Here is a 63,255-nt window from a genome sequence, read left to right on the forward strand (position 1 = left end):
TTCCTGCCCGCCTGCCTTCCTGCCCGCCTTCCTGCCCGCCTGCCTTCCTGCCCGCCTTCCCTTCACCGCCCCGCAGGCCCCGCCCCGCCGAAGGCCAACCGCCTCTTCTTCCCCCCGTAGCCACGCCCCTCCCCTCCTTCCGGGCTTTGCCGGCGCTCGGAGATGACCTCACGCGCCCCTGTCTCCGCCTCTTCCGTTTTTCCCCACCGTTGCAGGCGGTGCCTGCATCAGCTACGTCACTCGGGGCGCGCCGGCGCCGGTCGCACGTGCCGGACCGCACCGGGCCGCGCCGCCGCCGCCGCCATGAGCTGCCCCGTGACGTGCGCCGCCTGGGTGCGCTGCGGCGTTGCCAAGGAAACGCCGGACAAGGTGGGTGCGGGGAGCCGGGCTGAGGGACCCCCGCGGCCCCCCGCCGCCCGCCCTGACCCCTCTCTGTGTCCGCCCCGCAGGTGCAGCTCAGCGAGGAGGAGCTGAACCGCCTCATCGAGGAGGCCCAGGACAGGCTGGGGTGAGCCGGGGGAGCGGGGCCGGGCCGGGCCGGGTGGGTCGCGTCGCGTCTCCCGGGCTGTGCTGGAGCCGGGGTTGGAGCCTCGCCGCTGACAGGGCTGTGGAGGGGAGGGGGCGGCCCGGGGAGAGCTCGGGGCGGCTCGCTGGAGGCCCGGTCTGGGAAACAGCAGCAGCAGCAGCGAGCAATGGAGATGGGCACCAGCGAGTTCCTCCTGAGGCGGCTCTGTCCAGTGAGCCTGGCGTCCCGGAGGGTCGTTTGTCCCGAAAGCGGAAGGAGGAACCTCGGACGGGGTGTGTGCTGCCTTCGTCGTGGGTGCGACAACGTGGGTCGTGTGCCCATGGGGTTCTTCAGTGGTCAGCCGTGTGCCGTCAGGCTAGCTGAGCCTTCGGGTGGGGTCTGCAGAGACCCGCTCGGGGCCCGATCCTCGCTGGAATCGCAGTTCCCGCCCCGCCTACAGAGAGGAACTAAGAAGTTTGGTTTGTAACCACGGGTGCTTTGGAGCTTGTGGCAAACCGAGGTGGAAGTCCCAAACTTTACTGTGAAAAAGCGAATGTTGAGGGTGAGACGTTGCACCTGAGCAAGTCTGGAGGCCACGGCAGAGCTCAGAATGACTCGGTATTTGTGCTTGGGCAAAACATCGCTCAGGGTGTGGTTATGGTTCACGTATGAAACTGGAAACAGCGCAGCTCTCTGCTCGGCACCGAGAGCCCTTGTAGTTGTGTTAAGTTTTGTCACTCTGCTTTTAAGAAAACAGTAAATCTACTTAGGAAAAGAAAGTGACAGATTTAGGAAACAATCTATGGAAGACAGTAAAGGAATGGCTCCCTTTTGTCTAAAAAAAGATTAGGGAATGAGGTCTTAGTTTTCTGGCCTTTTTTCAGTTAGATCTGTTCACAGGTTTAGACTTCTGATTCTGTTGCAGCTACGCAGGGCGTGTGGTTGTAGCACAGGGCGTGTGGTTGGCCAGGTACTGTAGGGAGCTTTTGTAGTGAAGTGGGTATTGTCCACCAAATTCCTGTTAGCTGGATCTGTGACTCTATTGCTGAACAGACTGTTTTGTCCCAGAATGGGTTTTGTTCTGATTTTGGCTTTTAGTGGTTCCAAAATAATCTTAAACTTTTGGAAGAGTCTTACTTTATGTTAGTTTCTTACCCAGTTAGGTTTAATGTTTGTGTTGTCTGTGGTGTTACTTGTTTCTCCTTTATGCATGTGAACTTCTGGGGTTTTTGAGTGGATTCCTTTCTTTTGCAGTTTCAAAAACATGGAAAGATTTGAGTTTGTTATTCCATTCTGAAGTTTAAGAGAATGTATTTTAAATACCATCTGTAACAACCAAAGGTGTTTTGATCTCTTTATAACAGCTGGTACTTTGTAGAATTTGTTACAACATCAGTCACTTTTTTTCCTGTGCAAAGATCACAAATCAGACTTAGATTTAGAGTCTCTAATTACCTCGTTATCAGTTTTTACCCAAGGAAAAACTGATCAGTGAAACATTTATTTTAGTGAACCAATTATAAAAATAAGTTTCTGATATTTGATTTTGAAATCGTGTCTGTGAGAACTGTCTCGGCTCATTGCCTGGGAATTTTGCTTGCAGAAGGACAGAAGTACAGTGTTTTCAGTAGGGATGAGTTCTTGTGGAACGTGCTCCATTGAGACATCTCTGTTAGGTCCTCGTCCAGTGTTGAATGTACACTTCCTTCTCCTGAATTCCTTCCATACAGAATTGTTGCCATGGAAGTTCCAAGTTTTCTAGATGTTGCATAGTTTACCCGGTAAGAAGTAACCTGCAGTGTGTTCCTACCTAGTGAATTTTATGTTGTTTTTTCTTCTAATGGAAGTATGGGAAGTATGAGGGAATAAGGTCTTAAAAATCTTGAAGAAATGCAAGAGTCATCACACATGACAGGGCCTGGGCCGGGGGGAGGGGGGAAGGAATGTACAGATGTGAATGCACAGAAGTGAGGTTGAGAGCATTGTATCCACAAAAAAAGGGTAAGAGAAAGGGAATTAGACACACGGTTTAGCGCTGTCGAGGAAAATTTGTGCCACATTTTGTCACGAAAACTTTCAAGGAGAAACTTTCTATGGAAGCCTGAGAATAATCGTGGCTTCTGTTTTGGGAAGAGATAGGAAAGGGGTGAATGGATTTCCAAATTATTGGCATAAAGACTTGAAATCTGTGTGAACAGCCAGGATTGTGTGCTGAAATCGTGTTAGCAGTCCCCTCGGCAATTACCTGGCAGCGGAATGCCTGTCACAGTTTCTCAGGGGTGTGTATCTTTAACAGGGATGGCGCTGATGGTACCGATGAAGGCCAGCTGGCACGTGGCACAAATGTCGCCGTTCCTGGCGGAGCCAAGTCTTCTCATAAAAATGAAGACCTGTCTGATAATGAACTGGATGAATATGATTTGGAAAATTACGATGAAGAGGAATACACAGGTAAGAAAAATTTAAGTGTCAGTGTAAGTGAAGAACCTTTTCACCACTTGTTGTGCTTAAAAAAACCTACATGGTGCTGTGTTTCAAATGCTGGAAATTCACATTTTTAATTATTTGCTTGACACTGTCGTTTAGTGAATGAAACAATTCAGCATCCCCCTGCCCTGACACTAGAACCGAGAAGCAGGGTTGGAAAGATTGTCACTCCCCCCTGCTGCCGTGCTGGAGCAGAGCAGCAGAAGTCCCTGAAAGCACTAAGCAATTGAGCTTACTGAGGTTCTGATGTTTGGAACTTGAAAGTCTGTTTAGCCCGCTCCTGATACAGCAATACAGCTGTTGGTACAGGAGTTTCTCACTTCAGCTGTCATTGACATGTATAAAATGTTCTGAAATTCCCATCTAGGTGATCTAAAACTTGGAGACTCTTTGGCTACTTTGGCAGTATATGGGAGTAACGATCATGATCCTTACATCACTCTAAAAAGCACTGTAAGTACTATAAAAACATTGAATGTCTTAAACAGCGTAGACTTAAAAATCAGTTACGTTTTCCACGCTGCCTTAGGGAGTGTAAGTGCCTGCGGTCCTTTTCCAAAGGTGTGCCAGATTTTTGATCAGACAGAACTCTTTTCCTCTAAGTTTGCTTGGTGCAATCCCCTCTACCTGTGCTTTTTACCGTTAAAGTCAGATGTTAAGGCAAACTGGCTCATTATTTAAATTTAAAAAAAAAAACATATTAAACTCTGTACGTCGAGTGGTTTGTCACATATCTAATCAGACACAGAAAATGCTTGAAGAAATAATAATCTCAGGCCACTAATGACCCGAATTAGAAAACTTCCCAGACTCACACCTCCCACCAGTTTGTGGAAGAAACCAAACTGAGGTGGACTTGGGCTAGGTGTCAAATTGGGGGTGAGGCATGAGGAAATAAGTCCCCGTTCAGCATATATGCACAGCATACTGTGAAGTTGACTGCTTCTGCCTGTATTAATTTCCACCAAGTATCAGATGAGTAACATCTCTGCCAGGAGCTGGCTTTGTAGGAGCTTTGTAGGGGGTGAAGATGTCTCTGACTGTAGTCTGACACAAGCCAACTGTGTCAACAGTGCTGTCCTGTTTGTCTTTTTCTGGTGAACAGGGACGCAGCCTGCAAGGCACGAGGCAATCCTTCTGCTCCATTTAACATTGGTGTTGCCTTAGCTAGGATGTTGGGTGCCTCTTCAGAAAAGCTAAGGAGAGATTCCAGAGGATGTCCCACAGTTTCATCGAGAAGGATAGATTGCAATTTGTGATTGACTTAATTTACATGGAGAGATTACGGAAATCAGTTAGAAGGTGAAGTTGTGTGAGAAGTGACAACATGATCTAGAGAGCAGCCAGGAGAGACTGTGATCATCTAGGGCAGGGTGATGGAGTAGATGAGTTTTGGTGACCTCTTCTAAGCATAAAGATGCTGAGATTTTTCTGGGTGCTGTCTTTCCCATACTATTTTGGATTCTTTACAAAGCCGGTAAGATTGGAAGAAAAGAGCAGCTGTAGGTTTCTACCACAGCGTCTAGTTTGTGTGTCAGGGGACTTTGTCAACATGTGTCATCTCAGACAGGGAGTTGTTATGGTGACTTCACGTAACAAAGCTCCAAGAAGAAGGCATAAGTGTTATCTTTAAAATGTATTCGCTTGCTATGTGCACTTTGGGGCACTGTATGTTTTGTCTGTCTTCCACTGACTGGTTCATGATTTTTCTTGCTCTTGTGTACCAGTAGAGGAGAGAAATACTTTGAAAATTATTTTTATAGTCAAAGGTATTTGCACAGGGGTTCAGAGAGAATGTGAGCTGCACTTATTCCGTGTCAGAAAAGCTACCTTTCTTCCAGACATAGATAAAATGAGCAGGTTTTTCTCAAGCCTTTCTTCCTAGGCTCAAGTCCTTTCCTTAAATTCTGAAAGAGGGTACTTTTTAGTTCTTCAACATGCATTTTATGTTGTCTTTTGGTATTTAGGACTGGTACTGTTGAAGACTAAGTATTATGTAACATTAAGTTGATTAATTCAAAGAATTGCAGTCCTCGATAGAATTCAGATATTTAAAAGATTCTTGAAGTGAACAAAAAAAGAAATTAAAAGCTTGCAACAAGAAGTCCAAAAAGTCTTGTATGTGTTTTATATTTGAAGGATGGTACTCTCTGTGTGTAAGGCTATTGACTTTTATGTACGGTTCTTGGTTTTCCACTAACAAAAATTCTCCAAATGCCTTCCATTCCTCAGTAACAATGAAAATGAGATGAGAGGTTACAGCTGTTCTGGTACAGCTGAATGCCCAGTATAGCTGTAGGCGGTATTTTTCTGGAAATATTTTCCAGAAAGCAGACAATGCTTTAATGCTCTTGGAATTGCTTCCTGGATGTGAGGGACAGTTACAATATGCTTATTGTGTAAAATCTTGTTGCACCGTGTAAATGCTGAAGGCATGAGTGCACAAGGGAAATCAGCTCTGTATGCGGGCTCCTGGTGGTGATTCTGTTTTCAGCTAGGGGCTGCATCATGGTAGCCTCAAAATACAGTTTCATATTTGGTAATGAAACGTACCTTTAAATCCACCTAGGTCCACGTAAACAGTCCTTCAGCCTATATAATAGCTATTCAGTCTCCCCGTGATTGAATCTGGTTCCTGCCTTTCTCTGTTCACCACCATAAGGTGGTTTTAGGCGGGTGGGCAGCAGCGTGTTTTGAGTGTTTTCAGTTATAGTTAAAAATTATTACTGGTTCAACCTTTTGAATGTGTAGTTTTGTGTGTTTATGTGCTTTGCTTAACTTCCGTTGTCCTCTCCTCTTTGCCATTCAGGATCAATATGAACAGGAGGACTTCATGATTAAGCCCAGTGACAATCTTGTCCTTTGTGGCAGAGTCGATAAGGACTACTGTAGTTTGGAGGTCCATGGTAAGTAAGATAGGATGTGTTCCTTACAGTGAACCTAGGGGATATGTCCTGCCGAGCCTGTTCCATATGGCTGTGTAGAAGGGGGAGGGGGTTGGCCTTTGGAAGGTTTGGGTTTTTTCCTCCCCTTCTGCCCTGTGTTTTGCCCTCTTTCCTATGTCATAGTACTTTAGGCACTTTGCAGAACTAGAGTATTTCATGTGGAGTTATTGTTATTTAGAGGATAGTGTGCTTTTTCCAGGCTGTATAGCATTTCCTTTCCTTATTTCATTTCTAATGACACTTAGAAAATACTATGGCATTTTTGTTCTCTGAACATACCGTCTTTCTTCCAAACAGTCTTACTGCCCATATCATGCAAGCTTCCTCTAGTGGTTTGGTTTTTTATTGGGGTTTTTTCTTTCAGCCTTCTCCTTGCTTCTTTAAATGGGCTTTCCACTGTTGGGAGTAGAAAAATCAGCACCTTTATCATCTTAGTTTTTAGAAGAGGTGATCCTTAATAAGGTCTGAATAACACTTGCTCTAGGGATGGCTTTAGTTTTACTGTGTAAAAGATTTGTGTGTTGCAGCAAGGAGTATTACTGAGTGTGCTGAAGTTACCGTATTTTCTTACAGTGGTTCTTTGGGGGAATGTTTCTGGCTACTTCTGCTATGGTACATGTTTCTGCAAGCAGAGTATTCTGTTTTCTTAAAACAGCAAGACCAAAGTGTTTGAAAGCATCTCTTCAGATACCAGCATCTGGCATTTTCTCTGTCTGGAGGTGTTTACAAATTTTATTAACTGTGTTATTTTCCCGATGTAAATTTCTAAAACAATAGCAGAGGCTTCTGCAGTTTATAACGTTGGGTAGCCCTGTCTTAGTTAACTACTAAGGCTTAGTTAACTGAAGACTTCAGTTAGTGTCTGAACATCTGTCACACGCACTTAAAAATGGCACAGTGATTTTGTGTGTGTGATGATACTGTGTTATTAAAATAATTGATATTTGCTCTGCTATTGAGTTAGTAAATTCTTCTGTTATAAGGAGAAAAACAGCTGGCCGAAGGGACTGCTGTGTTTAGTGTATGGTTGTTTTACCAAAACTCTGCCTGTATCTCAGTTACAGCCTGCTGAAGGTGACTTCATCTGACTTCTTCAGCTTCCTCTAGTTTGAAAACTGTTTGTCTCTTGCCTTCATCTTCCCTTCGATTTAATCTGGAATTATTTCTTTTTTTCTTTTTTTTTTTAAATTTTTTAAATTGCTGATTCTGTAAAATTAACATCTAAATCTTCATTAATGTATCCTGATGTAGAATGTGGTGGATACGGAGTATCTATGTTGAAGTGGTCTTACAAACAAGGTAGCATAGTGTGCTAGGAATAAAGCTTTGCTGAACTTGTCACTTCTTTATCTGAGGTACACAGGAGAATGTTTGTTTGGGTTGTGTAATTCTGTGAGGCGTGACGTTGGTACTTGGAGGCTCTGGCCTCTGCGCTAAGACCCTGAACACGCTGCGAATTTGCATTCCAGATCTCCTTGACAATTTAGTGTTTGCCACATCTGCCTTTCGCAGAAGTGAACTGTTTAAGGTTGCTTCCTTTTCCTCTTCACTGATGTCTTATATGTCTTAACAATTCTTTTTCAGTTTATAATCATGAAGAGAACTCATTTTACATACATCATGATATTATCTTGCCTGCTTACCCTCTAAGTGTGGAATGGTTGAATTTTGATCCTAGTCCTGATGAATCAGTAGGTAAAGTACAAAGGATACTGTAAATGTCCAGTTAAATAATTTTTACTTGAAAAATATATAAATGTGATGTTGTCACTAAATAATTTCCTCCAGTGGTACGAACAGGAATAAAACCAAGATACTAAGATGGAAAACTGCATATCAGTATATCAGGTTTTTTGGTTTGGTGATACAGTCACCTTAGTGATGCTGCCATAACAAGTTATTTGACTAAAACACTGGTTTTATTACAAATAATTAAGTTACTGTCAGCTAGGACACCAGAGCGAGCTCTTCTCTAATATGCTTTATTTTCCATTTGGAAATGAGAAGTTGCTTTTGTTCAAACTCATTACGGCCAATGCAATTGATTAACTGTAAAACGCTGCAAAAATCATATATATTTGTGTATTTAGTAACCTTTTTCCTGCATTTTACAGATACTTCTTTTTTTTCACCTTAGTACAGGGAATGTGGTTTTGGTTTTGTTTTCCTTTAAAAAAACCAAACAAAACATGTGGAGCTTCATGCAGCTTCTTTGAACAGTTACTTGTCCTGAAGGGGAAGTGTATTGGAGAGGAAGTAAATGTTTTTCTGGCAATCTCTGCTGTCAGTTGATATTTTTAAATTGCTCCTTGTCAGTTATAAACATCAGATATGTTCAAATAGAAGATTCTGGCACATAAGTCTAAGTTTTACTTAAAGAAATAAACAGCAGCTGGATTGCCAAATACTCTGTTTCGTAGCTAAATAAATATGGTTGCATTTGGGTTTCTGCTTGTAGGAAATTATGTTGCGGTGGGTAACATGACCCCGGTTATTGACGTTTGGGACCTTGATGTAGTAGAATCCTTAGAACCAGTCTTTTCTCTTGGAGACAAGAAAGAGAAAAAGAAGAAAAAGAAAGGAAAGAAAGTAAGTATTACAAAACAGTTTTTCTGGTTGGATGGAGGAAACTTAGAGCAAGGATGATGTCATTATTACTTTTTTCTTACAATGAAAAAATCATAGATAACGTGGTTTAATTCCGTCTGTCATGTTGAGCGATGGTGTTTAGACAGGTTACAGAAGGTAATGCCATGGTCATCTGCAATAGGGTAAAATTGGTATCTTCCTGTGACTTGGAGTTGAAAAGGCATTGAGCGATAAAGGACAAGGCTGACACTAATAAAACATGTTTACTCAGGATTTACCTCTGTTAGCTTTAAGCATCTTTTAAGCTAGCCATCGAGATTGCCTGAGGTGAATGCATAGAGACACACCCGGAGAATGGTTGAGTTTCTTTTAGTGGACTGCAGAGAAAACCTGAGCTACCAAAGAGGAAGACTGAGGTTTAGACTGGGTGCAAAGTTATGTGAGAGGAATCTGACCCTCATTGTAAGCCTGAATGTGCTGTTATGATTTGTCCAAGTTCTTTGGTATGTAGAACAAGTATGGAAGATAACATGAGTTAAGTTTTCTGGATTTTGTGTATAGTAGGTGCTTCAGGAAGTGTGTAAAGACTCCCTAGAGTAAATAGGGAAGGTGAACCCTGGGTATGTAGCTAATCTTTGTGTCCCAAAGGAAGGAGCACTGCAGTGTTAGTCAGCTAAAGAACCACTCTGTGCAATTGTCACAGGGGGGTTATTTCTTGAGCTCTCAGACCTTCTGGTTTTAAAACCAATAGGAAAAATATTCTTGGAAGGGGAATTTGTTTTGTGAAACTTACTTCTGAAAATCACTGAGTTACCAGAATTGCTGTTGAAGATACCATTCATAAATGTTACCTCAATTTGAAATGCTAATTATTCTCTGTATGGGTAATTAAAGCCTGGAATTAAGAACAGGAGAGGAATGGGATGGTTTATGGGTGGTTTCCAATTGCTGTCTCAGTAAACTTTGAAGCTTAACCATTTTAAATTAGAATTTGTAGGAGCTGGCAGTTACAAAGACCTAAAGCTCAGTTGGAAGGAGGGAGAAGGATCTGCCAGAAGTGTTTAGAAAGAAGCTGAAGAAGCTGCACAGTAGCTGGAGACAATGAAATTTCTTCTGCTAGCCTGAAGGGAGTAACCAGTTCTGTAAGCCCACCGGCTGCAAATGGAGCAATCTGAGACCTGGGGTAGGACGCAAGGTGCAGGTACTGCAGAGACAGTTCTGTCAAAAGCCTTGTTGCAGCGAGTGACAGTAATTTAAAACATGAAGTTTTTGTGAAGGTGTTGAGGAATTCGTACTAATGTGTTGTAACGCCTGATTTCCATTGAAGCTGTAATTTTCAAAAGTCTGTTTATGTTGTATCTGCCTACACAGAGTTTATCTTCAGAAGGGACAGTGGAAGGACATACTGATGCTGTGCTTGATCTCTCGTGGAATAAACAAAGCAGGTAAAAGAATACTTGAACAACAATGGATGGCTACAAATTTGCATACTTAATTAAGCAGACATTTTTCACACAAAAATCATATGTAGTATAACATGGAGCTTGAAAGCAATGCTGAAATATATCAATTCTCAAAAATACAAACACTCCCGCTTGGGTTTTTTTAACTAGAAGTCTTGATTTATTTTTTTAAAAACCTATGTATTGTTGCAGATCGCTGTATTTGCAGGTTGTCCAGATGAGGGCAGGGCTAAGGTGGGTCTAAGCCATTTGATAAATCTGTGACGTTGAAGTCCGATGCACAAACTGGAGAAGGGCTGCCCTGATCTGTGCCAATCTGCCAACGGCCTAAAACACCATTTCAACAGACGGATTTATAGAAGGAAGTCCTTGCTGTGCTGTTTTTTTTTTTGACTCTGGCTTTTGCTCCAGAGCTGTGAACAGAAAAGAGAGTGTCAAAGCCCTAGTAGCACAGTTACAGAAATACCTCTGACATCTGAGTTATCCTAGGCAGAGGGAGTTCCCTGTTGCCTGCATGAACTAGCAACAAAGTGCTGCTCTTGAACCAGCGCAAAGCTGGCCCTTCTTGGGGGAGAGGTCAAGGACAATGTGCTGACTGAAGTAAAGACGCTGCTGGTTTTTATCGCCTACGTGGTTGTTAACGGTTCGACTGCCAGAGGATCCTCAGCATGGGCCTTGAAATGGTTCCAGTCAGACACAGGCTGATTTTTTTTTTTTTTAGTGGTGTGTGGGTTGGTTTTTTTTTTTTGCTGCTGTCATAAATGCCTCTGAAGATACACACAGTCAACTCCACATATTCCTGATGAGCAGGTGTAAGGCTTCACTTGTAGTGCTTCGTTATCTAAATAGTGAAGAAGGAAACACATAGACGTAGAGTAAAAGTGCATAAATTGCACTCTTACTTTACAGTGTGCTGTCTGTTGTTCTTAAATTACACATATATGCACAGAGTGTGGTAGTGATTATTCCATCAGTCTTACAAAAAAGTAGCTTTCAAGTACCTGGAAATGGTTGTCTGGTGAGAATATAGAGACAAGTCACAAAAATTGTGGCTCCACTAGTAATAGTCTGGAATGCGTAATTCTGTAATGTGCCGAGTTATGAACTCATTGATACTGGTAGATCTTTCAGGAAATAAAAACAACCTTGAAGAGGGAAGTTTATGGGCAAAGCAAGGAACTCCTTGAAGCAGCTTATATTTAAATGTTTTTTTTTTTAAGCAAGACTTGCTGTGACAGCTCTCTATAAATAACTTTCTGCCTGTAGGTCATCATGGTGTTACTGTAAAATGTTCTCATAGCCTTCACTATGCATTTTCTTAGCTTTGTCTTGTAACATTGTTTGGGAGAACAGTGTTTCCAGGAGAGTGTTAGCTCTTTCAGTCAGAAACAGTTGGTTAATATAAAAAGAAAAAGGTGAAGAGGGAGCAGTTTCAATCAGAAACAGCATGTTGAGGTAATAGATACGTTTTTAAGAGCAATGGAGCAGTGGTACTGTGTATTTGACAGGCCTTTGGGAATGTTTTGGGTTTTTTCTGATTATCTTCTAAACTGGGCTGTTAACACAGTTGGTCAAACTTAAGTTGAAATGTGGGGTCTGTAAACTAGTTAAAATGTTAGTGGTTCCTTTCAGCATTCTATGAAGGATGCACAGTGTTGAGTCTTCAGCAGTTATATAAACACTTAGATATTAAAGAGCAAAATATTTTAGAAATGGGTTTGTCCGCTCTTGGCTGACTGTTGAATAGAACTAAGTTGCATAGGTAATGTTTAAAAATACTATCTTTAATGTCAAAGCAAAGGAAGTGCTTAAAAGCCTTTCTTAATTTGTTTTGTTCAAGAAATCTTCCAGTAAATGGTATTTTAAGTGGTGTTGAGGGAGATATACAAGCAAAACTGTCAATGTTATTACTGTAAGTATTGTACTAACGTAATGTAATACAGTCTGTTTGTAGTCGCTGCTTGTAGCTTACAATTACCTTCGGGGAGTTATCCCTCAGGCTTGAGATATGTAGTCTATAGACCAGAGTGTACTTGATCTCAGAATCAAGCTGTGTATGCATTTGGGATTTTTTGACCATTATTTGTTTGTATCTGTATAAAGATTTTTAAAACTTTTTTTTTGATCCATTATCAGGAATGTTTTAGCAAGTGCATCTGCTGACAATACTGTGATTTTGTGGGATATGTCTGTGGGTAAGCCAGCGGCCAGCCTGATGCTACATACAGACAAGGTATGTAATAATGGCTGTGTTTCTTCCACTGTAGAACACAGGGGGAAAAAAAACCCTGCAGTTTTTCATTAGCTGCTTGATAGTGAACGCTTAGAACAACAATTCTGTAATTTCTAACAATGGTGCGGAATTCTTTTAATTTGTGAATTAGTTGCTTTTGTGAACCACACTGTATTTGCTTTTAAAAATGTTAAACTTACCCTTTAGAAAGTTTTCAGAGAGGTACAGCAGTTTTTAAAATGCTTTTTGTGTGAAGGCCCTGATGGTTGGGAATCTAATTGTGCAGGTATGAGCTACAAAAAATAGATCTCTGAGCGTAGGTCAAACTGTAACTCTCTCTTTAAGGAAACATGAGTGTCAGTTACAGTTTGTTCTAGGTAAGAAAGGTCTAAAATAAATGGTACTAAAATACTATAGTGATAGGGACTTCATAAGTTAATTAATCTCACAGTAATTAAAATGTGAAAGTAAGTTATTAATAGCTATAACCTTATTTTGCTGTTAACAAAGTCACTGCCCTTGGCGAACTCCCGATTTCCATTTTTTGCAAACATCTGCATTTTTCCCTAGACTGGAAGCAGCTATTCTTTTACTTCCCTCCAGCTTATTTTTTTTTAATATCTAGGGGAGAAAGGGGGCACATGGTTCTGTTCAGATAAATTATATTGGAAAATATCTTGTTTCCACTCGGTGGAGTGTTTGAAATAAAAATAATGTGCATCTCTTGCACTGTTTTGTGAAAAATGTGAGTATCAACAAGCTTAACAGGAGGGTTTTTTTGGGGAAAATGTGCTGGTTTTGGGGAGGGGGGGGCTGTGCTCAGTTTGTTCAAAGAAAGTTCCTCTGTGTGTGTGTGTGTTATCTCAATGCTTATTTTTAAAATAAAATCTTCTGTTATCTAGGTCCAGACACTGCAATTTCATCCGTTTGAAACTCAGACCCTTATTTCTGGATCTTATGATAAGTATGTCAGGGTAATATTTTCAAATGTTACACATAGGGAGGGTATTAGTATGGAATTAAGCCCGTTAAGTTGCCTCATGTTTTCTTTTTCATTTGCTTATAACTGTGCCAAATTTGCATAATGCTGTTATTTTTTTCCAGTGAGATAGCCAGGTTTGTATGTGGCCAAAATGTAGTTTTCCTTAGCGCTTTCTCAGGACTAGCCAAATCCTTTAACCGTCTGGACGGACATTTTCTGTGCCAGGTGTCTGCTGCAAACTGAATTTATTTCTTAATTTTGCCTTACGGCATTTTCTGCGTTGGGAATGTGTCACTGGTCGTTCCTGTGAAAACTTGTCTAGGTTTTGCCAAACTGCAAGACCAGGGTGGGGGCATGAGGGACCAGTGCGCTCCCTGCAGCCTCTACTGATGGGCACGCCATGGCCGAAGTGTAACGGGCAGGCTCCTGCGATGGCAGCCTGGAGATGCGGCGCAATGGTTTGTGTCAGCCCACTGGGCCGAGCTCTGCAACTGCCAGTTCTTATAAGCCTTGTCAGCCAAAAAACTTCCCCTGTTCTCCCATCTCATAGGGGCAACTTTTTAATTTTGTTCTATAATCGTGATTTTCTTTATTGATTTTTTTTTTTTTTTTATTCTGCTTTTAAGACTTTGTCCTTGTGTTAAAATATTTATAGACTTGTCAATCTTTAGCCAAGCCTTTATGTTCTCAGGCTTCTACTATGCTTTTGCTACATCTGCTTAAGTGAAAGTATTGGCAAAAAAATTTTTATTGTTGCTAGGAACCTGCTTCTGTCCACTTTCCTCCCCCTTGACTTCCTTTGGTAAAAAGTCCAAGCACTGAGAACAGCTACTCGATCCCTTTTAACTAGCCCTTTGGTACCATGGGCACTATGAACCAGTGTTCTACCTATAAACTAGTAGACCGCCTTTGTGGATTTTTCCCATAAAGCCTCGTGGGACCACAGGCTATTCAATGAATATTGGCAGATGCCTTCATAACCTGAAAGTCAGTCTGTTTAAAAATTGTGTCTGAACTAAAACTTGGTGTAAAACACCTGGTAAAAGAGCTGAGAAATCTAGATCACATTTCTGTGGCTCTAAGTATAGGATAGGAGTGGGAGTGGGTTACACTGTGGATGTAAATTGTGGTGCGATGTTGTGGGAGTGACATCATCCCTCCTTTCATGCATTTGCATCCGGGAGCTTTTTGAGTTGGGACAGATTTTGCCACCACTGGGCTGAGCACATGCCTGCAAAGGACCCACTAACTCCCACCCACTCTTTCTCTTTTTTTGGAGTAGCATTTCCCTAACCATTTGTAAAGGTTAATTTATTTCTTTTTATTAAAGCATGTTTGAAAATGTTTGTATATGTATGACAAATTGATTTCCTAATTAGTGCATTATTTTTGAACAGTCATTACTTGACTTCACTGAAGTGTGTTCATAATTAAGTGACGTATTTGCATAATTATGGTCTCCTATGTGATAAGTATCTTACGTGTTGAATAAATTCAAGCTCTGTTTGGTTAGTTTCAATAGAACGGCTGTTTGTAACCAAGATGAAACTTTAAAGTATATGGAAAAAGCTTATGCTTATCTGAGAAATCTTCATCCGTTACTGAGCTGGAAGACTAGTGAAGTTGTCTCCATTTTAATTTTTGAATCGTAGTTTACACGGACCTTCTGTAGATGCCAGCGGTAAAACAAACTACGTGAAGTGTTCTGCCTTGATTTTTATTTTAATTTCCTGCCCCTTTCTCCCACAGATCAGCTGTGCTGTACGATTGCAGAAACCCACAAGATAACCACCGAATATGGCGGTTCAGTGGCCAGGTTGAAAGAGTAACTTGGAATCATTTTTCACCTTGTAATTTCTTAGTGAGTACACGCTCTTCTATTCTTGGTCTGTGGACTGTTGCCATTTCATTCAACCTGTATTTTTGTGTTCATAATGTTTCTGAATCATATAGTGGAGCTGATGGACAGTTGGACTGTTGGCGTTGCTTACTGTAAAAATGCAGTGTCTGGGAGGATGGTTTTAGGTAGCTTTTTCAACAAGTATATCGAGACCAGCTACTTACTTGGTATCTTCATTATGACAGTAGAAAAGCAACTGATGCTGATGCTTTCTCACTCCAGAGGTGGCATCTTTGCCGTGTTGTTGTAGTGTTCAGTGGCTGCGATATATTTTCCTTTGCATAGTTGCGGTTGTATCTCAGGTAATGAGGCAATTGCAGCTGAGAAGTAGTTAATTAGAACAAAGCTCATGAATATTAATTCAGTATTTCAGATCGGCGCTAGAGGGCACTGTCCTCCTAGCCGGTATAGAGTAAAAATACGTTGGTTTTGTTGAGATTTTTATTATAAAAACTTTTAAGCAGAATTTAAAGCCAACTCTTTTTTTATCTCAGTGGCTGGCTAGTTCTCTGTGGCTTTGTGCATACAGCCAACAAAGGCAGTTGCTCAGTTCTGTCGGGTTTATGGTGTAGATCTCTCTCGCTGTGATGACAGTTGGCTTTGCACAGGGCTATTATGTAGCCACTGGATGGCTCCATAAACTTTGAACTGGCAGTTAAGGGACTAAAGGCTCGGTATTTCATTACCTAACATGAAAGCTGAGCTTAGTAGTGCAACGATCTTCAAAATACAATTTAAGAAATTTGTACAGGATTAAGACTTCCATGTAAGCCAGTGCAGCATAGTTTAGGTACTTAGAATAGCTCAGCGCCAGCTGGATGGAGTCTGACTTTGGGGATGCAGACCTGCGTGCACTGTGTGGCATGCCCTACTGAGAAGCAGGGTATGTCTGTCTTGGATCACGGGGATTTACTGGAGTGCGGGTGTTATCTCCTAGGAGCTTTTTTCCAAACGAGTGACTATGGCTGCTTGTTTTTAAAATGTTGTGCTTTCCTTAGGCAAGCACGGAGGATGGCTTTGTGTACTGTCTGGATGCTCGTTCTGATAAGCCACTGTTTACTCTGAAAGCTCACGATGAAGAGGTGTCAGGTAAATCGTGTGTGCGTTGTGTTTGTCCCCAGTGGCGAGGCACATCTGGAAGATGCCTTTAACCAGTATGGCTGAGGCGGTAGTGATTCCTTGCTTGACAAGTGAGAGCTGTGCGTACTCATCACGGGTAGCTGGCACATGAGACAACAGTGAACTTTCTCAGTGAATGTCATGAATAAGCAGGTCAAAACAGATCTGTTCACATGGGTCACACTCCCTCTGTTTTTTTTGGGTGAGGAAGAAAAAACTATGGAATCTGGTCCAGGATTATGAACTATAATGTTTACCTCCTCTATCCATAATTATTTTATACTGACAGTCACTCTGGAGATGATTTAGGTATGGCACATGGGAAGGTTTTCACATTGCCTCCTTTAGGCTACTTTAATTATTTGACCAGTGCAGGAGCTTCTAAAAAGCAACTTGGAGCACCTGGTGAAGTGTCCAAAATTGGAGATCGTATGAATGTGCCCCATTGTCTTGGATAGCAAAAGAGATGGTCTTTGGCAAGTGAATGAAGAAAACTACTTGGGCAAGCCAGGTGATGTGAAGCAAGAAGCAGAACAACAGCCTCTTTGCACTGTTACTGCTGTTGGCTTGAGAGACAGAACAGGGCTACGTGAAGTCAGTTTGCTCTCGCTACAGGGAGCAGTGGCAGCACGAAACTTTCATTACTGGTTTGCTCCTTTGTGCTGGAACAGAGTCTAGTAGTGTGAGGAGAATGTTGGGTTTGTTCTCACGATTTCGCTTCAAAATGTGTCCTCACCTCTGTGAAACAGTGATTACCTGGTGCGCTTACACTGCTGCACTCTTCATCTTCCAGGGCTACAACTAAGCAGTCAGATCAAAGGGTGCCTGGTGACATCATCTGCTGACAAATGTGTGAAAATTTGGGATATCCTGGGAGACAGACCAAGTTTAGTCCATTCCAGGGATATGAAAATGGTAGAGTAATACTCATTTCTTGATTCCAAGAAAGTTTATATATATAAACTATGTCTGTTTGTTCTTTTTTGTCTAGCTTGGGTCTTGTTTTGCCTTTCTTTTAGGGGAAAAAAAAAATCACATCTGTGCATGCTGGGTAAATCGTTCTCATTACGGTGCAGTATTCAATTCAACACCTCATTGGGAGACTGCTGCAAAGCCTCAGACCTGAGTATCAGTTTTCTGAGTAGGGCTGTAGGTGCTCTGATGTGTATCTGCCAGGTTCAAGACAAAGATGCAATTTACTGTTTGTAATTAGCGGCTCTTGGCTTTAATTTTGTGTCTTTACAAAATAAGTTTCAGGAAACCTAGCTTCCCTGTGAAAGTATTTTCAGATGACAAATTCATTTTAGGATTATATTAAAAAAAAAAAAAAAATCCTTCTCTTTCTTCCCCTCACCCTCCCAGGGTGTTATCTTCTGCGCAGCTTGCTGCCCTGACTTCCCGTTTGTTTTCGCCTTTGGAGGAGAGCGAGAAGGGCTGCGTGTTTGGGATATAAGCAAGATTTCTGCAGGTAACGTTCATATTTCTTTGAATCTTGTGGTTCTCCCCTTGTCCCCAGGGTGTATTTGTATATTCAGTAATGTATTGTGGCTCTGAAGGAAACTGTAGGTTAATATTTAAAATACCCCAAGACTGCGTATATGTTCACGTTTTCAGCTTCAAAAAATGTGCATTTTTTCCTAACTTGGAGAACTGTGTTTGTCACATGATTTATTTTCTTGTAGCTGAAGTGTAATACCCGATTTCTTATAATACCTGTGTTTTACTTTTTTATTTCATGTTCCTGGTGTAATCAAGTATCACATTTTTGAGTCCTTGTAGGAATGAAAGTGAGGACTGGTTTTGATTGGTGGTTGTAGCTACACGTAACTAAATGGCATGAATTTTTGGAGAAGGCTTTTAAGAGCTTGGTGGAAACCAGAGAGACTAAAACTAGAAATAAATTATTTAAACTTAATGTTTTGCTCTACAAACCCCATCCATTTCACAGTACTTAGGTACAGGAATTATGCACAGGGAAATCTCTAGAGATGCTCTGGGGGAGAAATAACAGGACTTGCAATTTAAGTATCGTGTGTGTGAGATTGTTCTGACATGTAAGCTTCAACTCCCTGCTCAGGGTAAGGGGAGAAGCTTTGAAACGGCACCGGGTTAGGATTTCCATGCCATTCCACGATGCTCACTCACCATGCTATACCTGCTGTACTGCTCTTGTTCCTGGGAGATTAACGTGTAAGCAATCCCCTGTCTTGCAGTGAATGAAGTTTTTGGAAACAGAGAGAGACTTGCTCTGGCTACTGCCAGCTCTGCGGCTTGCAGCTCCGTGGCCGGCGGCAGCAGCAGCAGCAGCAGCAACGATGTGGAGACAGCAATGGAATCGTGATGGACCAAACATCCAAAAAATCAAAGTAATTACTGGGACTAGGACTAATGTGTGTTCTACAAATCCCCCCATTTGGTGAGAGTTCATAGAAATTACCCGAGCGTCTTGCTGTCAGCAGGCTGCTTCGTCTGGGACAAAGAAACACTGTGATGTGGTTGAGCTCTAAGTCAGCAGTTCTAAGTTCCTGCTGCTGTTACTGGCTTTGAAAGATGAAATCACTCGCTTTTGCCTGAGATTATGCTCCCTGCAACAGGGGCCACTATGTGTAAAGCTGATATATAAAATGAAACAGTCACTAGAAAAGCATTCTGCTGCTACCAGAACTTTCTTGAATACTGCAAAGAAGGCTCTAATGTTCTAAGAGCATAAGGAAAATACTTCAGACAAGTTGTATAATAAATAAACAAAAGCTGAATGAGATGACAAGTGTAAATAGATATTTACCCTTGGTTTGAGGCTAGATTTACAGATTTCTAATACAGATTTTAAAAGTTCTATGTAACTTTTTTAAGTCTCAAGAGTATTTCTTGGGCAGTAAGTTGGGAGTCCCCGAGTAGAATCTTGAAATGTAACACCTCAGATCACCAACATCAAACCAGAAATATCCCAGCCCTGTCCTGTCAAGATCAAGGGGTTTTTTTCCCCCTGGTTCCACAGCACCTGAAGCTTATTGATGTTGCCTGTGCATTGGGTATTTCTTCAAGCTCCAGAGGTAGCGTGTTTAAAGCGAATTTGAACTGAAAGAAGGAGCTGCTACTCGGAAGAGGATGAGAGGCTGTCGGGACATAAAGCGAGGGCAGGGATCTCAGCTGGGCACTGTCAGTGGTGAACGCTGTCTGTGTTACCTACTCATGTTCTTAACTCCTCCCAGGCATTTCTGCCTGAAACCTGAAGGCACAGAGGAACATTCTGAGTACCAGCCTAACCACTGACTTAAACGCTTCGTTTATAGCATCGGGAACCTAGTCAAGGAATGTGACTCAAAACAATTTCCTCACATTTAAAATGGACACCCAAGTGCCTTACCCCAGGCCAGAAGTTAAATGATGCTCTTATCCTCCTGTGTGAAGTGCTTCCCTTTCCACACACTGGAAGGTGTCCGGTGAAGTGCTGCTGCTGCAAAAGGGCTCTGGGTATTAAAGCAACTGCAGTCAAAGCAGCAGGGCATGTAGTTGACAAGATCTTACCGCTGCTTTCCGCCCTAGCTTGCTGTAACTCCTTCTGGTGAGGTAAAGCAGCTGAAGTGTAGCAGCACAGACTGCAGATGGGGAAGAGGCAGGGCCGAAGGTTTCCTTCCCATCCCTCGAAGTAAAATGGCTGCTTCTAAATCCAGTTCAGCTGTTTCTAGTCTGGCGACAGGGGTTTAGGAGGGCTCTGCAGGAACCAAGGATATTTTGGATGTGTTGGGATTTCTGCCTCAATCCTTTCTCTGCCAAGCAACCATGGACAACAAGTGAACAACTGCTTTTGTGAAGCTTCAGAAGGTGAAAAGCACCAGAACCACCTCTGTTCAAGTACTCTCCACTGAAAAGCTACACGTTTTTCAAAGCTTTCATTTGAAATAAAGGCTTTGTGTTAAGCTCTTTGAGGCTAGTCATTTCTGTTACCTCTGCCTCTGGTGTTAAGTGGCACTGTAGCTCTGGAAGTCGCTTTTTGTTTTAGGAAGAAATTGCTTTTGCACTAAACGAAACCCCTCAAGAGGTCTTTCTGGTGCTTTTTTATTCCCATACTGATCTCAGAGGGTGAGCATTATGCATTTTCAGGTTTGAAGAACCCAGGGAGCTCTCTAGGAACTACAGCATACAGGGAGAGGTACAGCTGAGCTTAGGCCATTTAGGGCAAGAATTGGGATGCTCCAACTGCCTTGTCAGAGAACAGAGCTCAGCTTGCTCTTCCTTTGCAGCACAGCCTGAGGAGCCACACAGCAAATCTACAAGGTTTAAAGACAAGTTCTTAGCTGAGCCTGTTCATGGAGGTGCTCCTATCCATACCTTGTCCCAGGAAAGCTTGGGAGAGGCAGATGATGAAAAAGTATTAACTTCTGTTAGCATCATTATCAGAAATAGGAACCTTTTTTTTTTTTTGGAGTATGTAAATATTTTAAAAGAACATTAGAAAAGAAGGAGCCACATTTTTAATTTTTTAAAAGAAAACAACAGACTGAAATACATCTTCATCCATAAATAATATTAGCAGCAAACCCTCCCATCACTCTAGGTGGTAAAAGGTTTACAGCACAAGTAATACATACTGTAAACACTGGTCATCTGTAAGCCTCTTCCTTGCTGAGTCTATACAGGCTTTACCTCTTCACCTGCTTACATCTTCTAGTGAATGAGAGTGAGAAGAGGCAATAACTGTTCTCCAAAAGCCAGTATTTGATTTCTGTAGTGGGGTAATTGCTTTGTCTGCAAATCCAGTTGTCACCAAACTACATCCTTCAGTTAAAAAGTAGTAAAAAGAAAAATGCATCAACTGCTGCCACCATTTTTTTGTTTGTTTTTTTTCCTTATTGTCATGGCTCTGGCAGTTAAGGACAGTTGGCTTACAGGTCACTGCAATCACTCGCCTACACTTCGGGTTTGTGGCTCTTTACTCAAAGGGCTATGCAAGGTGTTGTGTCATGTATCCTGGCACTGGATGGATCAGTATCTGAGTGATTTGGAAAAGAAGTATGCACAGTGTGTGTGAAAAAAGCTCCTTGCCTCATAGATCCTTCTTAGCAACTCTTCACTTGTATGTGCACGATCCATTCGCATTCAGTGTTTTGGCTACAGAGTTTATTAAGCGGTGGTAGTACGGAGACCAAAACAGACGGAAAACTCCTCATTTGACGTATGTTGTTGACTGGGGAAACAAGGAGGAGTTGTTTTTTTCCTTCCCCACTTTTAACATTAAGAAAATTTGCCTCTCTCTTCTCTTCATTTATGTCCAGAGAGGGCATCACCTGTTGAATAGACTCCATTGTTAATCCTACAGTCTTCAGTCCTCATAGAGTCTATTAATTCCTCCTCTGAATCCTCCTCCTCTTCCTCCTCTGGGGCTGACAGGCTGGATGTGGGGCCTTTACATATTTTTAAGTGGCGAGTGAGGTGATATTTGGTTAGATAAGCCTTGGAGCATTTTTCACAGACATAGTCCCTCTTTCCTTCATGTGAATTGAGATGCTTTTTTAGGTGATTTGTCCTCAAAAACAGCTTGTCACACTTGGGGCACTTGATCTGCCGTTCTCTGCAAGACACAAAAAAGTTACAGTTTGCTCCTGCCGCAAGGCAGCTGATACTGTATTAAATAAACAGTGGGGGGGTGGTGACAGGAAGGGTCCAGCTTGCTTCTAAATCTTACTTGCAATATACTTGAAGGAGAAGCAGACCAGAAGTAACAGCACTACTGTGTGTACACTAAAGTGTAAATACTGCTCAGCTTTGTCTCACACAGGACACACACAAAGCCCCTCTTCTCTGTGCCCTCCCCCAGCATCACTGGGAAAAGTCACGCTTTTTTGGATTGACCGCTAGCTTGCAACCAGCTGGTTTTCTTTCCTGATGATAAATTAAAGAAAGAAGAAAGAATTCTACAGGGGTTTTGTTTGGTTGGTTTTTACCAAACTCTGGTTAAGCTCCATGTTTTGGCAAGGGCGAAGACCTTGCCATGGTGGAAATGTTAGTCTCCCTCCTTCCCACCCTGCATAAACGAGGGGGGGGGGGAAACCCAAAAAGAAAACAAAGCTGCTGCCTGTTAACAACCCTCAGGCTATAAATGCTAAACAGAGGCTTAGCAGACTGCAGCAGTCAGATTCTGTAACTGTGCAAAACACCTCTCAGCAGCAGTGCTCCTGGCTCTGGCCATAAGAACAAGCAGCAGAGCAAGTCTGTCTGTCTGTCTGTCTGTCTGTCTGCCTCTTGCTCATGCTAGCTGCACTATGCTGTCTGCCAGGCAGCATGACAGAAGCAGCGATCGATTCCAAGTGAGTACAAGAAGCAGATGCTGAAAACAAAATAAGCAGAGGGACCAGCTTTGGACAAGCAGCCTTTAAGGGAGGACCTTGGATGAGGAGTAACTAAACAAACAGGATGGAGAGATTCTGACAGCAAAAGAAAAGATCTGGCCTGGCAGACAGCTGAGGGGCTGGGAGGGGGAGGACCTGGAGGGGGTGGGGATCTGCCCTCACCGTGGGCTGCAGGAGGAGCAAGTGTGTGAACGAGACCGGGGGCGGGGGTAAGGTAAGAGCTGGGAATGGCTGCACCCCCACCCCTGGCGCAGAGAGGGAGACTTCACTAACCAGCTACTCGGAGAGAACAGCATTGAGGAGTTTATGATTTTTCTGTTGGGACGTGGCCTGGTCAACAGAGAACTAAATGTAAATCAACTAACCCCCTTGCTCTCCAAAATGATAAGCAGTCTGGAATGCCATTTCACAAGACAAGGTGCATGCCTGGAATTTACTGTGTCAGGAAAATACTGCAAACACTACAACAGGACAACTTCAGCCAGTAACAAGGAGTTTGTCCAGACTGACTTCTCTGTCATTTTAGAGGATGAGCCTATACACCTTAGGCCAAACGATTTGGAAACTGGAGATTCTCTCCTGGGCTTTTCAGCTTCATGATTTATTGTGTTGGCCAGTCCCACACAGCCTGTGAGCTCACTTACTGCGTGTGAGTGAGTACGTGCTGCTTGAGGTCCTGCCTCCGCATGAATAGCTTTTCACAGTAATCGCACTTCAGATTCTTCTCCCCCGTGTGGATGACCATGTGCGATTCCAGGTGAGCCTTCTGGGTGAAGGATTTGTCGCAGAGGGTACAGCGGTAATTCTTCTGACCTAGGATGACATACATACACCCACAAATTGACAGTCAGTGTCCCAAGAAATACAGGAAGCAAACAAGTCTGACCAGTTTGGAAAAACAAGATTTTTACCCTGAAGAAAGGCAGATTCTTTGTGAACAGGACCTGTTTCCTCCTGCAGTTCCTTCAGACTCAGCCTAAAGGCCTACATAACTCCAGAGTTAGCTATGCAAAACCCAGGCATCTGACTTCATTTCATTATTCCTAAAGCTTTTCATCCCCCACCCCATACCCCCAAGCCAAACAACTCACTTCATGCTACTGTTTCAAACCACTGAGCCCATCATGTGCCGCATGGTTCTGCACTCTGTCCTTCTAAGCACCACTGATTCCTCTTCCTACAGCATTTGTGGTCACTCGGCCTTTCCTGTAAGACAGACTTTCTGCTCCTTGTTTACACTAACTGTGCCTCCCTGTTCTGCACATCAAAACGTCACCAGTAGACTTGGAAATTTTCCAGCAAAGAGATTCAGGCAAACACTTAACAAGTCTAGGCTTATCCAGGATGAATTCTTGAGTAAAAATACTGGTAGCCTCCTTTACCATAGTAACCATGGTAGCCACCTAGTTACCGTACACAACTACATCCCCATCTCCACTACTTTCCCACAGATCTGTATCTGATGCCTCACAGGAGCACAAGCACATCCGAGGCTCTGCATTGCCTTTCTCTAGAAAAACAAGTTCTCTTATCTAATAAACACACAGGTACAAAGCTCACTAGCTTGTTGGTAACTTTTATCCCATTTTTCCACTTATCTGTAGTTCTTCCATTATTCTTTGCCAGAACTAGTTCAAACCCCCTGCACACCGCTGAATTCAGACCAAGTTTGAATACCACTTGAATCACTGAGTATTCTATGGTCGTGTATACCACATCTGTACTTCATCAGTTTATTAAAACTCCTCACTACTGAGCCTGCAGCCTCCTAAGCTTGACTCGAGTGCACTGAACTCCCAGTTTTATTCCCCTTCCAGCTTTGTGATTTGCATTCGATGATTCCCAATAGCTATTTCAACCTTACTGAAAAAAAAGAGGCAAAAATATCCACACTGTCTATTGCTGGCCTGTATTTGACCTTCACCCTCTCCCCTATCCTCACTCTCCATTTAATCTACGCCTTTTCGTATTTCCTCTCTTCTTACACATTACACAATAGTGAAAAATTTTTCACTATTTTGTTTTCCTCTTTTAGCACTCAGTCACTGATCTGCTGGCAATCCCCCCTTTATCCCCAAAGCCTCTAGTCATATCCAAATGCCCACAAAAGTCAACACCAAGTTCTGTTGAGTGACAGAACTGAGCCTTATCCACATCAGTCTGACCCCACAGTCACCGATTTCAGTCTTGTGCCATTTCCTTAAGATGAAAAACAAACCAAGTAGGAAAGAGGAGAAAGATCTCAGCATCGTATTTAACTGGACAACTGTCCACATTACAAGCTCTCAAACCCAGCTGGCTTTTTCTTAGGAGCAGAAGGGAACCCTTGTTTTTTCATAGCTGCCAGCACTGGATCTGCTGTGTGCCTCCCAATGAAGGCTGACACTTCTGCCCAGATGTAATCCACTTCAGCTCATCAAATACTCTTTTAGACTTGGCACCATCAGCCAGAACACAGGGCTACATGCTGTTCTATAAGCACTTACACCACCAAACCCAGCGCAATCCTATCCCACACCAATCAGCATGTCATCAGGCAGTGCCCAAGCATTAGTTGGGGTCAACATGGACTAGAGAACATTCCTATAGACAGTCAGGATGCTGCCATTCTTAGAAAGGCAGGTCGAGGGAGGTGATTTTCCCCCCCTCTACTCGGCTCTGGTGAGACTCCACCTGCAGTGTTGCATCCAGCTCTGAGGCCCCCAGCACAAGAAAGGCATGGACCTGCTCGAGTGAGTCCAGAGGAGGGCTGTGGGGATTCTCAGGGGGCTGGAGCACCTGCCCTGTGAGGACAGGCTGAGAGAGCTGGGGTTGTTCAGCCTGGAGAAGAGAAGGCTACAGGGAGACCTTACAGCGGCCTTCCAGTGCTTAAAAGGGGGCCTGCAGGGAAGGTGGGGAGGGACTCTTGATCAGGGAGTGTTGTGATAAGATGAGGGGTAACCGTTTCAAACTGAAAGAGGGGAGATTTAGATTAGATACAAGGAAGAAATTCTTTACTGTGAGGGTGGTGAGAGACTAGAACAGGTTGCTAAAGAAGTTGTGGCTGCCTCCTCCCTGGAAGTGTTCAAGGCCAGGTTGGACGGGGCTTTGAGCAACCTGGCCTAGTGGAAGGTGTCCCTGCCCACGGTGGGGGGTTGGACCAGAGGTCCCTTCCAACCCAAAACATTCTACAATTCTGTGTTTCTAAGAGCTTAGATTGACGGACACAAGCTATGCCCTGCCAACTGGCCAAGGGATCAGAGAGAACATGTCCTGCCCCAATGTTTTATTGGCACAGGCATCTCTAAAAAGTCCTCAGCTCTTACCTGTGTGTATCTTGAGGTGCGTCCGTAAGTTGCTGGGATCACTGAAAGCTTTACTACAGAAATCGCACTTGTGCGGCTTCATGCCCATGTGCCCCATGAAGTGGACATGGAGCTTGGAAGGGGAGATGAAAGCCTGGGGGCACATGGAGCACTTCCACTTCCTCTCCTTGCCGTGGCCTGGCCCATGGCTGCTGCTGTGCCCCTGGCTGGGGAGGTGACTGTGAATATGGCTGCTCAAATGGGCCTTGAAGTCCGCATAGGAAGCGCATTCCTTTCCGCAGTGACAGATGTGCACGTCTGGATGTTCAGGGACACCTTTGGGCACAAAAGCATCAGTTTTAATGAGGCACAGCAAGGCCCAACAGAGCGTGAGTGTGATCTGTGTTAATACTTTGTCCGTGGTAGCAAAGCCTTTTCAGCTCCGGTGCTTGCTTTTCAGCTCTTTTAGGTAGGCCATTTCAAATGTTTGGGGGGGCCAAACTTCGGAACGGTTTTGAGCACAGCTCCACCAAACCTAAATTATCACAACCAAAGGTGAGGAAGGATAGGAACATCTTCAGCTAGCAAAACTCCCTTAGCACCAGATGAATGAACAGAAGAAAACCAACCCTTTTTCTTTGAAAATGCAATCTTTTTCTCCTGATCAGTGCCATTAGATAGTGAAATGCTTCTTTTAAATGATGATATCCCTGTAGTCACGAAATGTAAAGGGAAACTATGACGTGCTCCACTAGGAACGCACTCCCAAGTCCCAGTGCCCAGAGATGGCAGTAAAAGGGAATTCAAGCCAAGCAGTCCCTGCAAAGCCAACAAAGATGAGCGTTTACTTACCAAGCTGTCGTGCGTAGTCCCGACTGTAATAAAAGAGAAGCTCGTGTTCAGGTGGGATGTCCCGAGAGGTGCAAAAGTAAATCTTTCCATCGTGAGGATAAGCTACCAGATTCTGCTCTTCCCGGTTCCTATAGCAATAACGGGATTTATGAAAAAAAAAGCCCTCCAGAAATAATGACTTTTTGAGAAAGAAAAAAAAAATAAGGAAATTCCTATAAATAGGTAATGAGAAAACCTCAAAGCTTGTCACCACATTATAAAAACTTTCATGTCTGTCAATTCTGTCCTTATTACAGGAAAGTAAAGGAAAACCGGACTTTAAGAGCAAATCTGCTCCACCAAATGATATATTTTTCACACCACTTGTGCTATCTTGCTGAGAAAACTATTAATAGACAGTGGAGTAGGCTGCGAGAAGAGAGTTTATGATCTCTTTAGAATCTACAAAAATACACGTATTTTTCATATTAATCCCCTTAAGAAACAGAGAACATGAGGGGAAAATAAGTATCAGAAAAGTCTGAAAGCAAAATTATCTTCAAAAGTAACTCTTGAGAAGCATTTCCAAGATGTGATAATTTATTTTCTGAAGCTGTATCTTGCATATGTTTGTTCCCAGCATCTGAAACCAGCAAAAGCTCTGTCCCACTGCACTGGGAGATCAAGCATTAACTTCTTAACTCCTGTATATGGGAGCAATGAAATGAATCACAGGAGAAACCTACTTTGTGTCACAGAGCAACAGCAAAGGTTCAGCCTTCTCAGTGGACCACATATGGAGCAATACTGAAGCCAGCCTGGATAGTTTTCACCACAGGCTCCAGAAAGACTGAAAAGGACAGCTCTTGTGAGCTATAAGAGCTTGGAACTTGGCCAAAAGAACCCAGGGACACTTTGCTAATAAAGTATTAAAATCAAAAAGACAATCAAACGTCACCTTCATGGATGTATCCAAAAGGGATGCGACAGAAGGCAGTAACAAGCTAATACACAGTAAACTAACATAAAAAGAACCTGGTTTAAAGCTTTAGAACAAGGGAAACAAAGTATGTGGGCAGGTTTGGGGCTGTTTTACTACAGCACGTGTACTGTTTCCCCCGTAACATCCTCCACTGGGTACTCTGTTTCATCCTCCCCACCAGTCCAAGGTGCCTAGGCAACTCCTGAAGGTCCCTTGGTCCTGAGCTCATTACTCATCTGGGCAGTCAGTGCAGCAGTGCACGTTCTCCAGCACAGCCTGCTGTGAGCCTGCAGCTCAGGCTCCAAGCTACTTAGCACAGTACAGGTGGTTCTCACCTGGCTTTGCGCACAAACATCATCCAGTTACATTCGTTTTCATCAGTTGTAATGATGCAGAACTCCAGGACACCGTTGTGATAGATCTACCAGGAAAAACAAATGCAATCTTAGGACAAAACACAGCAACGAATACAGTGAAAGCCAGCTTCTTTCTTTAAGGGAGGATGTGTTTACCCAGAACAAGCCAGGTGGTCTCCATTGCCGCTGCCAAGACCACAGCCCTGTTCTTACTCCTTACTTTCCCCTTCACACAGGAATCTTGACCTCTCTGCTACCCAGGAGGCTAAAACAACCTGTTTATCGGCATCGTTCCCACACACCACCTTTAGCTGCCAGCAGAAATGCATTTTGCTGCTTTTCTTCAAGTCAAGTCTTGTGAATAATAACATCTGGGCAAACAGTACCTGTTTTATTTATACAGATCAATTTTACTTTCTGAACATGAAATGAAGTGAAAAAGAAAGCTTTAAAGCAGCTTTCCCGAAACAAATAATTCATCACCTCAGGGAACTTTCAATAAACAACGACACAGAACAAACAAGCAAGTGCTGCCTAGTAAGTCATACACAATCTCTGCTGCATCCCCACAAAAATACTGGAAACCACATACAGCCCTTAAAAAAAAGGCATTAAAGAAGTTTGTTGTACTTCAGGATTGATTACCAGCATATTCCATGGTATACAGCTCTGCTATGCTGATATTACTTATTAAACGATCAAACTGAATTAATTGTGATTTTTGGCAAGGATGATAATGTTAAAGCTGTCATGTGGTGGCTTTCATCAGATAAAGGCACGCCTGCAGACTCTGTGAGCCGTAACATCCACTGACCTTCCAGATGTGACTAGCTGCTTTGTCTGTCCAGTCGGCCACCTCCAGAGAATGGCTCTGCTGCCCAATCAAAGGTCCAAAACAAGTCCTTACAGGAATGGTTTCTCGTGTCCACACACCTATCAGTAGAAGACCAAAATCTGCAGAAATCAATTATTTAAACAACTAATGATGCATAACAAAGAGGTGGGAAGTTTATGAGATAATGCTCCACGGGTAATATCTAGGCGTAAGATCATCAAAGCTTCTACTTCACATGTAAAACACACCTAAGGCAGAGACAAGAACCACCACCACCACATGACACTATCAGGAGCCGCTTTGTTGTAATTACAAATATTTATTTTGTTTGTCAAAAGCAAGTAATTTACTTTTCAGTAAGCTATGAAACTAAGATCCTAGCCACTTGTACCAATTAAAGTTTTCATGGCACTTTCTGCAGAAGCAGAAAATACTAGTTTCAGTAACTACATTTCGCCTACCTAATCCCCAGGAATTTCCAGAATTGTTGCTGGGCATTGTTAAGCAGCTTCTGCATTTCTCCCCAGAGGCAGCTGTATTTCTGTCATGGGCAGAGGGATTCCTGCATGTATATTATTTATTATTAAACATTTATATATATATATATGTATATATAGGTCTACACGAACACACTGAATAGCTTTTAGGAATAAACTGGAAACTAGCGCAGCTTGAAAAGAACAGATGTAATCTACTCTCAACAAGCAGCATCACTAAGCAAGCCAATAATCACATTCTTCTCTAGCCTTCAGATCCTTAGGGTATTGCACTGTACTCTTCGATTTCCAGGTGACAATGGCGCGAAATAGAGTAACAAGGTCCACCTCCAATGACAAGGTCACAGTCTACATGCCAAATGCAAATTTTGGGGGGGGGAGGGGGGGAAAAAAAGAGGCACTTGTGATCAACATGAGAGCATCCAGAAGACCCACAGGCAGCAAACCAAGGTGACGAACAAGCAGACAGAAATCTCCTCCATTATTTCTAACTGCTATCTTCCCCCAAATCGCAATTGCTGTAATTTTTTCTTATCAAAGCTGTGCCTGAGCTGTTCAGCACACGATAAAAATAAACACCATACCTTGGCTTGTGCTTGACCTTACAAAGTGTTTCAGTAACACTCTGTGGCAGCACCCCTAGAGAGCCTAGCTGAAGTCTAAGCAGTAACCAGAGGACAAGAAGCTCTTGCACAATGTAAGTCACGGTGATTACAGAAGAGGGAACCACCTCTCTGTTGCAGTGTTTATTTCCCACATTAAAATCCCTACGGTTCTGGATTTCAGGCAGTGAGTGTATTTTAAACCGTTGCATAGAAATATATAGTAATCTGATTCTTACCCGCTTCAGCTCCCATGATAGACTGCCGGAGGACAAGCTGCTTAGGGAGAGAAAGCCTGGCTCGGCTCTCTATTGGGGTGTCAGGGACAAAGGTGACGGGCCCATGATCTGGGCAGTCTGACGGATACGCCTTGTCACACAGTGTGCACCCTGCAGAGAGGGGAAGGAACAACAGGGATTAAAAAGATGCAATCAGTTCCCTACCGATATGCTTCAGCTCAGCTTCTGCCAAAGGCTGCTTCTGTCTGGTTGAACTTATCCATTTTCCCAGCTTTCACTCAGAAGAGTATGAACCATATTATTACAGTCAGATGGGCACCGACATACATGTCACTGTTCCTATCCAATTCAGATCAAACGTGAGGATCTCCACCTGCCTTCCTGATGGTAAATTAATCACCTAGACTCTAGACTATCCCTACTGGGGCAATCTAGCAATGGGACAGAGTTCACTCTTCATCAAAACTACTGCAAAACAGATGCCAGTAATTCTGATGATGGTAGAGCCATTTTCTGTCTGATCACAAGTGAATGACCTGTATTGCAGAAAAATCCAAGCCATACCAAACCAAACATTTTCTAACTGGTTATGTTTTTGGAAGGAACACAGGAGGTTTTTTGCATGTAGAACTGCAAGGATATTCATGCAAGGGGACAGTATGGTCTTCTTCCTACAATTTTTCTAATCTGAACCTACAAATATCCTTATCTCCATTTAAATTCAGACAATGTGCAAATCTTCACGGCAGCAAAGACCTGACGTCACTGCTGCTTTTGAAAAAGTACAGCATAAAATGCTCTTATCTAGAAAACCAACATCATTTTATTTCTCTATGAATGGAGCAACCAACACCTACTCAGCAACCACCACCCTGATAAATCCTTCTTCTAAAGAAAGATGCTCAGATAATTAAGCAGGATCTCCACAAAGACCTTCTTTGGCCTGTTGATGGTGCAACTCCAGTGTAAAAGACCTTTCACAGAAGTAATCTTCAGCAGGCATAAACAGCAGCTCCATTATTACTTGTTTAAAGATATTTTTGGGACACTCCTGTCATACATCAGGGAACCAGAATTTGACCCCATACAAAGTACAGTTTGAGCAACTACACAGTTACAGATAGGAAGATATCAGAAAATTATTAGGTAGAGCCTATATAAACATTGCTTCATGTGCACAGATGGCATGTAGCAGTACAGCACAGACAACAACCAAACCCGAGTAATGAGAAACACTGTTTAGAACAGTTGTTTTTAATCATTGCCTAGCACACACCAGTACGGGTCTGTAGACTAGCCCCAAGGAGAGGCAGAAAGGAAGAAAAGCAAGTTCTAGGCACGTGATGCTTCCACTCGGAAAGGTTTAGGGATTCATACATTTTTCAGAAGTTGAAAAAAAAAATCCTGCATTCTACAGGAAGCGAAACACACTGTTTCCTTTCCATTTCTGTCCTTGCCAAATAATGCAAAAAAAAAAAAAAAAAAAAAAAGAAAGAAAATGACAGTGATTACTTCTTTGGTTTGGGTACCCAGAACTGTAAGCAAAGATGATCATAAAAGGGCTACTTAAAAGTTTCACTAACATTTAGGACTGTAGCAAAGGCACACATTTTTCTTCCTGCTTAGGAACAGTGTAAAAATTTTTCTGAAAAAGGCCCTGGCTCCTGCCTTGTCAGTGAGGAAACACCACCAAAAGGCTCTAAAACAGCTCCTCCTCCTTGCTGCCACCTGCCTGGACACGAATTCATGTTTTATTCAGGAGAAGTTTAAAAAACAACCACAAAAAGTTAAAGATCTATTTTGCAAATCACATGGAAGCACCAGGCACACAATAGCCATTACAACACCCTACCAATGGGGAGCATGATCTGGGAAACAGCTTAGGAGTATTTTAAGTATAGTGACAATAAGCTGGCACATCAAATCTCCCTTAGGTGAATAAGAGAAGTGATTTCACCACGAGCATGTTGGATATCATAGTATTTTGATCATTATTTGTTCAACATGCAATAGATGCTTGTAAGAACTTCCGAGTGCATCAACTGAAAAGCTCTTCCTCTAGGAGGTGTAAAATTCATCCTAGTTCCTCTCTTCCTAGGAGATCAACTAAGCTCTGGACTGAAGTCCTTTGAAGAGAATAATTAGAAATATTAAAAGCTTCCCTTCCTCTCTGCTCTTTTTTTCCAGCAGGTCCTGCTGAAAGCAACATTTTCATGATGACTGTTCACAGTTTAAGAAAAACTTTGCAAAATCACATAACATCATACTCAACAACTATATTCACTTGATGAAATGTATGGCTTGTGTTGGTGTTTGTCATGTTTTTTTAACAGAGCGAGAAGAGTCATTTGTGATGTGACTTTAAAAAACAAAAGTCTCGTCAGGAAGGATAATATCAGCATGTGCACAAAAGGTAAGAGGTTCATAAAGAACTCAGCTTCCAACCTCAAGGCAACATGGGACACGGATACAAAGACAATGATGCTAACACATTCTATTACGTCTGCTTCCAACTAGTGTTGTTTCAGCACAGTTAACGTGCCACTGCGGGTGTCCCAACTTTTGTGGACTTGTTAAATAACTTAAGTTTCTTTCACCAGGAATCTGTAACACTAGCAACAAGAGTCCTGTCATCCCACCAGACAACAGCTACAAATCCTACCCCAAGAAAGCAGGTAATGCCCACTTACATATGGTAAACAAGGTTGCCATGTTCTCCTTGTTCGAATTGGAGTCTTCCATTTGCAGAGAGGATGGTACGAAGGCAAGATTGTCTGCAGACACATCCACGTGACTTGGCCCCATGGCTACTTCCTGATTTATGGAAGACACCGCCACCGGCTCGAGGCTGAGGCCCACTTCGTGCAAGGCTACCGAGTCCAGGGAAGCTAGGTTGTGTGAGGTAGAGAGCGCCACACTCACGGAGTTGGTGCTCATGGCCACAGTATGAATGGAGTCATTTAGTGTGCTGTCCGATATTCCTGTCACCCGCCCGGCGATGTGGTCAGGCTCCATGACGACAGGGAGTTCCAAAGTGCTACCGTGAATGGGAATGACACCGCCGTGTCCCACAGCGTCCGATGTCAAGTTACTTCCCACCGTGTCTACGGCTAAAGGTTCATGGCTCCGGGAGCCGTTTGGGATCTGCGAATGATCCCCGGCTACGTCGTCCATTGTAAGCTCCTCTGTCATCCCATCTGTAGAGATGGGGCTGGTTACCCTCGAAACGCTCTCCATACTGATTGTAGTATCCAGTGCTACCTCGTGGCTGTCACTAGGATGCAGATTTTGAGCACCATGCGTGTTCACTGTGCGGGAGTCCATGGAGACAATCCCTGGTTCCAGCCCCACAGTTCCACTGGGCTGGTAGGGATCTAGGGCTGAGGGATTGCTGGAGACTGACAATGCGGGATTGCTATCAACATTTATAGTGTTGGGATGGATGTACTGGGGTGGAGGTCTGTCAGCCAAGTAAGATAAGATACCTGATAGAATGAGAGGAGGGAAGGAGAAGACAGTGAGATGACATCAGTTTTCAAATCTTGAACAAAGATACCCCATCATCGCAGCACAGTACATGAAGACCTAGATCTCTGAAGGCGTGTTCTATACATTGTGTCCAATTAAAACCCACTAATTTTAAAACATGCCTCACAAACATATACCAACTCAACACTCTTGTCAAAGTATGATTTGACAACAAATAGAGTTTCCATCCAACAGAGCAAGTCTCTAGTTATTTGTCAAGCTCTGAACAGCCAAGTTTCTGGCAGTGTTTAACCTCAGCTCCTCAGTACAAAGGCTGAATCAGAAAGAGGTTCTTTGTATTTTAGGCATAATTTTTCATTCTCAAGAAATAGCTCAGAAAGGATGAAGAACTGCTAGCGGAACTTAACATTTCATAATCCCTGGTTTATCTTTGCTAGAAGTAGAAACAGTTCTCCAGGATACATCCTTTTCACTTCGGTATTTAAGTTTTAACAATGTTTGTTCCTCTAAGACTGACACAACTGTCAATCTCGGAGATCATCAACTGCAATTCTGAAGGACTAAGATAAGGTCTCTGAAAAGTATCATGAGTCATCTGCTTTCTTTCCTTACATGAAAAAGCATGTTGTTTCTCTTAAAATAATAGCTCAGTTAAATTTAAATCAGAAACCCTAACATCTTTTCTGGTAGTTCTGGAAAGCTCCTCAATGTCAAACAACCTTGGAACTTAAGATACAAAGAAACACTACCTGCATTTACATACTATCAACTTTTCTTGTCGGACAAAGCTAAAAAAAAAAAAATCTTTGGAGGAAACACATCAGCATATTCAGTGAACAGTACTTCCAGCAGAGACAGAGACAGATTGTGCAGATTGTGCAAGATCTGAGTCAGCATGTTTCTTTTTGGCCTTGAACCCTATGAGACATTTGTTCTGTAAAAGTTTTCAAACACGTCCGTTATTACAAGGATGCAAGCATGGATACTCTTCCTGCAGCATAACCCCATTAAAAACGTTGAAGCCAAGAACTGGACAGTTTAATTTTAAGTATTTCTGCATGCAATGCTGCCTTGTGGCTTGAACAAGGAGGATCCTCAAAGGCAGTGTGATGACTGACAGAAGACCCTATGAAACATCAGACTAAACATCACACAGACTAGAAAGAAAAAAATACATTTCTGCATAAATTATTCCAGCTCAGAAGAATGGCAAATATCTTTGGTCCTCAAATGTCTCCTCCCCTACTCTTTGCCCACAAAACAGGCAGGCCTGTAATGCAGGTGGAAAGGTTACTCCAAAGCAGCTGGCAAGTTCAACCACTAGTCAACAGGCAGTTGGATGAGATCTGGGCTGCTATATTTCTTTTCCTAACTTAAGTTGAACCAACAACACTCACTGGGTGACCTTGAAGAATTTTATCTACCTGTTTCCGTCCTGCCACTCTAAGCTAACAAAACAAAACAAGGACTAACTACATTTAAAGCTCATATTTCCATGTCTTCATATACTAACATGTAAACTTCTACATTTATACTCTAAAACACATGTGAGAGAGGAATCAAGACAGAAATCAGTATGTTAGGCCTTTGGAAATCAACCTTGAACAAAAATGAAGAAAAACTATGCCATGGGCTAAATGGGTGGGAAAGAGCCCAAACTCCTCAGCTGATGGCTCGCTCTTTTTGAGCTCTGAACTACTGTAACCTACTATTATGCACATACTAAGTACTGTTTCAGACTACAGGAGAAAAACAAAACAAAACAAAAAAGCAGCAGCTTTCAAACTACAAGCCATTTGAGATAGAAACCAGGCATGCTTTGTTTTCTGTTAATCTTAAAAAAGCAGCAGGAGGAGCAATCAGAAGTTCAGTTTAAGTTGAAAAAGCCCTGCAATTCTCTTCATACACACGCGTAGCAACAGAGATCTGAAAATAAAGGTGTATTAATGGCACAACAGACTCCAGACAAACTCAGGGAATTTACAGCTCTGCAAAACAGTCAATCTTGCCTGCTTCAGGACAGAAACAGGTGGCTCTTAAAACACTTTCCCTCTGTTCCCATCCAGCAGCATCAGCCCACTTACCAGGTAGAATGTGTCTGAAATAGCTGCTCTCCAGGTGAGGGTATGGTGGCGGAGGTAGGGTGTAGTTTCTCTCTGGTATACCACACATCACTCCTCGATCCCCAATACCCATTGGGAGCATCAGAGACAGAGCAGAGGGCAAGGAACTCAAGGAAGGGCCCAAGTTTGGAATTGCAACAGGCAAGCCTGCAAAAGAAAATGCCTATTTAAATTCAATGGAACCACCTGAGCTTATGAACACACATGCTAATAAAGATGATACTAATTCCGCAGGAGCTCCCTATGGAAGTACAGTATGGTACTGTCAAAGAAAGACGGCAAGCTTCAAAGAAAGGATTGCAGTTACCACAGCACTGAGAGGCATGCCTGAATGTGGCTAGATCTTTTCTGGATGCATTACATAGGGCCTGCTTCTACTTTACAACTGTAATGGGCTTTTGTCTGTGTAGACCCCTGAAAAAAACAGCTAGGAAAAGTTTTGCCTTACGGGTGAAAAATCATTATTTCACGTGAGCAAAGATAGACATAGATGAAGACAGATTTGCAGCTACAGTTTGTATTTCAAAGGATTCTGCTACCACCCACCCACCGTACAAACCACCCCATCAGAACAAAACCAGACTCCCATGAAGGCGTAAGCCTGGTAAACACACATCCCTTTTGCTTTGCCCACGTAAGCACCACTGGTCTACTCTTCCCCAATTCTACATCACCTCATTACCTGCTAAAGACATGACTTGCTATCAGAGCAAGCACTGCTACCCAGTTACAAACATTCCCACTACAGTAACACCCAGAGCATGAGCTGCACTATCCTTTGTGGGAGCTTTCCCCCTTACCTGGTGCTGGTATGGTGTTGTGAGTGGGTGACGCTGCCAATCCCAAGTGACTCCCCGAGACCGGCAGGGCATTGCTCACAGCGGATGAGGTCAGCTGGTCCATCCCTACAGGACTCAAGTTCATTTCATTCATTCTGGAGCCAGGGAACAGAACGGGGAGGGGAAAAAAAGAAACAGATGCAAGAGCATTCCTGATTACTGACTGTACTGCGGCGAGGAAGGGCTAAGCAAACTCAAAATCAGGTATTGACACATAAGAACTCTGCCTTAGAAAGCTAAGCATAGAGCACATCAGCCACTCACACTGTGATCACATCATGATCAAGACATATTGATCGTATTAGATAGCAATAACTGGGATTAAAAAGCCAGTTCAAAAAGACAAATCAGACCACAGCTTTTTCCTTGCCATCCACAAAACAAAGTCTCACTCCTAGTGGTCAAAGCCACTGTGATTAAAGTATTGTGAACACAAATTAATTTGCAAGCCGAGTGTCACAATCACTTGGACAACGACATTCGATTTGTATTTCATGACTTCTGGACACCACATTCATGTTTAAAAGCCGAAGTCAGGGGAGAAGAGGGGTAAAAACCACTTAAAACTTGTAATGGCCACAAAACCTCTAATTCACCATCGCTTCAAACCAGGCCAATCGTGACAAGAGTCACCTCTGCAGAACAGCCATTGTACGGAGTTTTAACAGGCTGCCTCAGTCTGGTTCTGCAGACACGGCACATGCTCCTGTCACATTAAAAACTGGCATTGTGGATGACATGTGACTTCAGAGCAATCAACCAGTGTCTCCTGAGTGCCTGCACCTCTCAAGCTACTCAAGCGGGCGCACCCCACATGAGTGGCTGTAGAGCTGCAGAAACCGCCGGGCTGCCCAACAACTCAAATCCCCAGCCCTGGGAGAAACCAAGCCAGCTCAGCACACATCCATCCTCTGGGGTCTCAAACTGCACATGCAGCCCAAAACAGTCCAAGGGGATGGGGACACCAAGGAGACTCGGTCACCTCCCACTTGTCAACAACTTTGCAAGCTGTGCCTGGCCTTAGCTGTAACCATCCCGGCACTCCTGCCCACACACCAGCTCTAATCAGCAGTTCACAGGGCCAGAAGGACCGGCTACCCCCACAGGGGTCACAACTCCATCAACAAGACCAGAGAGCCTCCATACTGCCCCGAGCCTCTCACATGCCCTTTGCAAGCAGCAGGCCCGAGCTTTGAGGTACCACCAGAGCGCTGAAGCTTGGATTGTCCTTCCAATAAGGAAAGCTATCGCTCACCCTGGAAAAACGGCCAAATATTCCAAACTCACACAAGTTAACCCACGGCTCTAAGCCGCACAGACAGAGTCAACGACTTTCACCTCGCTTCTGCCCAGTTTTCACATCGCATGCTCTCCTACCCTGGTCCGCCACCTCGCTTGCCTTCAGGGACGGTGCCGAGGGGTCGGGCTACCCGGTGGGGCAGGGGCTGTCCGGCCCCCGCCCTAACGGCCGCGGAGGGTGGCGATGCCCGGGGGGAGGGATCCACCACCCCCACCCCAGGACCAAGGCGGCGAAGCACCGGGACCAAGCCTCGGGGCCTGCGGGAGGCGCTGAACGCTTTAGGGAACCCCTCCTCGCCCCACCTCTCCTCGGCCGGGGCGCACGCCGCCGTCGCAAGGCCCGAGGTGCCCGTCCCTCGCCCCGCCCGGCCGCGGTCCCACCCGCCTCCCACGAGCCCCCGGTCCCCCGGCGGAGGCGAGGGCGCTCACCTGGGGTGCATGGGGCCCGGCGCCGGGGCGGGGCCTCTCCCGGCGGCGGAGCGGCCGGGGCCGCAGCCGCATCAGGGCCTTCAGCCCCGGCCCGCCGCCGCCACTCGGGCAGGCGCCTGCCCCCGGCCCCGGCCCCAGCTACGGCCCGGCCGCAACCACCGCCGCCGCCGCCTCATGGGCGGGGCCCCGAGCGGCGCGGGCCCGGCCGCGGGCGGGGGAGCGCGGACGAGGAGGCGGGAGAGGGAGGCGGTGATGGCGGCGGCGGCTGCGGCGGCGGGAGGGGGACGGGGGCCGCTTCCGCCGCCGTGCGCCACATCCAGGAAGCGGCGCCACCGCCCCGGGGCTCGGCCGCTTTCCCGCCTGCCGGGGTCCGTGACGGGCCCAGGTCCGGGTGCCGGGGCCCGGCCGCCTCCGCCATGCTGGCGCGGAGGGGCCTGCCCGGGCGTGCCTGCGGGGCTCTCCCGGTTCCGTGTCAGGCCGGGCCGTCGCTGACCTCCTGGCAGCCGCCTGCCCGCCGCGGCGGCTCCCCGGCCCCGCAGTCCTTTCCAGCTCCCTGGCAGCCGCTGCAGGGCTCGGCACCAGCCACCGTGCTGGAGGCCAGGGCCAGACGGCCGGCCTTCGGTGAACCTCGGCGGCGTTTCAGCCCTTTTCACTGCCACCTCCCCGCCTTATTTCCAGATTATTTCCACTGAGGTGGGAGGGCGGGCCTGCGAGCCGCCTAGGTAAACGGCGGTTCTCCCTTTTCGGAGGAGCATCTCGGTTGGCACTCTAGTCACTAAAGGTGTCATCCCTCGCTTGGTCGGCTGACTGAAAACCCTTGCCCGTGGTTTCACGTGCCACCTCTTTCAGAAGGGTGTGATGCTTACTCTGGTCCTCCACATGATAGCTCCAGCTGTCTCACTGCTTTCTCATTATGCCCTCGTGTCTGCTGTCGTTAAAGGGTTATGTTGAATTCATGTCCTCTAGTACCATCAGCCTGTACATCCCCAGCTGCCTTCTGGACATTGACTGCTGTTATCTATGATTTATGGCTCATACGTACAATTCCAGCTAAGGCTGCATTGCAAAGGAATCTCTTGATGTGGACATGTCGGTTTTGTAGCTTGCTTTCGTGTGTGGCACGTGGATGTTCATCACACTCGCTGCTCAAATCAATCTACAAGTTCCTTAAGTGCCAGGGTGAACAGCTGTTTCCTGAAACACTGTAAATGTGTTGCTGTAATTTGATCATGCCTGACACTTAAACGATGCCTCATTAAATGAGACATCCCTTGATAGGAAGTCTGCAAAGGAGGAAACAAGGTATTTTTCTGCCTGCTATCTTTCAATCTAAAGAGCCTAAATGTAGGATCTGGAAGGCTTATTCCAGCTCATTGCAAACCTGTCGGTTCTTCTAGGGGTGGAAACAGGCTCTCTTCATTTGGCTTTAGCTGTCAGAAAGTTAGACACCTTGTGAATGTCAGTTCCTCAAGCTCTTTCTGTGGCTGAAGGAGAGAAATAGGCTGCCACAGAGTCCTTCATCCCATCCTGAGATAGGCGTCTGGGATGCGTGAGAAGAATTCCCTTTGGAGCTACCTCTCTGTGTCTGTGGCCTGTAACTGGGACCTGCGTAATCAGTTTAGTCTAAATATATAACTTCTAGAGGACTACATTTAGGCAAAGTAAAGCCAGGTCTCTGTCATTCGTGACCAAAATAATGACCTCATTAAGTTTACCACATATCCCATAACCTCTCCGGTTCACTAAGCCAGATAATCCTTACTCTGGATCTGAATCAGCCCACAAACATTATTTCAAGTCAAGAAAGAACTCTCTTCACGTTGCGTTCCTTAATACATAGGAGATGGCTGGAAACCTTCCACTTTCAGTTGTCATCCTTACAACTTCACAGTTACACTTGGTACATCTCAGTTCTGTCTTGAACTGCTAGGTTATCCCAAGCCCTCAGCTTGTCTTAATGCCAATGATGATAGTGTAATTCTACCGCAGAACTGCACCGGCACTGAAATCTTTGCACTATTTCAACTATCTGAGCTGAAAGTAATACTTTGAGCCTATGAGCCAGATTGGATGTAGTCATACACAGATAAGAGTGTTTTTTCCTACTGTCAAACACGAGTCCTCTGAGATTCCTGCTTTTTTGTAGTCACTTTACTCCCTTGAACGAGTGATATCTTAACTACCAGTTTAAAGCACGAGTATCAAAGGAAGCCAGTGATAATATGAAGTGTCACCGAATGAGAAATTAATCTGTGTCTACAGAGATGTACTCTGCACGCCCAAGGTATTGTGATAAAACACATTTGAGAACTGTCTCTTCTGCAAGGGAAGATATTTTTTTATATACCAAACACTTTTATTATATGTGAAGTGTTTTGATAAGACAACTGCACTATGTCCCCTGAAAGCTTTTTTTATTGACATTTATAGCAGTACTTGCTGCGTGAGGAACAAATTGCAGAGCTATTTTTCAAGTCATCTTCAGATCCTGGAGATGTACTGAAAGATATGGGAGACTCATAAAACCACGGGGGAAAGAGATACAGTAAGCACGCCTCAGTCCTTCTCTGTAGTGGGAGCAGAAGTCCCTGCTGGACCATGCCCACATCTCGGTACAATCAGTTCTCTTCTGCAAACCTGCCCTTGGGTTCTTTCTCAGAGTGAGCAGAATTACACTGAACGAAGATTACACAAAAAGCAATGGTTGAAGCCAACTGATTTAACATCAAAAATCCAAATTTCTCACCACCTTTTATTGGCTTATCAGCACTTCGCAGGCCTGTATTTTGGTAATAGTCACAGTATGAAACCTGGGTAGCTCAGGTGCAGCTCTCACTTCTAGCTGTAGAGCTGGAAAAAGATGGCCCATGCTTAAGGATAGAACAGATTAAAGAGGCACAAAACTATCCAATCTTGTGTTCCTGGATCTCAGTCTAAATTGCAGTTATTACTGTAATTCTGTGGTATGCAGTCAACAAGAGAAACTGTTAATTTCACAGTTTTATATATTAACAAATGGCAGCAGCCCAGTCAAACTATCGTATGTATAATAAATACTGTAATTTAGTAGAATTACTGCACAATGAAATACAACATATGCACAATCTTGTGAGGGTTTCTTTCTAAAGCCCCGATTTCCTATTTTCTTTTTCTTCCTTCGTAGTAATGGGTTCACAGATAAAATAGTTGAGACATCATCTGTTGGGAAATTGGTAGACTTGCATGTGTTCAGCTGACTCTTGTGTTTCTACTACAATATTTCCACCGATGACTTTCTTTTCAAACAGAGGGACACATTATCAAGGAGAATCTGTTGCTTTGAGTAATTAAAAGTAGTTCCAAGCAATCACTGTGTAATGTCAGTAGTGTTATTCGTGATTCTTGTGGGAGTATGAATGAGTTGAGGGTTATTTTGTACAAAGATTACATTCTTGTAGATACTGTGTTAGGATATGTACAGTTAAAACCACAACTAAGTTGTATCTGGAAGGAAGATGCCTCAATGTTTTATTTTTAGGTATGTCAGAAATATTTTCTATTCGTTTTGGCTGGGTAATTAAGTGCGTACAGTGAAGTAAAAGGAAGGAGGGAAGGAAGGGAACCTGTTTGAATGCCACAGTCAATGGAGTATGTAAGGAATCTCCCAGCATCCCCATTTAAGCTTTGCATTTAAAAACAACCACAAAACCCAACACCACCACCACCCCAAAAAAAACCCCAAACCAAGGCAAAACGTACAATATAAACAGAAACAGTACAACTTCTGCCATTGTAGAGCAGCGAATAACACCTGATTTGTACCACCTGGAAAGCAAGCCAGGCCATCTGCTTCATATCAGCATGGGGGATATTGCATTCTAGAGTCAAAGCATCATCCAGGCAAAGGTGTGAAGAGGAGTTAATTGGAGAAACAGTGTAAGAAACAAGATCAAAGGCTTGTCTTAGAAGAGGAACATTATCCATGTAGTCTTAACCTACTCTTAAAATGAAAAAGAATGTGTATTAGCCTTTCCCTTTGGTGGGCCAGTCCTGCTACTTTCACCGAGTCTACAAGTGCAGACACGTTGAGAAGGGCCTGCTTGTGCAGAAGTCGGTACAGGAATCCTGCTCACACTCTCAGCAAAGACCTTCTGTGGGACTTAAGGTGCGTTGGCCTTGCACTGGCTTCCTGCCCAGGGGCAAATCCCTTTCCCAGCAAGTGACATTAGATTGCCAACAAGATACTACATTCAACAAAAGCCTGTGGCACATTGTCTTATTTCTCTTGCACACAAACAAAAGCAGACTGCAGAGTCCATTGGATATGAGGTCAGCTTCAATCATTCAGATTAACAAATAACATTTACCTATATTTTTCTTCATGTGTTTCTCTAAAGGATTAACAAGGTGGATTTTTCTGTAGGAAAAGCAGATGTCTGTTTAGCACAGGTGCAATTCTGGCACTCTGGGAAGTGCCAGTGACCTGCATTTACAGTAAACATAGAAAAGAGGTCTGGTGGCAGGGAATAGTGCATTTGCATGACAGGACTGAAACATAACCCTGCCTCTTGAACATGGCTAGACTTCTGGCAAGGTCATGGAAAGCTGTGAAACATTCTGGCACCTGAGACTTCCACCCAAGAGGCATGCTTCCTTTTTCTTACAGGAATACTGCCAGAGAGTAGTGTTTTAAACTTAATGACGACACAAATGAAATGTCCTTTTCCTACTTCAGATATTTCTTAAGAGGCCAACATCCTCTTTGTTTTACAAAAACATGAAGCCCTGGCCTACCTTAGTGCTACAGAGAATGAGCTATTTTCATTTAAGCATTAATTTCTGAAAATATTTTTTTAAGAGGCAGAAAGGCTCGCTTGATTATTTGATCTGAAACGAGTTGTACATACCTGAGGTGTTCCCCAGTAATTTTTGCCTCGCACCCATACCTTCCATCTGAGCTATGGCACATATTTTAGAAAGACATTTAGTTGTGACTGGAAAAGACCTCAACCTCTCGTGAAATGCATTAGCTAACTCTCAGGTAATGCTACAAAACATTCAGCATCAAACATCAGCTCTTGCTAGGGAATATTAGTGACTGAGGCAAAAATAGATGGGTAGTTGCGCTGGCTTCTGAGCCATTTTGGTGCTGATCCTGCCCCTGGTGTAAATCAGAGTCGAGGATTGTTCTCACTCATGTCTGTCTGGAACGGTCTGCTTGTACTTTCTTCATACTTTGAAGATTACCATTGTTTTTTTGAAGCTGCAGAATAGGCCAGCAAAGATCCAAAGGCTGACTTGAAAATGCACGCTGACATCATTGCTGCTTGTTTCTGACTCAGCAGAGACATAGATGTGTTTCTCAGAGTGGAGGATGTTGTTTCAGTTACTCATGCATCCGAGGCAGTTTGTCATGAAAGACTGATCAGGGCGGAAACTTTCACTTTGAGCAAAAAAACAGTTTTAATAGAGCCTACATGCCTGTACCTTTTCACATCCGTCCCTTCCCACAGCTCTCCCAGACTAAACATTCAACTCCCCAAACTGTTGGTGGCAAAAAAAGGAAATTCAGTTAACTGTGAAGAGGTGTTTTCAGAAAAAAATTGTCACTGTGGAGCTATTGAACAACAATGTGGGAAAAGTCAAAGACCCTTCAGTTGCTGCAGAAGAAAATCCTAACAGAGCAGGATATCTTAGAGTAAAGGCACAGATGAGGACATTATGCCCTTAAACTGTCAGAAGTCCTTGTCTTTTGTCTACTTCTTCTCCTTGGCAAGCTGCAGGCAAACTGAAGGATGCAGCATGGATCTGGCACAGTCAAGAGGAATCTTCAGCTTCCCAGTTAAAGCAGTGTGTAGGGTCCATCGGGTAAGCCAATATCTATGTAATCATCTAATAATGGCTACACAGGGGGCAATCAGGGCATCATCTTTGTTTATCTGAGGCAGATGCTCATAGTGGTGACCAGAACATTCCTGCAGTGAGCAGAAACATGCAAAATGTTGGAGATTTTTTGAAAATGCTTATGTTCAGTTTGTGAAAGTCACACTTCTTGAAAAAGCCTCTCTTTGGGCGAAGCAGTTTTCCTCTTATGCTTGCACGTATGCATTCTTGATCTGACATGACTTGCAACCACAAGAGTGCACTCTTTCCTTTGAAGATTTCTCAGCTTCCCCAGAAAGCTAGAGACATACCATATAAGTTTTGCAAACTGCTTGTGAGCCGTTTCAGTTAGACCAGCGCAGCCGAAACAACAAAGCTTGCAGTTGTCTTTTGGATTTCATTGTGAAAAGCCTTTGGGTAGTTTTCAGATGACAGAAGATCCTTGGTTCCTGAAAGGGAGGAGTTCTGCCAAAACTTTGAAGATCCCTGTAAACTTTGCAAATTACCCATCTTTTGGAGACAATTATATCAAACGATAACGTGGATTACAATACATGAGAAGTGTTTAGAGCCTGGAAGATTATTTACATTTGGCATTAACTCTTATGGTCATAATTTCAAGTGGGGAGAAAAGGAATACACAGGAACCCTCTTATTATCTTTTGAAATATGAAGATCAGAGGAAAAGAAAGGTTTAAAGTGTGGAGTGATGGTCCTCAAAACCTGTCTGTAAATTAGCTGACATGCTACATCTATAAAAACCACAAGGTTTAGAGCTGATTTCCAGGCACAGAGTGGACCTCATGAATCATTAACAGTGCTTTGAGATCTGAGTTTTTATACACTGCAGGAGGAAATTGCAGCCTGCAGGGCAGAGCACCTATACAAATGTTTCCTCCTTGCTTGGACCGATAGAAGATTTGGAAGCCAAGTTCAGGATCTGACATTCCACCAGTGAGGAAAAAAAAAGAAGGATGGACAGCAATAAAGATGATGATGGACTAATGAACAGGATTGCATTTCCAGGAGCTCTGTCCCTGGCTAACAGCCATGTGCATCCCCATGGGGTCCCCCTGAGAGAGCCCTTTGGGGTTCCCTTCCATCTGGACCCATCTTACTGGGAGCAAGCCTACGGCGGGCCCACGGGTCGCATCTCCTACATCCCATTCCCTGGCTACGTGGGCGTCTATGACTATTCCTTTGAGCCTGCCTTCATTCGAAAGAGGAACGAGAGGGAAAGGCAGCGGGTGCGCTGTGTGAACGAGGGCTACACACGCCTGAGAGAGCACCTGCCCAAGGAATTTGCTGACAAGCGCCTCAGCAAAGTGGAGACCCTGAGAGCGGCGATCAGCTACATCAAACACTTGCAGAGCTTGCTGGACTGCCATCCCTTAGCGTCGAACAGTGAGGAAACACTCTCTGCCAAGGAGCTCCCGGAAGCTCCCAGTCCTGGTCCCCCACGGGAGTGCAACAGTGATGGAGAGTCTAAAACCTCTTCAGCTTCATCCCCTTACAGTGAATTTGAGGAGACAGGCAGCTAGGTAACAGCCTCGCTGGAGACAGAAAGCTTCAAATTCAGCTGAAAACCAAATCTAAAACCCTGGGGATTTTTCTACAGATGAAAATGAATACCAGGAAGAGGAAAAACAGATAGGGGGGAAAAAAAAAAAAAGGTATTTTCAATACGTTAAAGGAGTTTAAATGTTGTCTGTACAAAACCTAAAGATGATTTTTAAGCAAACAGATATCTCTCAGTTTGCTTCAGCTGTGATACTAAACTTCCTTTGGATTGTTAAAACTGAAGCAACGTTTACATTCTACTTTTAATTCAGTTTTTATTCTGCTTGTCTATTTTCTTTTGCCATTCACTTGATGAGACAGCAAACCCAGATAAATCCATTTCAGGAAATTGCCCTCCCCTTTCTCCTGCTTCCTCCTGTAATTTTTATTGTCTGTTTTTCCTGGCTGCTAACCTGAGGTGCACTGGGTTGCAAACACTTGGACTGGGAAAGGTAAGATTTAGATAAAATATCTTTCCCTAAAATTTTTAGAAAACTCACAGAAATACTTCTATTTCTGAAAAGACAGTTTAAAAAATATAAATAAGGCTGTATTTGGGAATTAATTTCTTTTATGGCATCTTCTAAAGTGAAAGGAGCAACTTATACATTGGACACTGGCTATTTGGTCATTATTTGAAGGATAATTTTCAGGAAAAGAAAATCTGACACTTTCGTTCTAATCAATGCTAGCAAGAGGGAAACAGACTTCTGTAAAACTGCATCTTCAAAAGCAAAGCTCCACTCATGATACTGAAAAAATGTTGCCAGCCTTTTCCCTTCTTTTCTGAAAATTGAGTTTGTGGACAAAATAGTCTTGATTGTGTCTTTTTGGCAGGTCAGAGATTATATGCTTAGAAATATGTTCCTGTAGTGGTTAGATACTGGTGTGTACAAAAAGGGTAACGTTGAATGTATCAGTTTACATCTGCATGAAAGTGTAGATATTTCTCCTTTTGTTTAGAAGATTGTATTGCTTTTTCAAAGAATACACATTTTAAATTTAATATCTCACAATCTATGGAATACCTTTAATTTGGACCATGTCTACTTAAAATGAGAATTTGTCTCCAATTCTCCAAGGTCAGATTTAAATAACATTTAGCTATGTGCTTAAATCCTATTCTGAATATGGGGTAAACTTCTTACCCATACATTTTCCATAGACCTTTCAAACTTTTGCTTTTTTGGCCTCATGGTGGTGAAATGGTTTTGTATCTTTTTGTCTTTTCTTCATGTCACGCTGACTGAACACCTGAAAAAATGCTCGTGTATAAATAAGAACAAATACTGATCAAATACCTCAAAATGTGTCCATAAATTTCATTTAAATAAAAAATTGAATTAATCCTGGCTGTGGGTTTTTTTCACTTTCAATCGATAACAAATGGGACACCGCTATTTGCAGGAGTAGTGAATTTTCAAGAAAGAATAAAGAAAATGGATAGGAAGAAAATGTGAGCTGCTACCTATGAAACTAAATTTTTAATTTAGATTTTTAAATCTAGATAAGGAGCGGGTTTGTGCTGTGGGCGTCTAATCAAAATTACTGGGTATAAAAACACTCTGCTGATTTCTAGCAGACTACTCTGAACATTTCTACACTTTTAGCTGCTGTGTCCATGGCAGTCAGAGGCTTCCTTATTTATTCTTTACATGGTAGCCAGCTTCCTTTTCTAATGACTATTTTGTTTTTCTAATGGTTGTTACTTTTGCAGGGTCTGTTTCCCAGACCCAAAGAGTAAAGGTGTACTTACTCGGACAGTTCAGCTCGAGAGCCAAAACACTCATTTCTGGATGCGTACGTGTTTGTATTTGTTATCCAAGAACGGGGAGGAAGGCAAGGCAGTGGTCTGAATGTCTGATTGGGATCCGTTATTTTTTGGCTTTTTTTCTTTCCTTTGTGGTCCCCGACAAGAGATTCAACCTCTCTGTCTCTGCCTGAGTTTTGAGATTTCTGGAAATACGGCTACTGGTAACTCTGTCAGTAAGCCCAAATTACATTTCTCTCTTAAAGCAGAGTTTAAATCTTTGTTATCTATGAAAAACATACACTTCCTCAGAGTGCCTGAGACAAATTCTCTGAAACACATAGTTGTTTCTAAAGCACTCTGAAGATGAAAAGCAGTTAATATATGTATAATGACAATAAATAGCTTAAATCGAAAAGAACCACTAAAAATAAAAATTACCAGAATTACCATTAAGTAAAGGCAGGACACATCAGATAATGCCCCAAATAAATTTTTAGGTCAGGTGGTTATCACAGAAGTTTGACCCCTACAGAGATACATCCAGGAGCCATAATCCTCTGATTTCCAAATCCTAGAGAGATGGTGCAGCGTGCCACCTTCTTTGTGATCAACTAGTTAGACTAGCCAGAGAAGTGGGCTAGGTCGTGGCTCTTCTGCCTGTCAGCTTCATCTCACATGGGATGTTCCTCAAAAGGAGTCTAACCGAGTGCAAGGCATCACACCCTGAGCCTGTGCTTGGCTGTTGCTGCTGTAGGGTGTCTCTTGCCATGTGAGATGCTGCCTGATCTACTGCATGTCTAGATGGGGCTGGTTTATTTGTTGCATATCCCTAATACTCTGCAGTCAGAACCAAACCTGGATTTTGTGGAATAATATTCTGTAAAAGGCCTCTGGACCTCAAGCCAAGGAGACTTGTTAGAAGTCTACATTTCAATAAAACTGTAGCTATATTTTTTTAGATTATACATCTTTAACAGCTGTGGAGATGTCCTTAAAATACCTGCCAATCTAACCTCAGTGCTGAAGATGCAAAAGCCATAATGTCACATGTAGCTTAATTTAACTTTAAAGGAAAATTAATTTCTGGATGAAAAGGGAATTCTTTCTGTGGGAAAAATCTGTCACACGTTGAACCACTGTCCTAAGGAAAGTTGCACATTTGTATTTCTCACAGTTCCTGTTGTCACGCAAACCTCTTGCACACTTTTAGCATGAGGAGGTAGAAAACAGCTCAAGATTTCCCAAATATGTATCGGTGCTTCCTACAGGCATCAACAAAGGTTTAAAGTGAATGCTACATTTCAAAGTCTTTCTTAAGCTGTTTCTGTCTAGACAAAGGTTTTCTTCAAAGCTTCTAAAGTGTATCATTATCAGACTTTGAAAGCAGACAATGATCCAACTTGTCACCATGAGAACTAAAGTTTTAATAAAAATGTTGACCAGAATTCTCTCCATGCAGCGCAATTACTGTTTAGAAGAAAACTGAACACTGATATCCGTAGGCAAGCGTGCTACAGCTTTATCAAACTCTGCACACCAAAAGCAGACACTTTAATGTTTCTATCAAATGTGAAACGAACACACATCTGAAGTCTTCCCTCTTCTGCCATTAAATTACAAATCCATTTGCTCCTTGATATTATCAGCATTTTAAAGATGTGTAATCCTGGCCATGGGATTGCTTTTAATCCTCTAATAGGTATTTAACTGACTTCTTTGTAAAAGCCTATCCACACTCCTTTCATGTTATATTACCCAGTGTCAATAACATGGCCAACGAAAACCAGAAGGCACTATAGAAAAGTCATGTTCAGAGAGTAAAGCAATCGGGGCCAATTTATCTCACTGGAATAAATGAACAGGAATGTGCACACAAAAATAAAGAATCTTTGAAAACATTTGTCACCAGCATACGTGGGAAGGAGGCAAATCAAGATCCAAAACACCTTGAAGAGAGACTCTCAAGTGGTACCAACAGGAGACCCCTGCTGAAGTCAGCTGAGGTCAATCACTGTAGCTAAGCAAGATCTTAGTAAATATCTCCAAAACAGAGTCTAAGCAAATACAAGTTCAGTGGGTGTCCATCACTAGAAACCCTCAGCATATAGATAGAGGGCTACAGAGTAAGAGGTAAATTTGTTCTAGGCAAATGAAGAGCTGCAAAATGGTAAGACTGCAGCTGTATCTAGCTCTTCTTCAAGGCTGACCAGCTGTAGGTCTGGAAGCTCTGTAAACACAAGATAAGCAACATTCTCCATCAATCTGAAAGTGTGCTTGTAGGTAAAAATCTGCTATGAATGCTCACTCATTTATTTCACAGAATCACCAAATCACAGAATGTTAGAGGCTGGAAGGGACCTTGAAAGATCATCTAGTCCAACCCCCCTGCCAGAGCAGGACCACCCAGAGTAGATCACACAGGAACATGTCCAAGTGGGTTTTGAATGTCTCCAGAGAAGGAGACTCCACAACCTCTCTGGGCAGCCTGTTCCAGTGCTCTGTCACCCTCACAGGGAAAAAGTTTTTCCTTATGTTAGTGTGGAACCTCCTATGCTCCAGCTTGCACCCATTGTCCCTCACCTATCATTGGCCATCACCAAGAAGAGCCTGGCTCCATCCTCCTGACACTCACCCTTTACATATATATAAACATTAATGAGGTCACCCCTCAGTCTCCTCTTCTCCAAGCTAAAGGGACCCAGCTCCCTCAGCCTTTCATCATAAGGGAGATGTTCCACCCCCTTAATCATCTTTGTGGTTCTGCGCAGGACTCTTTCAAGCAGTTCCCTGTCCTTCTTGAACTGAGGGGCCCAGATGATATTTACACATTTTTTCTACCTCGCTATGAATATGTCCACTGACAGAGCAATGAAAAATTTCTCCAATTTGCCCTTGCTGGGAGTACAAACTAGAGGAGTGGAGGTGCTTCTAAAGGTAGATGTCTCTCTCCATATCTCAGTGGATCTCCGCACAGTCAATGGTGGATCAAATATAGAGAGGGGGCAGGCTAGGATGCTGGTGAAATGAGCACAGACTGACAAGAACATTTGTTTGGAATTTACAGCAGTCTGACAAGGTGGCACTGCTCAGAAAATGCCCCAGAGCTGGCTGAAAATGTTATGACTCAGATCCCCTGAGCCAAGACCCTGGAAACTCAATAGGAGCCAGAGTGTTCATTTAGTGTGCTGTGCAAGAGGCTGGTAGTGTTTTTCAGAAGTGAAAGTGACATATTTTCTTGTTATCAGTGTCCTTTCTCCTACCCACTCATACCCACATCACAAGATTGTTCCTCTGACCCTGAGGTCTGATCGGCGTGGCAGACACACCTAGCTCGGGCGTTGGGGACCCAGCACCCAGCTGTGCTTGGGTGGCAGTGGAGTTCTGGAGAGGGACATGATGGCAGGGTGGGAAGGGCTGTTACTTCACTCTGGGAAGCAGATGGGGGATGAAATGGGATGCCACTGCTCTCTAAGAGTGGGATTCATCAGGTCCTGTTTTAGTATTCACGCTTCAGTAGCCTTGACCTCTTGTATCACTCAAAAAATTCTCATTTTAAAAGCCAAGTCAAAAAGCAGGCCCGGGAAAAGACAGGGGAGCTTACTACAAGGGCTTTAAAGGAGCAAGCCTGTCACTGAAGTAAAATGAGCTTATCTCGCTGGATAAAGCCCTGTGTGAAAGTCATCTAGTGTTACACCTGTGCTTGGTCATCAGCCTTGTTAGAACTTGTCCCTCCATGGCCTGAGCATGCAGCATGCACGCAGGGTACAACCAGCACCACAGCAGCTACTTGAGTATGTGAAGGGTGTGGATAGCTGCCTCTTACCAGGCCTGGGCTAAGGATAAGAATAAATATTCAAAGCTCTAGCCTGGCAGTGAGATACAGCCTTGGAAGAAAAAGCCTTTGCCTAGTTGTAAATTCAGCTGGAAAACGAAGAGAACAACAACTAAAACCCAACACAGGAATGGATAGTATGGGTATGTGCAGAGGCTAGGTTTACTGGATACATGCCAGACAAAAAGCACAAGAAAAGGTTGGTTTAATTGGTTTCCCTTTATTTGTCACAGCTTACACAATACCCATTCTTTCCTAAGAAACACAGTAGCTGCATACATACAGGCTGGAAAGGCCCCATGACCCGGCCCTGGAGCAGAGCTCTGCCACTGTGCTTTTCCTAGGAAGACCAGGATCTTCATGCAGTCTCACACCTTGCAAATCCAAGACAAAGCCCATTAGTCCTTTTTTGTCTGCTTTCCAGTGAAAACAAAGCTTAGACTATGCTCTGTGTGTGAGATGTCCTACCTCCAAAAGCTTCTGAACCTCCGACTGATTTTGAGCCGACCCCCATGGGAAGAGAGTCTCAAAATGCAAGTCAAAATTTAAAAAGGATTGTGTTTGTTTTTTTTTTCAAAATAAGGGTCAGGCAAAGGGGGGGAGCTTAGCTTAGGGCTTATGGCTCTGGCTGATGAGGTGTGGTGCTTCATGCTGGGTCAGATTCCTGTGCCACTCAACTGCTGGAGGCCACAGTCCCCGAGACAGACATAGAAAACAGGTAGTACATCTGCTCTTTGGCCACCTCCAGTCGTAACTTGGTGTATTCATGTAAGCTGAGGGGATTTGTCAAGGTCAAAGCACCCATCTGTGAAGCTGTGCGGCTCAAGACTCTGATTCATTACCACCACTGTCTTTAGATATGTTTGAAGGGGCCAGTACCCCCAAAACTGTGGGTTAACAGGGGCAGTGAGCAGCCAGCAAGCCTGTATTTCACTCTGAGTTCCCTCACTCTTTCTCAAAAGCTTTGAAGCCAGGCTTGTGGGACTCACTGTCATTTGGAAATGATCCTGCGTTTGCTGAAGCACCAAGAGTAAAGTCTGTGTTACTGTGGGCCACTGGTTTTATCAATTATGTTTTTGCAAGTGCAAGAAATTAAAAGATAAATTGGTATGGATCATGCATTTTAGCCAGGCCAAGAGAAGCTTAGGATTCCATACATCTCTTTGCCAGTTTCCCCCTTGAAAATTTTGGAGACCCCTCAGCTCACTTCAGGTATGACTGCAGATATAGGTCTCAAAGACATGAAATTCCGCATGGTCCATGGTGGCATTGGAGTAGAAAGACATGCCAAATTAGAGCCCTTACAAAGGCGAAAGCTAGCACTGAATTGTCTTTTCAGTTTGTCCTGCCTGATGGTCAGTCAGCCTGTGGGCACCAGCCACCCATCAGCAGGCACACGTGCTTTACGCTGGTATAACCTGCTGCCTCTTCTCTGTTCTACTAGGACCAGGGGATGAAAATATGAGTATTTTGAGGGAGTTTTGGATTTGGCAGGGGGAAGATGAATGAATGGACTGTGAGAGGCTGAAGGGTTGAAAACACAGGGAAAGTCATGGGCAGCAAAGCCTGGGAGCGTGTAACACAAATCCAAGCCAAGCTGCATTTGCTGTGCTGCTCACAAAGCACCTTGCTTGTCACCCTGATTTTATTTTGATGTGGTGTGGTTCTGGGCATATATAGCAGATTATTGTGTTCCAGGGCTGTCATCTGTCAGCACTGAATCCTAACCAATCTCTTCCACCTGCACCGAGATCACAAAGAGAACAAGTAGTTACAAATAAATGGAATTTTCACATCTTTTTATGTATTTGCTTTACTGCCAGCACCATGCTATATTAGGCTGCTCTCTAGATGTAGCTTTTTTTAACTTAAGAAGCGCCAAAGAAGTCCCAGGCTCAGCTGCAGAGGGTTTATCCCAAGGGAACACTTATGCAGAGGCAATGTGTGAGTCCCCACACCCAGAAGTGTTAAGGCTCACTGGTGCTTCATGAATGAAACTGTGTGATGTATAAAGCCAGATGTACAAACACTGGAGTGTGTCTTGTGTTTGTGCGTGGGAAAAGGAGGAAGGATGGCAGAGGGGAGGGAGAAAAGAAAGTGGTTTTGAAGTGTGGCACGCTGCTTGATATCAAAACAGCTGTGCAGCTGAAACAAGGGAAATAGGAACAAATTAGGTATGACACCTTTGGGGAGGATTAATTCCTGAAAAAAAAAAAAAGAAAAAAAGAAGATTTACAGAGAATATATTTGGAGGCAAACCCTGTGGAGACATAAAAAAGCTGTGAAATTTTTTGCACAGCAGAAATGCTAATGAGAGCAAGTAAAGCAGTGACTCTTATGGATCAAGACTTAGAGGGAGCCATAAGAAGGGCTGGAGAGAGGCATGACTCCCTCCCCGCCACCACCACCAGCCAATGTGTGTGTGTTTTACACCATTTAAAGTGCTTTCCTCCTTCCCCCAGAATACTTATTCTCCTCTACCGTGAGGGAGGAGTGCTCCTGGCCCTCCCTGAGGGCTGGCTTAGCATTTTTAGCCCAGGGGTGCCATGAGTTTAAGGAGAACTCAGGTTTGCCTCTTGAGGCTTTGCTCACTTCAGGCATCCCTCACAATCTTGGCCACAACCGTCTGCGTCTGTTAAGAGGCAGAAAAGAGGGGTGGGGCAGGCTGGGGCTGAACTACAGGGTGGACCTTAATCCTGAAGGAGCAAAATGGAATAAAGAGAGTAAAAGGAGCCCAGCACCATGACAAGAGCTGGGACAAGGAGTTTGGAGCATGGACAAAAGCCAAGCACCAGGAGGTGTCTCTCTTAAATGAGGAGTTGCACCACTGGCACTGCTCTGCTTCCCTCCTCCTCCTCCATCCCCCGCACTGGGAGTCAGGAGTGCTGCTGGAAACCACAGGGACATTGCGCTGGGCATCACAGGGGAAAGGGAGAGCGCTGGCTCTGTGAATGCCAGCGAGGGGATGGGGCAAAGTCTGTAGTGTGAATGTCCAACCCAACGCAGTAACGTATCCATTAGAAAGAGGAATCCGAGAGCTGTAGGCCGGGCATGCTCTGCTGCTCATGCCAAGCATGAGGACTATGGGAGGGACTGTTCCCTGCTGCTAGTGTTTTTCAGAGGGTGGATGTAGGTTTACATGATGGTGATAATGCCCACTTTCTTTACATTTTGCCATTCCCCATCGATCCCTTTTGTTTTCCTCTTCTTCCTCCTGTCTGCCCCTATAGCTCCGGCTATTGCTATAAAGGCAAGGGTATAGGAGCATGTCCTGGCTTTGTATTTTGCATCCTCATACAGCAGCCTGATTTTATCAGCCTTTCTTGCTAACAGCTCTCTGCTGATCACACTAAGTGCAGCCCTTGATGAAGATGGATGTGCCTCGCAGCTGCTGGGTGGGAGGTGAGCAGGGAGCTGCTTAATAAGCAAAATCTAAATTAAAAAAAAAAAAAAAAGCCCAACTGCTATCAGAATAGAAGAAGCAATATGATTTTACCACCATCCATTGTGCAAAAATGGCTGAGACCACAGCATTTGCATGACAGTGAGTCTGTCTGCCTGCACCTCAGACGCACCACGTTTATCTGCCTACCATCACTTCTCGTTTGTCTTTTCTTGTTCACCGTTGCAAAACACCTCCCAGCGTATTTCTTATCAAAGTGCTGAGCAGTTGTGAGCAGGCTGTGCTCTAGCTGGGGAGCGCAGGGGATGATTACAGTGCTTGGCCCACCTGCTGTCAGGAGCCCAGAGATAAACCCAAGTTACTTCAGCCGCAGGTTTTCCCTCTGTTTCAACAACAGCATGGCCCTCCTCTTGCCTCTGTACTGGGAACACCAGTAGATCCTGCCCCATCTCACTGGAAAGTATCACTGGGCTGCCCTTGTACCACTTTAACAGGAGCTGGTTGCAGCCATGGCACTGCTGTGAGCTTGCTGGGCTGCTTGTCCCCTGTGTGAGTGGAGGCATTTGAGTCCCCTGTGCTCATGGATAAATCTGCGCTTGCACGTTACCCAGCTCTGGTATTGCAGACCTGGCATCTTCATCTTCATCTTCATCTTCATCTTCATCTTCATCTTCATCTTCATCTTCATCTGCATCTATTCTATTCTATTCTATTCTATTCTATTCTATTCTATTCTATTCTATTCTATTCTATTCTGTTTCCATATATTACAGGTATAGCGAGGGTGGCAGAGACAAAGAACTATTTCTGCCAGTCTGTCATGCAAATGATGCCACCGGCATCCTCTCCATCAGCACCCTACTGCTGACTAATGCAAACCATTGCTGAAGCCAGGCAAAAAGCCATGAAGAGCCCTGCTCAGTTCCACTATCACCTCCCTCGGCACTCCATCCCCAGCAATACGCTCCCAACACAGCTGGGTAATGTTGCACCCCCGGTTCGCAGGGGCGATGCCCTGTGCAAGTGGTGGTGGCACATCCTGAGGAGCCTGTTAGGACGGATCAAAGCTGAGCACCTACAGCACGTCAGCATGATGTGCTGTACATATGCAAGGTATTTGCCTCTGTTTATGTGCAGCGTGCTCTGTGGCTTTGCATTTTGCAGTGCTATGAAAGCTTCAGGAGTTCCACTTACATTAACAAGCCCATAAAGAATAAGGTTATTAAATGTTGTTTATAGTACCCTATCTGAGAAGTTCATTCAGTTACCAGCTGGTTTGTTTTTTACCGAAAGTGAATTTCACAAGGGCTCCAAGTTGTATCTGCGTGTGTTGGGGGAGCTTGTGTTGAAAGGGCAAGAAAACCAGTGGCAATGCCATCACCATGCAATGACTGAATTACTCTGTAGTAGCGGTGGTCAGTGTTTTCAGAGCTGAATGAAATATGTTGGCTTTGTGATTGTAAAAAATCTTTACATTTATTTTTGGTAAAACTTTTTTAGCATTGGTTATTTTCTGCAAACTTTACTGAAATTTTACTGAGGACATTGTCTTTGAAAGCACATTTCCCATTTGCATCTTTGGTGAAAAAGTCACAGTTTAGGTCATTTAATCACCTAGTAATCACCACAAAACCTAATAAAATTATTGTGTTTGTGGAGTGACGGGTATCAGAAGCTGTGGCTTGGCAGGAGATGGTCATGCAGAGTGAGGATTAGGTTACAGGAATACAGCCAGTGTGGCATTGTGCGGAGCAGGAATTTGCAGAGAGCAGATGGGCAGGAATGTTGGAAAAAAAGAGTGTAGACTGATTTAAAAGAGATACCTGTTGATATGTTGGAAAAGGATCCCAAGGTTTCATCCACGTGGGCCTACTGGGAAGGTGGCACTAACAGCACATTCACAGTCTCAGGGTTGTTTCTTTTCCCAATTAAGGCAGAGTGAAAAAGCTCAAAATCTTTGGAGAGTCAGTGAGATCCCTGGAAGATCAGATACTCTTTTTTTTCTGAGACCCCTTGGGATGGAGCTTTTTGGAGAGTAGGTTTTATAAAGAAATTTCTTGTAGCTCTTTGTTTCAGCCAGAAAATTACATATATAAAAATATTACAACACAGATGCTCCAAAGGGAAAACATGTATAAGCCAGGCTATCGGACAGCACTAGGAGTATATTCTACCTGGCACATTATGGATGTGAGATAACACCTACATGGTTAAATCATATCCCTCCTTTCTTTCTTGTTTTCTATCCTAGATTTAGTGGGAAAAACTCACCCCCTCATGAAAGACCTGGCAGATCTGGCAGCTCCCTCCAAGTCCTGAACCCTATCCAAGTGATAATTATACCTGTTTGAAATCCGGGAGCGGAGAAGTAGCCTCCAGCTACTCAACAAAGCCTGCTCCAGTGCTCTGAGGAAGCGGTGCCGACACTTCCCTTCTCCTTGTCTGCCTCCTGCTGAAATCCATTTGCAGAGTTTCCGAAGCCTCTAAGGCTTTTCCAGAGATCTGGTCGAACCAGACTCAGTATCACACGAAGTATCATTGCATGCAAAGACAAAGAGATACCCCCACGGGCATAGTTAATGCAGACAAACCTTAATGGATTTTTTTTCCTCTCAAGTTGCAAATGTGTAATTAATCTCAGTTCATATTTACATGTTTGATCTGCTTCTTTAGGGTTCAGATGTCTTTGAAGGAAGGGGAAGACCCTGTGGTTTGATCTGGAGTACCTAGGATACGCTCAGTGTTTACATGGACAGATCACCCATGCCCGGTGCTGGTGAGCTGTGGAAGGCTCCTGGCTTGCAGACATGTGGGGAGGGAGGGCAGGAACTGAGGTGCTTCCCAAGGCGGGCTGCACAAGCCCCTTCACCCCAAGCCACCATTTCTCCAGGGCTCCCATGAACAGTGAGGGCACCTGTGGCCCAGTGGTGGAAACCTTCTGCAGACAAGAGGAGCTAATCCTCCTGCAAACAGACTCTATGAGCCCTCGCTCCTGCAGCGTAAAAGAAATGAAAGGCACAGAGATGAAAAACGTATCCACTTCAAACAGGGAAATTTCCATTTGAAGTGCCGTCTTGAGCCAAATCCTCCCCAGCAGCAGCACTTTTTTCCCCTCAGTAGTGTGTATCAATTTCTTCTGACAACAGTTTCATGGCTTCGGGATAAACAAGCCCAACTCCATCGGTATTATATTTTACAACTACAGACAGACCACGGAGATTAAAATTCTTTGGCTGAGTCACCAAAGATGGGGAGGGGGGAGGTGGGTCCGCTGGGCGTTGGGGAAGGCGGGTTGAACACAAAACAAGCTGAATCCAGCCTTTCATCCCCTGCGGTGCCGCAGAGGCTGGACCTTCCCCTGCGCTGGGAGGAAGATGGATGCTGGCAGCAAGCGACGAGGGCAGAGCTGAGGGGACACCATCGCAAGGGGCCCTGCGTGCTGCGGAGATGGCAGACATGGCTTCTTGCCCTTGCTCGGTGGCTGGCTCAGGGCTGGGGAGGCCTTGAGGCTCTTCACTCCTTATGGTGCAGTATTAATTACTCATTTCCCTGGCAAGCACGAGTAGCTGAAGAAGAGAATAATTTCCGGTTGATCCACAAGGGTTTTATTTTTGTTTTGTTTTCCCGCTGGAACCAAAGGCCTCCCTTAAATGTTTTCTTCCCTGAAGTGCAGCGTTTTGGTTTGATCTCTGGATTTTTTGAAGTCCTTCACGAAATAAAGTGAAACGAAACCCCCATGCTGACAGGCATTGCTGAAATGTTTGCTGCTGAAAATGTCAGTCAAACACTGTCCCTTTTCCCAGTCCACCCTCCCTTCCCATCTTCCCAACTAAACCCCCTGATGAATTTGAAGTCTAGATGACTCAAATATGTTTTATCAGCAAAAAAACCCCACCAACTGCTGGAGGAGAACCACCCAGTGGCACCCAGGCTTGCCCTGGAAAACTGCCTTCACTGGGAGTGTAGCCAGAGGGAGCTGGTTTAGGCTTTTGGTGGAAACCTCTCTGCTTAGGGCTGCCTTCTCCCTTTGTGCAGAGGGAACTGGAGCTGGCCAGAAGCTGCTGCCAGATTGTTTTCTCTTACAGTGCATGGGTTTTTATTGCATCAGATTATAGTTCTACACTTCAGCATCCAGCCCAGCCACCACTCCTCCACACTAGACATTACCCTTGCAAAGCAGGGAGGCAAGGGTAGTTCTGGCCTAACACTGAGACATTCAGGAGAAGTCCTCCGAGAGCCTTTGCTGGCTGTCTGCACAACTGAAGATGTTTGAAAACTTTGTTAACTTGCTTCGCACTCGGAACATGTCTGGAGGCTAGGTAAGGGATGACTCAAATTCTCCAGGACTGCCCTAGTCCTTTTTTCCGAATCTCCTTCTCCAAGCAACACTGGTCTCTGCTGAGACAGGCTTGTAGAGATATGGTGGGAAGATCCCTAGACTTCTCTGCCTCTGCAGTTAGCATTAATATTAGGGTTAACTCAGTTACGAGCTCCCATTTCTCCCTCACTGATCTACCTGCCACATGGCTGGGTTTTTTTGGGCAGCAGCACAGCCCGGATGCATGGGGCATGCTGCAGGTTGCAGAAGGCAATTCTGGTCTCCCAGACTGCCCTCCCAGAACTTCTTGTCCATGTCTCACCCCTCTGCTAGCTTCAGTCTGCTCTCATGCTGTCATCTCCTCTTGCAAAGAGATGTCAAGGATGCATCTACATAGAGCCACTCAGAGGGGTTTTGCGTGCCAGGGAGAGTTTGTGTCTTCATCCTCCACTCAATGGAGACGATGGGATCCAAACATCCCCTTGAGCAATCTGATGATCTCTCAGCTTCTAAGCACATGAACATATGCAGATGGCAAAAATCGAGGTGGCATGTTTAGCACGTCACACAAATCTGGGTGCAGTATTGTCAGAGCACAGAGGCATTTAGACACCTCGCTGGCACAGAACTCAAGGTGAGGATCTGGCTTAGAGGCTCTGCTATGTAGCCAGAGGACTACGAAAAACTTTTCTAAGTTTTTCTGTGACTTCTTGAAACTGAACAGCTTACAAGCTCTTCTGCTTTCAGTTTAGATTGTGACAGGAATGAACACATCCCTCCAGCAGTGCCAAAAGCTGCAGAAGACAGGCCTGCAGGGCTGCTGCACACCTGCAGGGCTGGCGTGGAGCATGGGACAGCCAGGCCCGCGCTCTGCGGAGCGGTACTGCCATGCTCTGCAGCATTCATAGGTGCAGAATGAGATGGTCCCTGAATCACAGCTTGGCATTTAAATAAGAAAGGCTGATAAAAAGTAAGAGTAAAGGAAGTGGTTTTTATCCCTGTTTGTAGATAGGGCAGCAAGACATAGAAAGATGAAGTGACTTGGTACAGGCTGGTCAAGTGCATGGTGGATCAAAGCACTGAAAGCTGCTCTCCAGAGATGTACCCAAATGCCTCAGCCTTATGCTGAAGTTTTCTCTCCAGGAACCAGTCTGTGACAGAGGATTCACTTTCTGCCAGGGAGGAAAGGCAATAGTGCTCTTGGCTGCTATTGATAATCATCAGATAGTTTGAATTCCTGCCCGAGAGACAAGGAAATGAATATTTGTCTCACAAACAAGGCTTCGTGTTTCTCAATCAAGATAAAACTTCTGCCTCATCCACTGACCTTTAATGGAACTGCTCATGGGATCTGGCAGGAAGAGCAGCCAGAAGTCTGCTTGCCTCCTGAACTTACGGGATTTTTGGAGGCCTTGCTCAGGTCATCTGACTGAGGCGGGGCACGGGGCAAGGGAACAGGAGGTACAAGCCCTCACCAGAGCAGCATGCAGCTCCTGGCATGCCATGTGGCTGTCAGCAAGGATCTCTCTCCCTCCCTGCTCATCCCGTCGTGGCCTGACTGGCTGCCGTACAGGTGCTGCAGCCCCCACACCCCTGAGCCCCCTTCCCTGGGGGGTTTCTGCACTATGGAGGTGCCCACTGGCTTTGTGGGCTCTTAGGGGAGGAGAGAAACCAGCGCTGCCTGCACAGCCCTGCCTAAACCCAAAGGCACCCTCCTGCTACCACAGCCCTGCCTACACCCAAAGGCACCCTCCTGCCACCACAGCCCCATGTCTTGGGCTGGGCAAAGAGGTTTCCAGCGATGGACAAAGTGGTTTCCTATCCACTCCAGGGCTCAGTTCCCCCACCACGGAGCAGCTTCAGCCCTGCAGACACACACAGGCTTATGATGGGAAAGAGGTGGACAAAGTCCTTTCTGGGCCAAACTCAAAATAATCAAAACAAAGAAGAAAATACTCAAAAGAATCAAAATGGAGAAGAAAGTGCGCACCACAGTCCTTTCTGTATCTGCCTAATAAAAACCACTCCTATTGGAGGTGAATGAAGAAAATCCTTGTAGCAGCAGCTACAGTATAAATACCCTCCGGGGAAAAAATAATTTACAGTGATACTTTTTTCTTCCTCATCCAAGAAGTGGTTAAGAATTTGGCAGGGAAACAGTGGAGGAACTCATCAGCCTACCTATGATTTTAAAGCTTCATAACTTGTCTGTGAATGCCACAAATTTATAGCCCAACATAATAAGCATTAGCCAAATAATAAAACAACCAGCTTACTTTTTTTTTTTAAAGATTAAAAGTGCAAACAGGTTACAGTTCTGAAAAGCCAAGAGCTGGGTAACTAGGTGATTTATCGGCAAGGCATTCCTCCAGCCAGGAAACCCACCTTTTCCTTCTGCCTGGAACTGCAAAAAAAAGTTATGGAATTCTATTGTTTTTTGGCAGCACAACCTGGAGCCTGCTACCTGAGGACTGAAACAGAAACAAAGAATGGTGCTGGTACTCTGAGACCTGACTGCTGTAACCTGAAGGGCTCATGGTTTCCGCCCACAGGGCCTGGGGAGGTTTTGGTGGCTGGTCTATGTCCTTCCTTCTGCCTTGGGGGGCAAAAAGAAACAATTTGGGGCAGAAGCACCTTGGGTGCTTGGGCTAGTGTAGAAGAGCTACGGCCAAGCTGTATGCAATCCCTCTTACACTGCAGGCTAGGTAGGGTTCAGAGATCCACATCCTCTTCCGTTATTTCAAGTACTGTATTTGCTTGCTTTCCATCTCCCTCCTTTCCCCCTTAAATTTTGTCATAAAACCCTAATGTCTTGTCCTCGAGTGTGTATATTCACAACCGCTGGCAGGCTGCTATTCTCCCTGGGCGGCTCTTCCCTACGAGGGTGCTCAGGTTTGATAATTTCCTACCACTTAATTGAGTCAGGTAATAAACTGTTGCTCTAACCCAGCAGGGCTTGGACCTTATCGCACACCCACACCCACTGCCACATCTTGCCCTGCGGGAGCTGCACCCCTCCCTCCCTTTGGGTGCCCGCAGGGGGACCCCTCCCCGTCTATTTCTTCTTCCCCTCCTGACACACGGCAGGGGAACAGGTTCCCCGCGTTTTCACTTCACAGGGAAGAGCAGGAAGCCCGACCTACCTGGCTTCCCACCCGACACCGGCTCACTGGGGCTGAAAATGGAGAGGGGAAGAGAGCCTGGACTCACACCTTGCCTCCCCGATATGAGGCACAGCTTGTGCAGGGGAAAAAAACAGGGTTGTTGCCTCAGTTTCCTCAGGCACCAAGGGAGGGGAGAAAGGAGGGAAACATTGTCCTCCTCTTCCAGGCACCTGCTGGGCAAAGCTGAGCCTAAGCAGAAAGCAGGGTGCAGGCTGTAGCTCAGCTAGGGTGGGGGAATGGGGGGAATAGCAATCCAGGCTGCTGCCAGCACCTCCTTTTAGAAACAGGCTCCATCACAAAGCTGGTTCAAACACCTCAGTATGTGAGGGCAGCCCAGCCCCTGCATGTCTTTTGCTAAGCTAGTAAATGTTAGATTAAGTGCTGGCAGATGACTCCATTTCCCTTTCCTGGTCCTAATCTCTGCAATTAAGACTAGTGATTATTTTCATTTCTGAACTTTATATACAATGTGAACCGAAGCAGTCTCCTGGGCTTTGAGAACAAGGGCGCCATAAGATGGGGATGTGCTCAGCACCACAAAAACCAGCAGCAGCCGCAGCTTGGGCTGGGGATTCCTTGGTAGGTGCCTGAGGAGGCCAACTTGCACATCTCCCCAGGGAGTTCAGGGGATTTTCGGTGTCCTTTGCTCCCCACCTGCCTCAGCTCACACACCGCTCAGCACTCCCCCTGCTGCAGGGAATGACCCCAACCCTCCTGTTATATATTGCAATTAAAAAACAAACCCAAAAACAACCCACCAGAAACCACATAATTCTTGGTGTTTTGTGGGTGCCAGGAGATTACCATCTTCCTCTCCATCCCACAGTGCAGGTGACAAAGCATCTGTGCCTAGTATCGCCCTGGCTGGGGAGCTGCAGATTTCCTGCTTTTCCACCCTATGCCTCCCACTGCCACCTCTCCAGGCAGAAAACCAGAGGTGCTGGTGATCAAATCCCCTCGCCCGAGGACAGGGCTCAAGGGAGCA

The 63,255-nt window shown here is 44.4% G+C and overlaps 3 protein-coding genes across 4 annotated transcripts; 2 read left to right on the top strand and 1 right to left on the bottom strand.

The window, feature by feature from the left end:
• The first annotated feature begins 303 nt into the window (after positions 1–303).
• PWP1 (PWP1 homolog, endonuclein) lies at positions 304–20,147 on the top strand. Its single transcript, XM_086468495.1, has 15 exons — positions 304–369; positions 450–508; positions 2,802–2,956; positions 3,360–3,445; positions 5,802–5,898; positions 7,522–7,632; positions 8,396–8,526; positions 9,898–9,971; positions 12,126–12,222; positions 13,125–13,186; positions 14,954–15,065; positions 16,103–16,193; positions 17,017–17,138; positions 17,586–17,691; positions 18,437–20,147. Exons 1-15 carry the CDS (start codon positions 304–306, stop codon positions 18,562–18,564), a joined length of 1,497 nt encoding a protein of 498 aa, XP_086324621.1. The 3' UTR covers positions 18,565–20,147.
• Positions 20,148–21,485: 1,338 nt separating this feature from the next.
• PRDM4 (PR/SET domain 4) lies at positions 21,486–38,389 on the bottom strand. 2 transcript variants are annotated; one of them, XM_086468516.1, is made up of 11 exons: positions 38,379–38,389; positions 36,612–36,745; positions 35,773–35,958; positions 32,890–33,684; positions 30,200–30,349; positions 28,841–28,959; positions 28,006–28,091; positions 26,710–26,837; positions 25,879–26,193; positions 23,218–23,386; positions 21,486–21,795 (listed from the first exon to the last, which is right to left on the bottom strand). In XM_086468516.1, the coding sequence occupies exons 1-11, from the start codon at positions 38,387–38,389 to the stop codon at positions 21,486–21,488; spliced, it is 2,403 nt and encodes an 800-aa protein (XP_086324642.1). The 2 variants fall into 2 exon arrangements, with proteins under 2 accessions (XP_086324642.1, XP_086324633.1); XM_086468507.1 differs by having other exon boundaries at positions 28,841–28,980.
• A 6,825-nt stretch (positions 38,390–45,214) lies between these two features.
• On the top strand, positions 45,215–45,781 carry ASCL4 (achaete-scute family bHLH transcription factor 4). The gene has a single exon (XM_009948768.2). It carries the CDS (start codon positions 45,215–45,217, stop codon positions 45,779–45,781), a length of 567 nt encoding a protein of 188 aa, XP_009947070.2.
• The last annotated feature ends 17,474 nt before the right edge of the window (positions 45,782–63,255 follow it).

The sequence above is a fragment of the Leptosomus discolor genome, chromosome 1, assembly GCF_034619465.1.
Source record: "Leptosomus discolor isolate bLepDis1 chromosome 1, bLepDis1.hap2, whole genome shotgun sequence".
NCBI lineage: Eukaryota > Metazoa > Chordata > Aves > Leptosomiformes > Leptosomidae > Leptosomus > Leptosomus discolor.

What these genes read in the sequence shown, in the direction of transcription:
- PWP1 (XM_086468495.1), top strand. Translation starts at nt 304, where the DNA reads ATGAGCTGCCCCGTGACGTGCGCCGCCTGGGTGCGCTGCGGCGTTGCC. An exon ending in TAGTCCTGATGAATCAGTAG is followed by an intron (nt 7,633 to 8,395) that starts GTAAAGTACAAA and finishes TTCTGCTTGTAG; the next exon opens with GAAATTATGTTGCGGTGGGT. An exon ending in TGATGCTACATACAGACAAG is followed by an intron (nt 12,223 to 13,124) that starts GTATGTAATAAT and finishes TCTGTTATCTAG; the next exon opens with GTCCAGACACTGCAATTTCA.
- PRDM4 (XM_086468507.1), bottom strand. An exon ending in CAACACCATACCAGCACCAG is followed by an intron (nt 35,959 to 36,611) that starts GTAAGGGGGAAA and finishes TTTCTTTTGCAG; the next exon opens with GCTTGCCTGTTGCAATTCCA. An exon ending in GGCAACCTTGTTTACCATAT is followed by an intron (nt 30,350 to 32,889) that starts GTAAGTGGGCAT and finishes CCCTCTCTGCAG; the next exon opens with GGTGCACACTGTGTGACAAG.
- ASCL4 (XM_009948768.2), top strand. Translation starts at nt 45,215, where the DNA reads ATGGACAGCAATAAAGATGATGATGGACTAATGAACAGGATTGCATTT.